The 72,089-nt window shown below is 32.5% G+C and overlaps 1 protein-coding gene and 2 long non-coding RNA genes across 8 annotated transcripts; 2 read left to right on the top strand and 1 right to left on the bottom strand.

The window, feature by feature from the left end:
- Positions 1–18,387: 18,387 nt before the first annotated feature.
- LOC127715015 (phospholipase A and acyltransferase 2-like) lies at positions 18,388–38,778 on the bottom strand. Its single transcript, XM_052221041.1, has 5 exons — positions 38,728–38,778; positions 30,503–30,626; positions 22,378–22,513; positions 19,957–20,086; positions 18,388–18,481 (listed from the first exon to the last, which is right to left on the bottom strand). Exons 2-5 carry the CDS (start codon positions 30,621–30,623, stop codon positions 18,392–18,394), a joined length of 477 nt encoding a protein of 158 aa, XP_052077001.1. The 5' UTR covers positions 30,624–30,626; positions 38,728–38,778; the 3' UTR covers positions 18,388–18,391.
- Positions 38,779–39,573: 795 nt separating this feature from the next.
- Positions 39,574–47,265, top strand: LOC127715019 (uncharacterized). 6 transcript variants are annotated; one of them, XR_007988069.1, is made up of 7 exons: positions 39,574–39,883; positions 41,786–41,883; positions 42,509–42,661; positions 43,251–43,403; positions 43,994–44,161; positions 45,445–45,537; positions 47,031–47,265. It is a non-coding gene; the product is annotated as an uncharacterized LOC127715019 (long non-coding RNA). The 6 variants fall into 6 exon arrangements; XR_007988068.1 differs by lacking the exon at positions 39,574–39,883 and having other exon boundaries at positions 41,733–41,883; XR_007988070.1 differs by lacking the exon at positions 39,574–39,883 and having other exon boundaries at positions 41,733–41,883; positions 45,371–45,537.
- Positions 47,266–63,080: 15,815 nt separating this feature from the next.
- LOC127715022 (uncharacterized) lies at positions 63,081–69,643 on the top strand. The gene is made up of 3 exons (XR_007988075.1): positions 63,081–63,171; positions 65,222–65,415; positions 69,249–69,643. It is a non-coding gene; the product is annotated as an uncharacterized LOC127715022 (long non-coding RNA).
- Positions 69,644–72,089: the final 2,446 nt, after the last annotated feature.

Raw genomic sequence — 72,089 nt, 5'->3', positions numbered from 1 at the left:
TATTGTCTCGCAACAAAATTTCAGTAATTTTAATACCTAAGGCTGACTAGTATAACAAAATTATTTAAACGCATCAACAAAAACTGACCATATTTGCACATTATTATGTATATCTATATAGCCACATAGTAAATCAGCAATATTTTGATGTCAGGATGGATTGTATAATACAAATGACAGCAACATTGTAATACAATGACAACAACAATTTGTTCCCATCAATCAAAATAGCCAGCATGTCCTCTTTTTATTCAAAATATTGTCTCGCAACAAAATTTCAGTAGTTTTGATACGTCAGGCTGACTCGTATAACAAAGTTATTTAAACGAATCAACCAAAACTGACCATATTTTCACTTTATTATGTAAATCTATATAGCCGCATAGTAAACAACAATATTTTGATGTCAGAATGGATTGCATTATACAAATTAAATGACAGCAACATTGCAACACAATGACAACAAAAATTTGAGCCCATCAATCTACATGTAGATAGCCAGCATGTCCTCTTTTTATTCAAAATATTGTCTCGCATGAAAATTTTAGTAGTTTTGATACCTCAGGCTGACTTGTATAACAAAATTATTTTAAAGCATCAGCCAAAACTGATCATATTAGCACTTTATTATGTCATGTATGTAAATCTATATAGCCGCATAGTAAATCAGCATATAGCCGCAAAGTAAATCAGCAATATTTTGATGTGAGGATGGATTGTATAATACAAATGACAGCAACATTGCAATACAATGACAACAAAAAATTGTGCCCATCAATCTAGATAGCCAGCATGTCCTCTTTTTATTAAAAATATTGTCTCGCAAGAAAATTTCAGTAGTTTTGATACCTCAGGCTGACTCGTATAACAAAACTATTTTTAAGTATCAAACAAAACTGACCATATTTGCACTTTATTATGTAAATCTATATAGCGGCAGCCGCATAGTAAATCAGCAATATTTTGATGTCAGGATGGATTGTATAATACAAATGACAGCAACATTGCAATACAATGATAACAAAATCTTGTCTGCTTTAATTTAGAGTGCCAGCATTTCATCTCTGTATTCGTTATATAAAAAGTCAGTATCAGTATCTGTATTTCCCACTTCCATGACTTCTGAATATGGACGGGTACTTCTTCTTCTTCTTCTTCTTCTTCTTCTTCTTCCGAATACGGGAGTAGACTCCTAGGTAGGAGTGTAAAACTTCCCGGAACTTGTGTGCTATGTACATATGGACTTAATTTAAAAATAATATGACAAAGAAAAATCATTAACAATAACATATATACATTATGTACAGTGGCTTTGTAGTTTAATAAGTTGTTGTGGCTCCTTCAAATGTTAGAGTGGATATGCCACTTTTGAAGGATTCCAGGGTGTCAGACATACCTATTGCTTCAGGTAGTGAGTTCCAGTCCGAAATAGTGCGAGGATAAAAAGAAAATTTATAGAAATCTTTATTTGTTGATATTTGCCTAAATTTATGTTTCCCCCTAGTACGTCTATCAGATATTGTTAAATTGTCCTTAGGAACTTCCACTAACCCCCAATTTATTTTATATAGCATAGTTAATCTAGCTTTTTTCCTTCTTATTTCTAAATTTTCCCATTCCAATGATTTAATTAAATTTGAAACTGCTCCAGGTGATCTGTCTTTATAATCATTGAAGACAAACCTGGCTGCCTTACGCTGTACCTGCTCAACCTGAGTGATGTGTTGCTTTTTGTACGGATCCCATACAGGGGAAGAGTATTCGACGACTGGACGGACAAGTGATGTGTACGTAAGGTTTTTAACCTTACGTGTGCAGTTTTTTAAGTTCCTACGAAGAAAACCTAAGGTTTTATTTGCCTTACAGGTAATATTGTTTATATGTGTTCCCCAATCAAGATCATGACTTATAGTTACGCCTAAATATTTACTATCTTTTACTGCTTCTAAAACATGATTGTGTAATATATAATCAAAAGTGGAAGGTTTACTTTTTTTAGAAATATGAATAACATAACACTTCTCAGGATTAAAATTCATTTGCCAGTCCTCACAGATTCCTTTTGGGCTATTGTGTGATGGGTTGGTCTGCGCATAAATTAGTCGTGCTTGCTGAGGTGTGATGATTTAAACTCAGTAGTTCAGGATGGTTTGTATAATAAAACTATTCCACCTCATCATCCAACAGTGTGACTGACATGACAGATTTCATTTGTACTTTATAATGAAAAGTATGAGAAGTTCTCTTCTAGGAAAAGTATACTGTTAGTATATTATGTCGGTTGGTTGATTTTGTTGGTGGCTAAATATCAAGTGGCAAATATTTCATTCCGTTTCATATAACTTCATAAGTATATTTTTTCGGACGTTCAAGATATCATTTATAATCCGTAAAGACAAATCTAACGAAATTGACGAGATTGTTCATAATTATACAACACCTTATGTGCAATAACACTGTACAATTTTCCTTTGAACATTTTTTGGTAAACAGAATCGTAAATCCAAGGCAAACATAGGTGAATGACGATAAGATATTTATAAAGAGACTGTCAAAAGTGGGGAACGAAGCAACTTTAAAAATGATGTTGATAACCCGTGATATAAAAATACTGTTCCGATGCGTGGATAACCTTTCTATCCGCCTTCTAGTTTAAATAAAATCCTTTCTTTTATGACAACTGCATGTGATCACAAGTGTGTAATTTTAAAGCCATTGTTTAATGTAAATAAGAATATGAAAAAAAAAGATTTTTTAATATGTGTATATTAAATATATATGATATAGAGTCTAACGAGTAAAGTAATTTGCTTTACTGGGAAAAAAGAACAATAGGATTATTATTATTGTTTATGTTTACAATCCGAAAAATTAAAATAAAATGAACTTCGGTTTCAACCAATGAAATGTCGTACACCATTCATTCACACCATTCCCGATCGCACGTTACACAATCACACCATTCCTCATACACCATTACACCATTCCCCTTACACCATACACCATAGCACCATACACCTTCTACCATTGCACCATATGCCATACACCATTACACCATACACGTTATTTTGGGAAGTTTACACCATCCAAGGGCTGTATATGCAACATTTATAATCAAAGTATTACTCCAGGTGTGATTGAATAAAAACATCCAGCTTTGTGTATTCATTTGTTTTCCCAAATATGGAATGTTTCAATTGCTTGAATTTGAAATACAATTGTGTTAGTGAAATACTTGCACTTCCTATTTTGCTTTTCTTTTGTCACGGTAAATGAACGATGAAATAAGGTCATGAAAAACTCAAAACCAAGAAAAAGCGCATGTCATGTGCACTTTTTATGATAATGTAGCAAGTAATCAAGATGTTTGCTAATACATTAAAAAAGTTACTACATATTTGATGTTTCTGTCAAAAAACATTTCATTACATTATTTGCAACATCTAAAACAAATATCACAACATAACATAATATAGGAAAGCACACACACTTTTCGTTTTAGATCCAATAAAAGCCTTTACCGCTTGCAGTCAAATCCTCTTTACAATATATACGCATTTCTTCTCCTGGTTGCATCGGATATAATGGCATTTCAACGTAGGATGTGGGGACAATTAACTCGTCATAAGGTGCTGCTAGTTTTGTTTTAATGACAATCACCTTTGTCAGATGTAGCATTGGTCTTTGAATTTAAGCTCGAGTGACTGACTGGTTTGTTTTTCATATTCATCAACACGACTCATTTGTGTTTAACTTTAAACTTAGCACTCAACTGTATTGCTTATATCAATCCACTCACGCTGGCTTCATTTTCTGTTCCAGTTTCCTGCGTTTCGTTCAAGCTAGTCATTGTCACCACTTGTGTTCCTATCGTTCCTTATTAACTACGAGGGTAATTGTAACGAAATTGAAACTTGGAGAAAGCATTTACAACCGTTACAACATAATCTATTAAGATAATACTCATGTAGTGCGTCTGGTTCTGTTTTTGTTTTCTTGAAAAGTGATCGTTACCGCTCTTCTTTTCGGTATTTTCATAATGAGATCCACGCTGAAACCAAGTACTAGATAGTTATCTTGCGACTTACCACTCTCTTAGTAGCGGTTGCTGTCGTAATCTTTTATCAAAACTCGATAGTCGGTGTCATTTTTAGGGTGCATTCATTGCATAAAGGCGTATTGTTGTATTCTGTAAGGAAAAGTTATTTGCAAGTTAATTACATTTGATATTATATATATATACACAGTCATCTAGCAACACATAGTAACCCGGTAAAAAAAAATACAGATGTATTCACAACACGGTGGTGCTCAATTACTCTCTTTATCTTGATTAGTTAACAAAAACATGCGCAATCTATTTAACAACAAATTCAGTTGGCTGACGATTATCGCCATACAGACCATTAAAAGGTTCATCGTTCTTTAACTATGGAGTTGTGTAGATCCTTGAAAGAAAAACTTCATGTATTTCAAGGACTAAAAATTGTCAAACTTGGTCTAAAACTGTAATAGAATTAACAAGAATGAATTCAACGAGATAAAATCTGTTTTTAAAGAATTCACTTGAAAAGCCAGTGTAAAGGTATGTTAGCCATTTAGGATATAATTAAATGTAAGATCAAGGGTAAGGAAAGTGGAATGCAGTGTAACATTCAGAATGTTTAGATATTGACATAGTTTATCATACGAAATTATGCATCAGTTGCATAATCCGGTTCATGTCCTTGACTTCTTGCCGAAAATATATATTGTTTTAATTACGAATGTCACGAGCAACACGAGTGCTGTTACTTTCAAAACAACAAAATATATAAGATAAGAGAGAAAGAGATAGATAGAGGGCTGGCGGGCTGGCGGGCTGGCTGACTGGATGGCTGGCTGGCTCGCTAGATAGATGGATAGATGTATGGATGGATGGATGGATGGATGATTTAATAGATAGATAGATAGATAGATAGATAGATAGATAGATAGGTAGGTAGGTAGGTAAGTAGGTAGGTATGCAGGCAGGCAAGTAGATAGGCAGGTAGGTAGGTAGGTAGGTAGGTATGCAGGCAGGCAAGTAGATAGGCAGGTAGACAGACATACAGAAAGACAGATAGACAGGCATGCATGCAGGCAGGCAGACAGACAGACAGACAGACAGACAAGCAGACAGAGAGACAGACAGACAGACAGGCAGGCAGGCAGGCAGGCTGACAGACAGGCAGACAGACAGAGAGGCAGGCAGGCAGGCAGGCAGAAAGGCAGGAAGGCAGACAGACAGGCAGGCAGGCAGACAGACAGACAGACAAGCAGACAGAGAGACACAGACAGACAGACAACCAGGCAGGCAGGCAGGCAGACTGACAGACATGCAGGCAGGCAGGCAGGCAGGTAGAAAGGCAGGCAGGCAGGCAGGCAAGCTAGCAGGCAGGCAGTCAGACATTGGTTGAATGATAAAAACATTGCAGTTTTCGACATCTCGATCCCACAACTTTTTTTATTTCCTGGATTTAAATCGTTCCATGGAGGAAAAAACGATGGCATGGATCATCCAAAATGATGAATTGAAGGGAGACAATATTCGTCGTGTGTCAGTTCTTTGCAGATCTTAAGAGAGGTTCTAACTGATGATAACTGTATGTTGACAATGTTTCCGTGGCATAGGTAAACTAGTTGAGTTTCGGTAATATAAATATAACAACATAGTGATCAGTTTTTAATGTAATCATAAAAAGACAGGATCTGTTTAGCTAAACGTTAGGTCCAAGGTCAGCAAAAGTTTCCTTCATTTTTTCTTCAGAATTTCGCAGAGGCTCAATTAAGTTGTATAGCCTTATATAAGATCAACAAACTTTATATTTAAATAAACATGTTCATTGAAAATGAAAAGTACAGAGTTTGATTATCACCCTTTTACCGCAATACAATAAAAATGAACTTAGCAGTACAATTACATCAAAGTGTAAGTTTGTTTTTCCTCTGTCATTCAAAATATGTAATGTAAAAGGAATTTACACCCCAATATGATTACTAAAAAAAGAATTCAATGTTTAACGAAATAATAAAACCGTAATTGATGCAACCATATCAAAGTTCATAAAACTAAAATGTAAAACACTACATAATAACGGTTGTAATTTGTATATTGTATATTGTGTATACTTTTTATATGACAAAAGCATCTTATCAATATTCGTAAATAACAAAAACATTTATCTATTTGTCTATATTAATGCACTGAATCTGCCATTTTATTACTTAATTGTATATATCCAACGAAACAAATAAGAATAAGAATATTTTTTTCTATTAAAAGACTTCTGAAAAATCGATCCTTCTCGTTATTTTAAATGTGTTTTTCAAATTATGATGTACAAACATCGACACAGTTTTGAACCAGACGGAGATTTAAAATCGTTTATATTGTATCATGTTTATCATAACTAACTACATCTTAATATATAAAACTTTATACAAGATTGTTCTTGTATTGTACTAAAACTCTAAATTTGCCATCAATAGTTACTAAAATAATCATGTATAAACAAAAGAACAGTATATGCTGTATAGTTGTGTTGATTGAAATTTTTTGTCCTTTGAATTCGACATTTTGATTTGTTTTTATTTTACCTTTTTTCTTTTACATCAAATATCAAGGCAAATTCAAAAAGAATAAAGAAAAAAGAACAGTATTATTTTCTATTTTGAAAGAGGACTAAATGCTTTACTTCATTATTATTAGTAAGATTGATTAACAACCATTTTGATATGTTTTGTCTTCTATTCTTATTTTACAAACACTGAACATGATATCACAAATCAAGGAGAAATGAGAAACATCAAAGCTTACCAAAAATCAGTTATATTTCCTAAGCAGAATAAACAGTCGAACCAAAGCAAAGCAAAGTTTTTCACTTAGACGTCTTGATTGTTAGTGAATGCTATCAAAGTTCTTTCTGTTTCTTGTCTGATGTCCATTTCTGGGTTTGGATTAAAACATGTGTGCCATAATAATAACTTAGACTGTTGGAAACAAAATATAAGGCAACCTGGTATTTTACAGTTTGAAAGATGCCAATCTACTGATATACTTCGACGATTGTTTCGTATAAGTATGCTAGAATGTGTAATAGAATGTATGGTGACGTCACATTGTACGGGAATAAATAATAGACATTTGTGGCTGATGTGTGACATACTTGGGGATACAAAAGATATGACTGCTGAAATGAACTGCGTGTGCAGTGCAATCAAAACATAGGACAAGGTAAGCTTAAATAATTTCAGATACCTATTTATTCGTTTTTTTTTTTTCTCTATTCTGCCAAATTAATGTAGTAAGTGGAACAACATCACTGTTAATACAAAGAATAAAACTACATACATGTACATTGAGAACAAGATTAAAGAAATATTAAATGTTTTAGAACGTTATATTACATAATATGAAACAGTGTCTATGATTCGAGTTGAAAATTTATTGTTTTGATTGTTATAAACATCAGGACGGGGTGTCACCGGTTAAGCAGGATCTGCTTATAGCTAATAAAAGTAAAATAACAAAAAAAACAAACCGAACTCCAAAGAAAAATAAAATCGGAAAGTCCCTTATCAAATGGTAAAATCAAAAGCTCAAACACATCAGCAGCGGTTATCTTCCCCGGAATTCTATCGCATTATTTTTGTTCAGTCTTTGGTGTCTTGTGTAGTGAGCAGTTGTCTCGTTTTTGTTTTTATATTTTGGATTTCTTTATCCGACAACATATTATCATTTTGATTTATGTCCTGAGTGTTAAGGATGTTCGTTACTCTGTTTCAAAATAACAAGCTTTTTAAAAGATAGTTGTTCATTAAAAGTATACGAATAAAGGAACTAAAAAAGCAGAAAAAATTGAAGGGTTCATGTGGTTGTTTTCGAGGTATAATCCATTGAAAATTTGGCGGAAAATGATTCTCTCTAGATGTTTGATTCATTTAACATTGGCTCCTTTTTTCTTTCAAAAGCAATACAAAAATAACAAGGATTTTATAAGATTTTCAAATAAGGTTTTTTAAAGTATATGTAATAAGATTATGAATGAAAAGTAGCGGGCAAAATGTTTAATGGCTCTACATAAATAAAACTAGAGGATTCTGAATATTTGGCAAAAATATCAAAAACAAGAGGAGCGAATATCCTTAGGTGTATTGAAGTGGAAGCATATACTTTGGTATTAAGTTATCTAGAAGAATGCAAAATAATATATTCAGTTCTGCTACAGTTTTTTTATTTTTTTTTATTCGTTAGTTTAAGTTCACACATTTTCCTTTGATAGACAGACTCAGCGTTTATACGAAATGTTCTTTTCGAAGTTCGAATATCGTATCAGTATGCAACTTTAAAAAGTTTGTTTGTATAACAATCGGTATTTCTTTTACGTATAATTTGCAAAGTCACGTTACAAGCATGACATATACCGTAACATGATTTTTTTTTTATCTTTTGTTGATAACATAATCTTGTTTTCTTACCATTATCCGAAACGGAATATTTGTAAAGTGGAATATAGTAATATCTTTTGTTGATAACATAATTTTGTTTTCTTACCATTATCCGATACGGAATATTTGTAAATTGAATATAGTAATATCTTTTGTTGATAACATAATCTTGTTTTCTTACCATTATCCGATACGTAATATTTGTAAAGTGGAATATAGTAATATCTTTTGTAGATAACATAATCTTGTTTTCTTACCACTATCCGATACGGAATAAATGTAAAGTGGAATATAGTAAATATGTTCATGCTGGACATTAATCCATTTAACATCTGTCACTTGACGTTTGGAGTATGAAATGGGCTTTGGCATGGGCTTTTACTGTTGATTTTTTATGTTTCCAAAGGCTTGAAATAAAAGTTGCACATAATGTTGTCCTTTGACGAATCATTAAACGAATTGCTAGACTTGTTTGGAAGCTGAGGGTTAAACAATAATGATTATTATGTTATTCACAAATGCCGTATTTCATGAGTTAAAGTTAATTGTTTCATATAAATAGAATTACGGATTCTAAATTTAAAGTTCGTGAAGTTAAAATGATTGATTTGATGTTTTTTTTATTTAGGTCAATAACTATGGAAAATACAAAAAAAAAAATTATTTAACATGTTTTTCATCAATCACTTTGAACCAAAGGAGAGTATTAAGTCAATACAAAATACATCATCTCTCGGTCGGTATAAACATAAACAATAGACGAACATCTCCTGTTTTTGGATGCTGGATACCAACACTTGACAACAATCAGTAATAGGAACGATATATAACCGTCTCGTCCACATAGTAATCTTCAAACCTACTGAAGTCCAGTATATGCATTAATATCAATGACAAATGTGATGATTTATTCTTATTTGTCAGCATTTACATACCCTCAGGCCAATTGCATGAAGTTTTTAATATTTTAGTTGATACATTACTCTCACTTAAATCTATGTCTTACGAACCTCATTACCAGGTTCATTGTATTGACACAAAATATGATCTCACAGATTTAACACAGGAGTAACGACTTAAATGAGCACTACATGCTACGTTTACCAATGCGATGTCTCAAAATGAAAATTATTGCAAGAGATATAGTTCCATATAGTTTTTATTTTGTATGCTATGCGCCGATAATTACATTATTGTAATTAACATGCTTAAGCTTCTGGTATTAAAAAAGGAAGGAGGTTAATTTTAGAGTCAACGTAATTACAAATAATGAATGCATAAATTCAATTATCGAAATATATTCAACACTTGACAGAAAAAACACTGATACATTACAATTCGTCGGATACTTTTTGAATATTTAAAATATTTAATTTTCTTTTATTAGTTATTCTATAGTATTGATATGTTTTTTGTTTAATACATTAAGTAACTGTTTTCTCATTGACGCAGGGCCTCGGTGACCAAGTGGTCTAAGTAGTCGAACTTCTGTATCACTAGCCTGGTAACGTAATTGACTAGGATTGTCAGTATTCCTACAGAAGGTCGGTGGTTCTCTCCGGGCACTCAAACTTCCTCCACCAACAAAAACTGACCACCTCGAAATAGCACAATAGTTCTGAAAGTGGCGTTAAACACCAATCAATCAATCAATCAATTCTCTTGACTCTCACTCTGCAGAATATCTGTGTGTATATTAATAAGAACACATCAAAAACGGTAATGCGCGTCCGTTTCTAGATAGCACAATTGATAACTTTTCAGACACTCTGTGTTTATGTTAAAGTTGTTTCATCGGGAACGCTCAAAACCAAATATTTGAAAGTCAACATATATAAGAACCGAAACAGTTGAAGAGTTTTATCAGTAGATGACATACAAATAATAGCCATATCAATCCAAGGTCGAATTTGCCATTGAAATCATTGAATAAGTCATATTGGTTCCTGTGTGTTTTAAAAGTGCATTACCAAAGGAAAGAGATGATATGATTTTCTGGTTTTAATTCAAAGACACAAAATTATATAACATGTTTTCTTCGAACGATGCTTATTTTACTATTATTAATTGCGCATGCTTTGTCTTTTGTAATCCAAGGTTGCGGATAATCTAAACATAGTTTTGATTGAATAATAATTGATTGATTGATAAGTATCTTACGCCAATTTCAACAGTATTGGGTATTTCGTGGCGGTCAGTTTGTATTGGTTGAGGAAGCTGTGGTGTCTGGAGAAAACCATCGATCGTTGGCATCGACAAGAAAACTGACAATCCTTGTCAAATAAGATTGGAGTCAGAGCACTCTTGTCACGTAAGGGTTTCGAACTCACAACCTCGTTGTTTACAGGCTAGTGATACAGTAGTTGACCAACTTATGACCAATCCACCACAAAGCCACCGATTGATTAAGGAAGGTAATTACCTGTTAACCCCAATATCATGTGCATCATTATTTAACTATGATTAAATGGCAATGAAACATTACAGGGCATGGCAGGTGAGTGGGAATATCATGCCTGTATAAATGGAGAGAAATGTTTTTTCGACGGTAAACATCGGAAATGTGAACCTGCATGTAAGTATCATATCTTCCAGTAAATATTTAAAAAAAAGGTTATGTATAACTAAACAAATACATGATAAATTTATGAAACCTTACACGATCTTTTTTATTGAAACAGGTGTGACAAATCGTCTTTACGTCAAAGTGTACAGAAGCTGATATAATTCCTATTCATTCTTGGCATTTTTGACCCTGCATTATTTTTTTTTTTATTAAAGTCAGGTACAACATTCAAAATCTACAGCATGTCACGAAAGTTTCACTTTTTTTTAAAAACCTAATATATGTGTATGATGGCGAACCTGTGAGAGATCGTGTATTAGTATTCTTTTAAATCAGAAAAGAACTTGGACATATGCATAGCACTGCCTCGATTTGATTTAGTTTGTTTGAGAAATGTCAATATTCTAATAGAAATTAAATTTAAACATGCCTAATAATATATAAATGATATTGCATTAAAACACGTATGTACTGACTACCGTTGATAAATTCTTCTGGAAAAAACAATGTAATGATACTTAGCATGCTTAGGGACGATGTTTGAAAGCATGAGATATAAAGGTTATGGTGTGGATTCATAATGAAAATGTTTTCACTTTCTAGAAAAAAAAATAAAAAAATTCCGTGCATATCTAGTTTTTTTTCGTGCTTGAGTTATCTCTAAACTCACAAGTTTAATATTTATTAAACGAGCCTTTACATATTGTTGTCATTCAAAACACGCCAATAATATGTTTCCCTTGAAATATAGTATTCAAAGCAAGTGAATTGATACCTTGCCTAAGATGTAAATGGTGAGGTAACATGTATCACCTCAAACGGATTAACATATCTGTTTTAATGAACAATCTTTTTTTTGTTAATTATTTTTATTATCATTAACGAGTTGTCTTGTTTGATTTATCTAAAAATTAACCGTTACACGATTTCAGAGATATCTTCGCGAGAAAGACTGTTTCCTATCAAAAGATGGGACGAACTAAAGACACTGATGCAGTATATTGATAACAGTGTAATGCCTATAGTACTGTTTTATCTTATACACTTGTTAAAATTGTAGTATTAGTATAGCAATGTTTATACTAATCTTTACAACTTTATATTAAGTCTGTGTGCACAGTCCATATGCCAAAAATGCAGTCAGTGCTGAGAGATTTGGTACATATAGAAACATTGGAGCCGCAGTTAGATTCAAATGTGAACATGATTATGAGATTAAGGGGCAACCATACTCAGAATGTCTGCCTTCAATGCAGTGGGAAAACTGGTTTTCATGCGTGGAGAAAGGTAAATTGTAATGTTATGGTATAGAACCACTAATTTAGGCATGGTCGGAAAGAACATACAAGAAAGTAGTAAATATTCTGAACAAAATAGTACCTACGCATAGCTGTATCTTTGTCAATAGGTGAAATATTTTGGTATTAAATGAAAGATTGGGGACTTGGGATCAATGTAGAACCCTTGTTGAAAGTTTATTTTGAATAATAAAGAAGTATATAAAATTGTAATAGGAGGGCACATTTGTCCTGTTGTTCAGGTAAGAAATACCGGTTTTTGTACTATCCAACTTCCGGGAACCAGTACGCTCTAATATGCAATTAAAAGTTTGTTGAATTTTTCGCCACAATTCAGGATAAGGTATACATGGTATAGTTTTGACATGAAATGACTGCCACTTTATTTGAATTTAAGACAAAGTAGCCATTAATGCTTGAAATTGCAGAATTTAACATAGAAAGCAATGGGCTATGAATTAATGGTTTCATACCTTATGTGTAGAGAAATGTAAAATTGTTATAGTATGTGTGGAGAAAGATATGAATGTAATGTTATGTGTGGAGAAAGGTAAAATTGTAAAGAAAATCTATTTAGGTTAAATATTTGAAATACTAACAATAACGCACTTAGGGGCCAATAAATATTGATACTAATAAGCATATACAACGAGGAGAAATATCAATGCATATGAAAATCAACAAAACATAAATACAGAACATTTTTAAAAAAAGTTAGTATCATAAACAATTGAAAGGTCCTACATTTACTGAATCAACAGAACATGCACTACTTTTGAACACGAAGTGTTTTTGATGGTTTGATTTGGATTGAATTTGTCGTAATGTTTAGGGGACATTTGTGGTTTGCGGAGGATCTGAGATATACTTGTTAAGGTATTAACAAAGAACAGTAAGGAGAGCGACATATTGTGTAGTCATTCGTCAATTGTTGAAGACGTGTGGTTGCTTTTAATTTTCCGCCATAAGTTCTCGTTAAGACAAAATGGCCGCAAGTCGATGTTAATCTTCACATGAAAATAACTTCAATCATCGAACAACTTACACAATTGATATTCAATCCATAATACTTCGCAATGTCTTCTTTACTTTTCATTTCTCATAAAATCCTCCTAGGAATGCTGTTATACAACGATTTCAAGTACATTACAGTCAAATTGTCCCATATGTCACGGATTTCACGTTCTATATCTTTGGTATTGTTTATGTTTTGAGCACGTTTCTAAAGTTCCCTTTTTTTATCGCCACCAACAGTTCTCAATAATATTGATGAGCTGGCCTATTCATGGTTTTAAAACCCGTTCTCTACGATACCCCTGAACAGATAGAGCCCAATGGACGTGGGCATTTTCATAGTGAAAAACGTAGTCTTCATTGGGAAAATGACAAACAACCACTGGCCACATCTTATTGACAATAATGACAATGGACAGAGATTTACGGCGATGTTTTTACACAACGGGAACATTTTCTCATGTCCCGGTCATGCAAAGATTGTTTTGGTCTGCTTGATCTCTGAATGTTTTCAATATCACCCCGATGTTCATACTTTAAAAAAAAACAGAAGACTATAATCTGTTTGATGCCTGTCAATTCGATAATACTACATCATTTAATGCAGTGAGGTGACTTTTCTTATCACATTTCAGTTGTTGTCTATTGTCACCAATTTTTTGTTGACAAAAACTACAGTTTGAATTCAGACGACTTTGACGTCATTACGCACTTGACACATGACAAGCACATGTTTTTCTTAAGGTCCATTGTCATCCCGGTTTGCCATGGAGTCGACGGAAAAATATGTTAACCTTTCCGTGACGTGACCGACATTGTTATTTTTAAGAATACTAATGGCGGAGTACTGTAGATCGGTATACAACAGAAACCGATACCTTACTTGTTCGAAAGCAAAAACCTGTCTCGTTCATTATTACTGGACTAAAAGATTTTCATATGGGTATACTTATAATAAATTTTAGGCAAACATTTAGTACGTTAGCCATACGTTTTGTCTAGATAAGATTCATCAATGGCGCTTAATCTGCTACACCATATAGTTGCAATGACATAATTGATGGTATAAATACTCTAACTATCCCTTCCTGGTAGATGAACGTGATGAACATTTTCAACTCTACTCCTTGACATAGACGCAGTCATGGTCATCGTCATTACACATTACCTACTGTTCATGATGTCTCTATTAATTACCTACTGCCATTTATCATGTTTATACAAAAACTGTTAGGTATTCATCACATGCGCACGAAGCTATTTTTATTCATTACCCCTTCCAAACTTCATTCTCTGTACAATTTATGTATGGAAACCACTGTTACAAACCCCTATTCAAACCAATGCAAACTTACAGATATCATGTCGGATATTTCCAGTCACAGACTCATGAGACTGTTCAAACCAGTCGGCATTCGAAAAGATGAAAAAGAGCAAAGATCCTTTCTGAAAAATTCCTTTGCCAACAGAGGTCTGGATGCCACGAACTTAGGCAATGTCCTTCAGTAAAATCCTCCCTATTTTAAAGATCAGTATACTACTATCATTTCTGATACCTATACCAATCCAATTGTAACTAAAATTTACAATTACTAACACGTGCTGCAAGATCTCAATATTGACGAGTTTAAGTCTAAACCTCCTAATTGCCCCTGTGCTAGTTCCCAATTCATATATAATCCGATTGCCACGTTATTATTGCTAACCTAAAAAGGCCCAAATGTTGCAAAACACCTGTCATACCCTCATGGCACATATGTTGTTGTCCCCGCAGATAAAGCCGCAAACAACATCGTTTTGGTGTATAAATCACATTGCATAAACTGCTTGATAGATGAATTAGGTATTGACAACTCACTTGGAAACTCAACATATACCCCCATGACACTTTTCAACCGAGGATGCAGAACTGGATCTTTCTTCACTGTATTGGATACCTGAATTTTTTGCGACTGACATACAAGTGTGAGGTTTAGCTAGCTATAAAACCCGGTTTAATCCACCATTTTCTACATAAGAAAATGCCTGTACCAAGTCAGGAATATGACAGTTGTTTTTCATTCGTTTGATGTGTTTGAGCTTTTGTTTTTGCCATTTGATAAGATACTTTTTGATTTGAATTTTCCTTAGAGCTCGGTATTTTGTTATATTACTTTCTACATTGGTATCCCTACAAACAACGTTATATTGCTTGGTCTTCAAAGTACTCCACGAAATTTCTTTCTAAATTATTAACATCAATTTTATCAGCAAGCAATGTCGGGTTTCACAGTTATTGTGAAACTAGCTATTCCATTGGGATGGTTACTTAAAAATCCCTTAGATCTAATAGAGTACATACAATCTTAGACTCTTTCATCTTGCAATAGTATTAAAACATTAACTTTTGGCTTTTCTTCAGTTTACACAAGCATTCCCCATTCCAAACTAAAAGAAAAATTGAAAGAGTTGATCCTGCTTTGTTTCATTAAAAAGAATGGCCAACGTAGATACAAGTATCTTGTCTTAGGGAGGAATAAATCGTACTTTGTTAAAAATCATAATGATTCCAATAAGAAATTCTCTGAAACTGACATTATCAAAATGCTAGATTTCTTGATAGACATATTTGTAACGTTTGGAGGACGTGTTTTTCAACAAACAATCGACATTCCCAAGGGAACCAACTGTACTCTTCTTTTTGACGACTTGTTTTTTATTCATATGAGGCTGACTTTATACAAGGGAACCTTATGAAGAAATAAAAGAAATTAGTAGTATCCTGAAACTTCAATTTCCACTACACAGATGATTTTCTCTTATTAAATAATTCGGAATTTGGAGACTATGTTCACCGCATCAATCCCACCAAACTTTAGATGAAGGCTACAGCAGATACAGTTAAGTCTACCTAATATATTGACTTACATCAAGAAATTGTTAATGAGGGTCGATTGAAAACAAAACTTTAAGACAAAAGAGATGATTTCAGCTTCCCAGTTGTGAACTTTCCATTTCTATGTAGCAACATTCCAGCAGCGCCTACATACTGTGTATATATATCTCCCTACAGTTGATACGATATTCGAGGGCTGATATTTTCTATCATCATTTCCTTGATAGAGAGTTGCTGCTCACAAGGAAGCTACTAAACCAAGAGTTCCAAATGGTGAAGTTGAAGTCACCCCTTCGTAAATTTACGGACGACATCGTGAGTTGTTTAAACGTTATGGAATATCTGTTTCATAGATGACGACGGAAAGGATCCAATTGAACTACAATCCGCTCCTTTCCCCGAATGTGACCTACGAAATTTACTAGAATTATAACCGGGTTTGTACTTACATGAGCAACATGACGGGTGCCATGTTGTTTGTCTTTTTCTTTTTTAGCCATGGCGTTGTCAGTTTATCTTCGACCCATGAGTTTGATTATCCCTTTGGTATCTTTCACCTCTCTTTTTTTTAAAACTCTAATCAGCTGGAAATAAAAAATTTGATATACATGCTGCTGGAATGTGCACAATATATAATTTTCTAGACTTACATCGTTCAGATTGTAAAATTATAGACATGAAAATAAGCCTATTTCAAACTTTATTCCTAGAAGGAGAGCTGTATCAACTATAATAAAATAAATTAAGATGTAACTTAAATATATCGATCAACAACAGTATTCTTCAAACATTGTCCAAATATATTTGTGACGAACCAGTAAACATCTGTATCACCTGCAAACAAAAGAAATAACATTCACAATATATTTAAACTGTTTACATACTGGCTATGAACGTGACTTAAGTTTATTCACTGTCCAGTTTGAAATAAAACACATACAATTCAACCAGCTCACAAAAGTTCTATAAACCTTAGAAGTAGTTTGATTGTTTTGTTTTTTTTTTTAAATTGTTTTTTTTACATTAAGAAAGTCTTTCAAGTTACTTTCATACAATACATGATAATAGGAGTCATAGGATTGACATTTCCTAACATAATCTAATCCTAACATTAACTGGTTGCAAAGGTAATCTACTGTAGGATTAAGATTACCTTTGATATACCCTCCGGACTTAAAACTTACATCATTTTAATCAAAACATTTTATTTCTATTGAGTTTCCAATACATCTGAAAATATAGCAGATCGATATTCACACAATAAACTATTTTCTGCAATTTCTTGGGGAAAAAAAACAGATATTCACACAATAGACTACTTTCTGTCAATTCTGTGGAAAAAAAAAACATGTTTTTTTTTTAAATTAGTAATAACTAATAACCTTTTGGATATCTGTGCATGTATAAATTGATAAATAAGGCAATGAATGAAATCGACAAAATGTTCACCTCAATGCACTTTGTTGTGTGTAATCACAACAGTTTGAAATAAAAAGATAATCTGGGTCCGGTTCTCCACTAGCACGTTCGCCCTTAATCTTGTTAGTCCTCACGCAGGTTCGTCCATAGTCATGTTCGTCCTCATGCAGGTTTGCCCGGTTCTTTTATCCTGAGAATTACATTTGCCACTAGTTTACATAACTGCAAACTTTTGAAAAAACCTATTGGGGTTTAGTGCGCAACATCATATTCAAAAGTTATTATTTTTCGATGAGTTTTTTGTCTGATGGTATACTGATGTTTGCTCAATCTTTAGTTATCCTTGCTGACTTGTTCATCTTTTCGTGTTTTTTTTTTTGTTGCGAAGGCGTTGTCAGTTTTTTTTATTGACATACAAGTGTTGATGGTCCTTTTGGTAACCACCTTTCTTTCTTTCTTAGAAAATGAAGAAAAAAATTGCTTTTACAATGTATTTTATATTTGTATATCTTTACAATGGTACCACGCTTTCAATCATTGGGTAATCAACATGGCATTTTTAAATAAAGAAATATGCATTGACAAAGAAGTGTGTGGTGACACTGATACCGTGTCGATTTGTGCTAAATATAAACGACCATACTGTCATGGATAGATTCCCCCGTATCCTTTGTTTGCCTTAATATTATACTGATATTTTGGTTAGATCATGATAAGCGCATGAAGTTAATTTGCCATACCTGTTCGATTTCATTCATCGTCTTTGAACATTTCGTGTAGCAATCCTGCAGCTACCGCGATCCCTCCAACTACTGAAACCACAGTTAAAGCCTTGTCAACCTGAAACCATACTATCATATGTGAACATGGTGATTACAGGCTAGATTCATTGAAAATTCAAGTAGATTTGATAACGTCCTTACTACGAAGGTAATAAGCAAACAAGAGTTTAGATATTCATATAATACATCGTCCTTATCAAGTAAATAAGAACGCAACATGCGCAACGTGTAATACCAATGACAATAAGTATAGATATACCTTTTTTCATATACCTACACATATTTTTAAAATGAAGAAAAAAAGAGGCGTTTTCAAGTTGCCATTTAAACGATTTTGACATGAAAATCTTGTTAACCATAAACAGATTTAGATTGTCAAAAGTCAATGACTTTTTGAAAAAAAGATAGAGGCGACTGATCGGAAATGATAAGTTTTAGTTTTTTCCTCACTAAATAAATCAAAATCAAAATCTCAAACACATCAAACGAATGGAAAACAACTGTCACATTCCCGACTTGGCAAAGACATTTAGGCATGTTCTTATGTAGAAAATGTCGGATTAAACCTGGTTTTATAGCTAGCTAAACCTCTCGGCCGTATGACAGTCGCATAAATTTCCATTATATCGACAACAATGTGTGACAAAACAAACAGACACAATAGACAAAAACTTAAAAAATTAGGGTACATCCGTTAACATTGTGTTATATCTTAATCACTATAAGAAGAAACAACAATGTCAACAAAGAAAATCAAAATGGCATGTAGGCATGTGCCAGTTGTTGAAAACATTATGCTGTCCACTTTATCGTATATCCTTCTGGTTGCATTGTGTATGAAGGTGAATAACTAGACATGGACGAGAACTTACCGATACTGACGCTTACACCTATACCTAGGACGAGAAGTAACCTTTTGAGAGGAATCATCCCAACATGCTCAAAATTTACATTGAACACAGGCATTCATAAAATATTTATCTAATTTTCATTTTGAACACTATAAACAATTCTTTATCAATGATTTGTTAACCTATTGGCTCTGTTTAGACACTATGAATTGGCCGATCATCATACTATAATTTGTGGAAAAAGGGGGAGCCTACTACGTCAAAATTATCTCCCAAAACGCCGACCCACGTACTCTTGAAAACCGATAAACTTAGCACATGGGCATGGCTATATTTCAGAAGACAAATGTACTTACAGACTATAAAGCATCATTTAATGTACTTTTAGGCCTTTTGTCAACTAGAAGCTATTGGCTGATTGGTTGTCAGGTGGAATGTTCGAAAATAAAAAAAAAACAATAAAAAATCTATTTAAATATTTTGTGGAAGGGCAGACTAAACATTTACCGAGGTTATTCATGCAGTATATTTCGACAATTTGATACGTTCCCTCTATTTTTGTAGTCAGTGTAGGTATCGGTATCGGTATAAGTGTCCGTGTAGATGACTTTTCGAAAATGGCTAGAACTAAGCGTTACCTTGTATCTTTTATTACCTATATACATAAATTAGCATACGTTACCTGATCGGATTTTTTTTTATCATATCGACACCAAGTGGCAAAATGTTCACAGTTGTTGCACAATAAATTGTATGCATTTGGACCTATCATACTGAGTGCTCTTTTAACGATGTCCTTGCCTCTGAATGGCCTAAAATATACCAATTTACAACTTAAATCAATCCAACAGTATGATGACAATACGTCAATAACAATTGTTGTCTATCGATTCATTATATTTTGCTTTAAACAAATAGATAAGGCATAACTAGGGAAGATTTTGAAAATTTTGATTTACGGGAAGTGGCAAAGTAGAGTAGAGTAAAAACAAGAATCATTTGGTTTTTTTTACTTTTTTAAAGCTGAAGTACCGGTATAATGATTCTTCGGCTTTAAAATGAATGATTTTGAATTAAAAAAATGAATATGGAATTCTCAGAATAATACAAAGATTTTTGGGGTAAAAACAAAAAGGGGTTTTGAATTTCAATCTAGTGAGGTAGCTATTTCGATGCTTGGGTAGCAATTTGAATAAAGAGTACATAATTATAATAATAAAAAATCTTCAATTTATACTTTTATTTAAATATGGTGGCTTGTTATGATCTGACCAAAGCTTACACAATGCTCAAACGAGCGCTTTCTTTGGAAGTATATTCAAATTTGGCTATACTAACAGGGTTAATTTTTGTTATTTTCTTCGGTATAACTTCAATTTAGTCAACTTTCTTTGTGATACATATATAAATACATGCAGTCTTCTCGCTCAACCACAGGATCACCAGTTCAGGCTTGTAAAAATGCTGTTGGCCTGTAAACATGATATCTACAGGCCAATAGAATCGCAATAACATTTTCGTAAAATTCATCATCAGGCCTGTAGATTCAAAAGTTTATCGTGAAGACCAACATGTATTCTTCTGCTCATTATTGTGCCATGATATATGCTGAACACTCAAGCAATTTACTTTGCAAAACGTACAAAGGGTGATAAATGTTAATATATACAGCCTCCTCCATCTATAACAGCTGCTTCCCTTGAAACTTAAATAAAGAATGAGATAAAACAAATGTTTGCGTTATTTGGCAAACGTTTGCGTTATTTTGCAGAGATTGCAAACATAAAAAGAAATATAAAAAAAAATATGTGTTGCGCTAATACGCTTCCGTAGAAACCTTTATGTACTTTAGGCAGAGATCATTTTTAAACGTCAAAACCTGTTTGTGAGGTTTTGATTCACATATTTGAATATATATATATATATATATATATATAATGATCTGTACACATGTAGGAATAGCTCCATAATCAAATCGATTTCTCCACATCTACCACTTAGCGTAGACACCCCGAAGTAGGTCTAATATAAAATTTATAGGGAATTTTATTTGACAATTTCAAGTTTTTTCTGGTATCAAATGATCCTGACCGAAAATAAAACTCAACGATTAAAAGAACATGTTTATATTTCTCAGTTTATATCTTTTTATGTAGTGTTTTGTTAATTGGTTTGTCGTTTCGTCATCTTCTGTTTTGTCAGTCCGATTTGTTCAGTTTCTCACAACGTATGAGTTTTGATTGATTGATTGATTGATTGTTGGTTGCTTAACGTCCAGTGGCAAATATTTCATGCATATTCAGGACGAGAACAAATTAACAATAAATACAATAGGTAGGTTCTGTAACAGGGGCTTCCGGGATTAAGGTCAGAGAAATTTAGACTGCCACAGAAAATGAGGGTATATTGGATAGGGACAGAAATTTAGCCTTGCAACAGGTCACTCACGGACCCCTCAAAGAGTTGTTGCAAGGGTTCTTAACGTGCAAAGAGCGTGGCACTCTCTTTACACGAGGCATCGGATTTAACGTCCCCATTCTGACCGGACGTGACTGCGAATTTGTACATCCCGCACAGCCAAACGGACGCCCAACTTTAGCGAGGGTTTTACCGCCGGTCGGAGGAAGACCAATGGTGATCATATTTCTATTCCCCAGTCACCCTTGGGGGCGTATGAGTTTTGAATATATCCCTTTTATTTCTCCAGCCTCATATAAATCATTTCGTTATGTCATGTTCTGTCTTACTTGGCTCGCCTTAAAACTACTTCGCCCCACTTTGTCCCACACCACTCTTTAATAATTGTGCCTTGAGACCAATTAAAATTATATTTTTGTATTACAATTATGTCATATTTCATATGAGTGAACTACCATTAAATATTCTGGGGAGAGGACCGGATGTTTCTTTGTTGTCCTCTTATAATTATTCATTGCATTCAGACACGATGTCATTCCTATTGCTGATAAATAAATGTAACTTGGATGCTTGGTTGTCTCCCTTGCAATATACGGGGATGTAAGTCACCCTTGTTGCCATAGCTAACGAATGCAGGACAGGGAACTAGTCTACGTTCTTTTGTCACTATGGACACTCTACATACGTTCTTTCCTTGTCTTTCTTGTTGTTCTTCTTAGCCTTTTTATTGCCAACAACCTTCCAAAAGTTTTCTAATTTTACGAAAGCAAATTCTGAAGAAACATCATCCTTTCCAGATAAATGAACTACCTTGTCATCTCCTGTTCAAATAAAATTATGTTCTATATATTCATTTATGTATTTCAGACATTTTGGTCAGTAAAAATAAGCAGCTACACCAAGAGCGCATGATACGTCCCTGTATACACAATTAAATAGAATAGTCAAAAACTATGGTATGAGAAGTTATATAAAAAAATAGATGTGTAGCAAAATTTTCATGAGGATTTTAAGCGATGTATGAATATTGCCTTTAAAATGAGACTGTTTGAAATACCCATAACTCTAAAACAATATACTAAAAAAGTTTTAAAATATTTTTACCAAGCCTACATTAACTAATCCCAAGAAGATTGAAAAGAGTGAGGTTATCCAAGTATGTACTGCATGTCTAATTAATCATGTTAATACATGTAAGCTAGTGTGATATTTAAGCAATTGCTTTGAATATGTCTGAGGATCAGGATCAATTAAGTGTAAAAAGGAAAGCCCTAACATTTTTCTGTGCGCTATAATTTGTGCAGATTTATTTAGAAAAAGATCTATGTTGGCCCTTTATGCTGTCTGTAAAAATATTACCTAACATTTAACTTTTGATTACTGTAAACTATTATGTCTAATTTAACCCTACAATTGTTCAGGAACTTTAAAATATTGATTTTTAAAACTTGTTTAGAAATATTGCAGTTAGACTGAGACATGATGGATATTTCAAAAGACGGCAAAGTCACAATACTTTGGAATAACAAATGAAAATTTAAAAAAAAAAATCAAAACTCATCTTACATGTACTTGTCATGACATTGATTCAAGCATTCTCAAGTTACGGTATACAATTTTACATGTTAAAAATTTTCATAATCTGACATTTAAAGTCCAATAACTTTGGACTGATAAACTACAAAAACCATATCCGAAACTTCCGAAAAAGATTTTCATTTTATAAAATCAATTCATTTGGAGTAATATGGAAACACAGTTCAATTTTAATGAATTAAGCTCCATATTAACTCAGGAATGATAATTTTAGCAACAATCATATAAAAGGAAATGATGCACCACTCAGAAACAGTTAAAATAAATCATCAAAGTTGTTAACTAAAGGTAATTAATATAAGTTAGCGTCTTTATGTTGACGCATTGACGAACTACATTTTACCATAATACTTGTACGTCCGGTCTTATATTATCAGTTCTTTACTTTTTCCTAAACCTCAGCAGATTAAGATTATTTATTATTTTTTTGTTTGTTTTTAAACTGTTATGACTATCCTATGAATTAATAATAATATTGGCTTTATTCATTTATTTGTCCATAAGTTTATATGTTCCCTTATGTTTTAAGGTGTATATAGTTGTTACAATAGACCATTTTCATATTATCGATTTTTGACTTCGGAATTTATATTTTTTCGACAGGTTACCTTCTCTGTGGTTGGACATCCTGTTACTCGGTCAAGCAAGAGTAACATAAATAAGTATATTGAAGATTTTAATCGGTACAATTTTAGGGAAGTTTACTGTTTAATGCTTTCTATACATGACTAAATCATCAGAAAGCAGTTAACTTTCCCCCAAAATTGCACCGTTTATATATTTGATTTTACTTCTTTTGGTTGCTCATAATTGACAGAGTACCAGGATGTATTACCACAGAGTAGGTAACCTGTCGAAAAAATATAGAACCCGGAGTCAAAAGTCGGTAATATGAAAAGAGACTATTATACCCAAGGGTAGTGCTCCATAACTAATGGAGGAACATACAAGAAACTGAACTGAACTGAACTTATAAGGGTATGTGAAATTAAGGATAGTCTTACAAACGTTTTACAGACAAAAAAACAAAAAAAACCAATAACAACAACTTGATATCTAACTCGATTTCAAAAAGAGGAAAGTCAATTGCAATTATATATCATCATTTTTTTTTTTTTCTTTATAAATACATTGGCGGTCATCCTTACTGTAATTGCATGAAATACAATTGTATATCTCTCATTTAGCAAAAATAAAAAAACAAAAAACAAACAACAAACAAACACAAAACATATAATAAAATCCTGAATCGTTTAAAGGATAGTGACTAGTTTTCGGACATATACACACTCCTATACAGCGGGCATGTTTGATCACGGCACATTTTGTGTGACTTTTATAGTTGGTTATGAGGTATGGGTTTTGCTCATTGTCGAATACCGCACGATGACCCATAGTTGCTTACTTCTACGTGATTTGGTCTCTAGTGGAAAGTTTTTTTGCAGAGACACCACAGATAATACCAAATTCTTATATTTCCCAAAATTGTAAAACAAATTAACTGTTTTCACAACTGAAGGTATGTGATATGCCAGTCATTCATATTACAATTTACTATGTAAGTAATATCTTGTGTAAATATTGGGACAGGGTATACATAACAATTGTTAGATAAGCAACCCAACTATACAAAAATCAAAGCACTGTAAGCGCTGCAGGCAGTTAACCAAAAACCAAGGCAAACGTAATTATGAAAACTGTGGCAGTGTTGCTTCAAATTTTTTTTTCAGATTTGAAAGAACAAACATTAAACATTCGTATATTGTACATTTATGTTTATTTAATGAATTGATTATTAAGGCAAATTAATTAATATTTTATAAAGCAACGCATATATCAATGTATATTTTAATGGTGAGTCTGCAGTGGTACACGTTCGCAATGATTGCAGGTGTTCTAGTTGGTAGTTAACGTTGGTACCAGTTGACTTTTAGTGGTACAAGTTGACGTAATTGTATGAATGGACTTGCTTCCCTGGAAGGAACACTGTTTTTGGGTTCTACAGTACAAAAGTTATGAGACACAAATCAGACAAATGTTTACTACTACAGGGATCAAAGGTGAGGTCTGACTGCCCTGACCATAGTAAATGTAAATGACCCCCACCTTCACCCCAAGTCCGTGATATCACTCCATACCAAGTTTGGAATAAAATGACAGGTGATTATAAAAGAGGGACGAAAGATACCAGAGGGACAGTCAAACTCATAGATCGAAAACAAACTGACAACGCCATGGCCAAAAATAAAAAGACAAACAGACAAATAATAGTACAGATGACACAACATAGAAAACTGAAGACTAAGCAACACGAACCCCACCAAAAACTGGGGGTGATCTCAGGTTCTCCGGTCAAATAAAACAATTGGTCAAACATTCTTGGGCTTTACACTGCTTGAAAGATTTATATGTTTTCTTCAAAATGAGCCATAAATGAAAATTTTTATAGGCCCAGAAATAATTCAAAAAATAATTAAAGTAAATTCAATTTACCTAGACTCATTTTTTGCATCAATAAAATTTTATAATAAACAAGAAATAATTGTAACAGGATGCTGTTACGAAGTCTCCCAAACAAAGCTCCCATAATTCGTCATTCCAATGGTCGCCTGACATTGGGCAAAGTCCAGTACACATTGGTTTGGTCTAGTAAAGTGATATGCATATGTCACATAATGTGACGCCTAGGAGATTGACCCTGTATATCATTCAAATTATTTTGAAATGACAAACAGGAATAAATATGGTTTAGGAGTGGGGACCGTTTACTAGTTCTCAAACAGGAGGGGGTGGGTTGACCCCAGGGACTCCCCCTATATTTCATTTGATTTGTTATATTGTCCCATACATGAATATATATGGTTTAGGAGTGGGGATTTCAACCGTTTACAAGTTCTCAAACAATAGGGGGTGGGGTGACCCCAGGAACTCCCCCTATATTTCATTTGATTTGTTATATTGTCCCATACATTAATATATATGGTTTAGGGGTGGGGATCTCGACCGTTTCCAAGTTCTCAAACAGGAGGGGGTGGGGCGACCCCAGGGACTCCCCCTATATTTCATTTGATTTGTTATATTGTCCCATATATTAATATATATGGTTTAGAGGTGGGGATCTCGACCGTTTCCAAGTTCTCAAACAGGAGGGGGCGGGGTGACCCCAGGGACTCCCCCTATATTTCATTTAATTTGTTATATTGTCCCATACATGAATATATATGGTTTAGGGGTGGGGATATCGACCGTTTACAAGTTCTGAAACAGAAGGGGGTGGGGTGACGCCAAGGATTCCCCCAAATTTTCATTTGATTTGTTTTATTGTCCCATACAAGTATATATATGGTTTAGGGGTGGGGATCGCGACCGTTTACAAGATAAAAGAACATTTTCAAATTGAAGGGGGGTGGGATGAACCCCAGGGACTCACCCTATATTTTATTTGATTTGTTTCATTGTCCTGTTCTCATTACTGAAGACCACGCGTGTCTATCACTTACTGTTTTCGAGTATAAATAGTCATTTGAAAATAAAATCCCATAGGGTTCTACAGTAAACCCCTCCCTTCTTTAGGCCCCTCAAAATACCCCTAAATAGTTCCCAATGCACAAACGAAAGAGTGATAGCTCCGCTAGACATATTAGTCTTACATTTTATGAAACCCTAAGTTAATCTGACAAGGGGTCCGAGTTGTTTTCTTAGACGGTCCGAGTGGACTCGGTCCGACTTGTCTCTGGGACGAGTTATTCCGCATTTCTTAAAACATCGACCTGATTGGTCGACATTGATTACGTCGATTTCCGGTTTTTCATTCATAAAATAACAACAAGTTCAGTGATAAACGGAATAATTTAATAAAAGAAAGGAATTTAAATGTGCATACATTTAATTGAAATCAATTAAATAATCACAATCTTCTTAAACTAAAAGAATATCATGATTAAGAGTACTTTCGCTTAATCGGACTTTATATCATCAGAATCAAACGAACTTACGTTTCGTGTAAGTTAAAATTACCGCCAACTTAGACTACATGTGACGATGATGTGTACTATATATAACTTTATTCCATCTATCATAGAGATTTGGTGTACATGAATAATATTCCTGCGCATTTTGCCATTTGGGAAATATAAACGACTTGTAATTACAGATTTTCGGCGATGAAATATTTCATACAATTGTTCTTTGCCATCTTAGCCAAAAGCACAGGGGATAATAAACTACGTACGGATTTCTATTGAGCACTATTTCCTATGTGCAACTTCAAATATTATGCGTCGTTCGACGATCATTTAAGGTTATTCTGGTCATATTTTTTGTATTCCAGAATTAAAAGAATGAAAAAAATGTCCAATTAGTTATAAATAACATATTAGCCTGCTAGATTACAACAATGGCACTTTTTTCAGCATTCATTAGGAAGAACACAAATCTAGGGTGCTAGCATAAGGCAGCTTAACTGCCTAAAAACCTTAAGATATTCAGTTGTCACCTAGAGAGAGGATTAAGACATGCAACTCATATGTATTACATTGATTTTTACTGGGTGTAAATAAATTCAACGCAAAATAATTTGTTCTGGTTCCCGGTACCAAATACAAAGAAGGAAAAAAATATTGGTACTTGAAAATTGGTTGTCTTTTATAAATTTCTTTTATTGCTTTAATCTGATAAGTCTGACAGTGTTAATGTTATGCAGATCCAAGGATGTAAGTATCAAACTTAAAAGCAGAAATTATTAATATTCCAAACTCTGTGTCATTTAGGCTCTGGTATATATATTTCAAGATTTGTATAGTTTAATCTAAGTAGACTGATATATGATTCATTCAACATCACAATCATATTTACTGATGAAGGATATCTGTTATCCGAAATATTTATAAATAATTACATTTATAGTTCCTTTTTTTGTTATTGGTGTTGTTGTGTACACTTTTTAGGCGTTTATATAATTTATTTATTGTGTACGTGTATCGTTACTCGTAACGATCCAGCGCCCTCGTGGGAAAAATCGTTGACTATTATTCAGACGTTTTATATATATATATTTATATATATATTAGGTCACAGGTGTCAGATAGCTTTAATGCTGTATTAGGAAATCATAAGTTTTGCATAATTAATAAGGGGAATATTAGATTCTATATATTTAATGCTCAAAGTGACATGTCATAGACAGTAAATATATTGTATTTCGCTGTCTCTTATCAGGTGTAAGTGTTTTATTTTTCATTTAATTTTTTTTTTTTGGGGGGGGGGGGGGGGGGGGGATGTAACAAAATCAGAGACATATACCCTGACAAAATTAAATAAAAGAGGTAAATTCCAAATTTTATTTCAAGAAATATTTTGAAAAAACATGGGACCGGTGTTGTTTAAGAAATTTCAATTCCAAATTTAAAAGTCCAAGTGTTTTAGTAAGTTCAGATAATAATTTAAATAAATCCTAAAAGTATCTGGTCACTGGTGTAAAACGTATGCAACTATAAATAAATCATCAAAATTCCAATGATAGAAAAGTGAAAGTAAACATTTTATATTCAGACTTCTAGAAAATCAAGAGACCGTTTCTATTTAATTTCCTCAAAAAAAAATCAGGTGATTTTTATGCGGAAATATGGACAAGACCTGCTTTTTACGCTACTTATTGTTGTGTTTAGAAACGTGACCTATTTATATAAATAACTCGGGGAAAGCCGATTCCAAATCGAGTCAAGGTCAACAATTCTTTATAAAGATACTTCTCCATTAAAAAGTTCCGTTTTTGACGAATTCACTTAATTTTTCCATAGATTTACTCAAATTAAATATGTATTTGATATGTATAAACGGAAAAAAATACAACAGAACAGTTACTGTAGTATTAGTAATATGCACTTATCGGTGTTTAATCAACAATCGCACGCCAGCTCCAGGAAAAGCATCAACATGTCGGTTTACGAAATATCAGAAATGACAACAAAATAAACAGCTGCGCCATGAGTGCATGATACGCCCGTCGTCTTATGTGTGAATTTTTATGCAATAATCATAAATAGTTTCTGACATACGGCGCGACATGCGAACCCCCCCCCCCCCTCTTTTTTTTAACAAAAAACTCAATATCTCTAAAAGAAAATTATGAATCAAAACCAAAAAATACACAGATCTTTAGATTAATATAACTAGAAAGTGTGTAAAATTTTAAGCAATAATCATAAATCGTTTTTGAGATACGGCGCGACATGTGAAAACCCCCCTTTTTTAAAAAAAAATAAAAATCAATATCTCTAAAATAAAATTTTGAATCAAAACCAAAAAGTATACAAATCTTTTGATTAATATAACTAAGAAGTGTGTAAAATTTAAAGCAATAATCATAAATCGTTTTTGAGATACGGTGCGACATGTGAAAAACCCCTCCCCCTTTAAAAAAAAAATCAATATCTCTAAAATAAAATTTTGAATCAAACCAAAAAGTATACAGATCTTAAGATTAATATAAATATGAAGTGTGTAAAATTTTAAGCAATAATCATATATCGTTTTTGAGATACGGCGCGACATGTGAAAAACCCCTCCCCCTTTAAAAAAAAATCAATATCTCTAAAATAAAATTTTGAATCAAACCAAAAAGTATACAGATCTTTAGATTAATATAACTAAGAAGTGTGTAAAGTTTAAAGCAATAATCATAAATTGTTTTTGAGATACGGCGCGACATGTGAAAAAAACCCACCTGTTTTAGTTACTAAGTCCCGTAACTCAAAAGGTTTTAATCTTATTTTCACCAAAAAGTATACAGATCGTTTGACCATAATTAAAAACAACTATGTAAAGTTTCATGAAATTTGGATAAGTCGTTCTCAAGTTACGGTGCGGCATGTTTACGCCGGACAGACAGACGTACACACGGACAGACGACATTTGTATACCATAATACTTTCCGTCAAAATTTTGACGGGCGTATAAAAGCACGCATTTTAATTGAAATCAATTCGGGCGGGTGACGGTCGCGTCCAATTTCTTTAACATCATAGAGACGCTCAATCCAGTTCAATCCGGTAAAGAAAGTGTTAACTTCATCAAAAACTACCTTAACAAAATCGTTAACTAAAACTTTAACCTGAAGCGGGACGGACGGACGGAAGAACGAACGGACGCACACACCAATTAAACACAATGCCACTAGGTGGGGCATAAAAACAATTGCAATATATGTAACTTACCAGCGTATACTGCCCAATGAGAATATAATATGTTTTCCTTTATCGATATCAAATCACCTTCTTCCAAATTATCCAACACAAATTTATTATGGCGATAGTTCTTCACAAGACACTGTGCCATTTTCTGCATGAAATGAATAGAACGATCGAATAATTGATATATTTATACAAATATTCAACACCATGTAAATATACAATAATATAACACAAAAATATTCAAAAAACAATGATCAAAATTTATATATATTGTCATATATCATCACAATGATTGAAAAAAAATAATCAGCAAGTTACTATTTTATTTTTTTACATGTAATATTACATGTATGTATTATTGTTGAATGCAGTTCCTGCAATTGCATAAAATAAATCATTTGTTAAATATAACGCAGTGTTATCTTACTATGCTTTCATTTTTTTTTTTTGTGTATTTGCTATCTACTTTTAAACGCCAACACTTCTAGCGGTTAGGACATTTTCGTTAATTAAGATAATCATTCGGGAAATGCGGTATGCGGTTTGTTTTTATAATTTAAAAACCAGTAATTACTCGGCTGAAATTCGTCCGCTAATTTGACAGGAAAGGTAAAAGAACATAATATATAAATTTGTAAGACGTGAGTGAAATCTACTCACACTATTATGTTGTTCTTTTATTATTAGGTCTTTCCACTTTTCTGTGGAAAGACCTATTGGTTTTCTTCTGATTATTAGGTCTTTCCACTTTTCTGTGGAAAGACCTATTGGTTTTCTTCTGATTATTATTAGGTCTTTCCACCTTTCTGTGGAAAGACCTATTGGTTTTCTTCTGATTATTATTTTTTTCTTCTTCCGCCACTCTTTTCTGACGGTGCTTTTTTGTTTCGCAAGATGTCGCTTAGATTTTTTGTGTATGATATCGAACAGTTATTGCGATTTTGAAACTGACCCTGTTTAGCCGAATACTTTTTATTGTAAGAGTTATCTCCCCAAACACTGTTGTTCTTGTGTACGCATCTCCTTCGCAACCGTAAAAGATTATGACAATCGATGTCTCCAATTTGTTCGTTATATCCTCAGGATCTTAAGAATAATTTTAACCGAAGCGGTCCAGAAACTCCATATGAGAGTTATTTCCCCTTCTGTATTTAAAATAAGTAAAATGTAATTGTAATTGGTAAACCATAAGTGATAGGGACCTAGGGTCTTCTGATTTGAGGTCCTTGGTCCAAAAAAAAAGAAAATAGGGTCAAGGTCAAAGGTCAAGGTCATTTTTAAATTTGGATTTTGGCTTATTTTCACCTCTTTTCAAACACGATATAAGATATCGACAACATATTTTTACTTAATTGTTAGTTGCGACATGTCGTAACACATACATATCGGTTTAAAGGCTACGCTTACATCAAATTAGAGTTTTCTCCCCTCTTTTATTTAAAAATATGCAGATGGTGATATATTTCATCAGCAAATATAATTAAGATCTAGGGTCTTTTGATTTGAGGTCCTTGGTTGATGACCTTGAAATTGAGCCCAAGGTCATAGATAAAATTGACGTTCTAGATTTTGACCTTTGCTTTTACCTCATTTGTATACATGATAAAGCCATGGGACTTTTTGCATTTAGTTGCAAGCCATATAACCTTGAAAAAGGAACCGGAAGTGACCCTGTGTAAACCGGAAGTAGCTATTTTTTGTACTTTTTAAATGTAAAAGTATATAGAACCATATATTTTTGGAACCAGTGTCGATTAAACAGTTAAATAATACCGGAAGTAACCTTTTTCAAACCGGAAGTAATTAATTATTTCCCTGATTTAAAAAATATTGTATAGAAACCATATATTTTTGGAATCAGCGTACTATAAGCTATCATTTGACCCTGTTAATGACATTTTAAACCGAATTTTTACTATTTTCATATCAAAATACTTGTCTAATACGATTTTGAAACTGACCCTGTTAAGCCGAACACTTTTTATTGTAAGAATTATCTCCCCAAACACTGTTTTTCTTCTGTACAAATCTCCTTCGCAACCGTAAAAGATTATGACAAAATTAGTTCACCAATTTGCTCGTTATGTCCTCAGGATCTTAAGAATAATTTTGACCGAAGCGGTCCGGAGACTCCATATGAGAGTTATTTCCCCTTCTGTATTTAAAATAAGTAAAATGTAATTGTAATTGGTAAACCATAAGTGATAGAGACCTAGGGTCTTTTGATTTGAGGTCCTTGGTCCAAAAAAAAGAAAATAGGGTCAAGGTCAAAGGTCAAGGTCATTTCTAAATATAGATTTTGGCTTATTTTCACCACTTTTCAAACAAGATATAAGATATCGACAACATATTTTTACAGAATTGTTAGTTTCTACACGTCGTAACACGTAAATTTTAGTTGAAAGGGTATGAAGACATTTAATGGGAGTTTTTGCCCCTTTTATATCTTATATTAGCTGTATGGTAATATAACTCATTTACAATATATAGTAGAGACCTAGAGTGTTTTGATTTGAGGCCCTTGATTCATGACCTTGAAATTGGGGTCAAGGTCAAAGGTCAAGGTAATGTACAAAGAGGCAAATTATGTTTTTTTGGCACTATTTAAAGAGTTTGATAGTGTTTTAATGCTTTTGTAGGTTGACATTGACCTTTAACCTTACTACTTGTCAAGTGATCTCTCAAAAGATAAATCCCATGTGTTTAGATATAATATCTAGGCTTTCAATTCCGTTTTTGCAGGATCCAAGTGGATCCGTTCTCTGTGTTAATCAACTAACCAACCAACCAACCAACCAATCAACCAACTAATTAATCAATCAATCAATCAATCAATCAATCAATCAATCAATCAATCAATCAGTCAGTCAATCAGTCAGTCAGTTAATCATTCATTGCATGAATGTTTCTGTCTCATGTGTTTAACCAGACTTAACTTATGGTTGAAACTATCAAGAGTTGGTATAACAGGCAAATTACTGTCTGTTTTAAAATCAATGTATTCTACAGTTAAAGTATGTGTGAAAGTTGATGGTTTTTATTCTGAGCAGTTTACAAGTTCAGTTGGTCTTATGCAAGGGGAAGTTCTTTCTCCTATACTATTTTCGTTATATGTAAATGACTTTGAAATGGAATTTCTACGTAATAGTAATATACCATATGAAGTGCAAGACTTGTCATTGTTTTTACTTATGTATGCTGATGATATGATTTTATTTTCTGATTCAGTTATTGGCTTGCAAGATATGTTAGACACATTATTATCATATACTTGTAAATGGGGTTTGACTGTAAATATTGCCAAAACAAAAATTATGGTATTTAGAAACGGAGGTTTTGTAAAAGACGAAGAAATTTGGTATTATGATGGCAATACTATTGACATAGTGGATGAATTTTGTTACCTTGGTGTACTGTTAAATTTTAACGGTAAATTTGTTAAAGCTCAAAAACATTTAGCTGAGCAAAGTAGAAAAGCTGTTTTTGGTTTAAAGTCGAAGGTTTCGTCATTGTATTTGAATGTTTTTACATATTTGAATTTATTTGATACTTATATTAGCAGTATTTTATGTTATGGTTGTGAAATATGGGGCTTCCATAAAGCTCCAAATATTGAAAAAATACAACTTGATTTTTGCAAAAACATATTAGGTGTCAAACAATGTACAACAAATGTTATGGTTTATTTTGAATTGGGTAGATATCCTTTGATATATTTTAGAATGTACAAAATAGTGAAGTACTGGTTAAAATTGTTATCCACAAGCAACTGTATTCTTAAAAACTGCTACAGGGAACAACTGTATAATTTCTGTAATATTAGAAGCAGTTGGATTTATCAACTACAACAATTATTATTTAACTTAGGTTTAAATGAGATCTGGTATAACCAAGACAATTTGATTATTGATACAAATTTATTATTATTTGTAAAAACAAGGATATATGATCAAGCAAAACAGACTTTGAATGATCAACTGAACGTTTCATCTAAGTGTTATTTATATAAATATATTGTCAATAATGTATGTTTACAGAATTATCTAACCAAACATATGAATTTTAGAGTGTATTTAACTCGCCTTAGATTGTCATCTCATAATTTGTTTGTTGAAGTAGGCCGTTATCATGGAGTAAATAGGTTAGATAGAAAGTGTACGCTTTGTACTTTGAATATCACTGAAGATGAATTCCATTTTGTTTTACAATGTGAATGCTATAGAGACTTAAGGAGACAGTTTATTAAACCTTATTATTATAGACGTCCATCGTCGTTCAAATTAGTGCAGCTTCTCAGCACTGAAAATGTAAAAGATTTGCGTAATTTGTGTAAATTCTTGTTTAATGTATTTAATCATAGGACCAAACTGTTATTGGTCAATACTTGATATTTATTTGCTTCTCTGATGTATTATGTCATGTTGTGTTATAGAAATGTATTTGTATTTATTGAACTGATAAGCATAATGTGCTTAAAGTAATAAAGAATTGAATTGAATTGAATATGGGGTCCAAGATCGCATTTGTTTCTATTTCGCTTGTTTCAAGGGACCATATCCCACGTGTTTAATTAATTAATTAATTGATCAATCAATCAATCAATTAATCAACCAACTAACTAACCAACCAATTAAACAATCAATCAACCAACCAACCAATCAATCAATCATTTCATGCATGCATGTTTCCGTCTCATGTGTTTAATATGGGGTCAAAGATCTCATTTGTTTTTTTTTCGCTTCTTTCAAGAGACCATATCCCACATGTTAAATTCATTAACCAAACAACCAACCAACAAATCAATCAACCAATCAATCAATAAACCAACAAACCAATTAACCAATCAATCATTCATTGTATACATGTTTCCGTCTTATGTGTTTAATACGGGGTCCAAGATCTCCTTTGTTTCTTTTTCGCTTGTTTCAAGAGACCCTATCCCACGTGTTTATTTAATTAATTCATCAATCAATCAATCAATCAATCAATCAACCAACCAACCAACCAATCAATCATTGCATGCCTGCATGTTTCCGTCTCATGTGTTTAATATGGGGTCCAAGATCTTTTCGCTTGTTTCAAGAGACCATATCCCACATGTTAAATTAATCAACCAACCAACCAACCAACAAACAAACAAACCAACCAATCAATCAACCAACCAATCAATCCATAAAGCAACCAACCAACCAATCATTCATTGTATGCATGTTTTCGTCTCATGTGTTTAATACGGTGTCCAAGATTTCCTTTGTTTCTTTTTTTCGCTTGTTTCAAGAGACCCTATCCCACGTGTTTATAATCAACCAACCAACCAATCAACAAATAAATCAACCAACCAATTAATTGATTAATTAATCAATCAATCAATCAATCAATAAACCAACCAACCAACTAATCAATCTACATGTCCAATTGACCTAAAATTTTGCAGTCAGCAGGGTATACATGTATTAAATCTTCATAAAACAACGTGGTGCAGATATCTCTCAAGAATTTTCCTAGAGAAAAGAAATTGCAATGCCGTAAAAATCGCTTGCTAGTTCCGTAAATATCAGTGAAATCCTACAATAAAATGTCCGCTCCTAGATTGAAATACAAATCTGTTTTACAAACTGCTGCTGAAAAATGTACATTGTATGAAAATAATCGATAAACGTGTTTTAAAGTTACATTGGATCAATTAAATCCAAAGCATGCACTGCTCGTGAACTGTGATCGAAACGTCAATTACCTACAATGACAAAAGAAATACATTGTGTGTATTCCGTCGCTATACATGTTGTCTGTCCAACGTCTCCACCTAAAAAGAAATAAAAATGCTAAGTTTTCGCTATTATGAAGCGTCGTCACGTGACGCCACAATCTGGCGAAAGACAAAGACGCGCGCGGGACCTAAAATATAATAAAAACTTTCCAAACTAAATATAGAAACTTAACCAACACAATAGTATGGACTCTTGTCTGAAAATGAGGACTTGGGTCCCTCCCCTCTTTTTATTTAGGGGGGGGGGCTATTAAATCGGTTTCTTTCTATTACTTGTGGTTTTTTTTTTCTTTCTCTCTCCTTGTAATGTGAACAATTGACTGGTTGACGTGAAAACATGCATTGAACAAACAAACAAACAAACAAACAAACAAACAAACAAACAAACAAATCAAACCAACCAACCACCCAACCAACCAACCAACCAACCAACCAATCATGTTTTCAGAGGGGAAAGACCGTTTACAATTGCTTTTTTAAAGCAATTGATTTATATTTTGATTTGAAATTGTTCGAGTTAGACGTAAACATTTTCAGGAAATCCCGAAATGAGTACTTGCAAATGTGTCTGAGAGAGATCTGTTTCTAATGTGCAATATCAGAATTCGAGGTTCGAGCATGTCATATGCCCAGAAGTGATAATTGAATCAGTGATAATTTGTCTCGTTGGCATTTGTCTGATATGCATCGAACACGGTTTCCTCGAATTTAGATGAATTTGAAGTTGAAAACAGTCTATTTACTTTTAGTCACAGTTGGTGATTCATATGTAAATTTCATAATTCATTTTTTTTCAGATTTTCAGTTTAAACAGTTAGAGAGAGATGTTCAAAGGTCTACTAAGTCTTCGTTTGCAGTAGGAACTAAGAAAAAATCAGTTTCAAAATGGAGAGCCTTTTTGCTTTTTTTGTATTTATTTTGACGTTGCTCCTATTCCTGCCACTTTTAAAACTATTAGCTGTTATGCGCAATTTTTAAGTCGATCATTCAAATCGACTGATTTCAATCAGAAATTATATTAATGGTGTAAAAATCATTTTTATTTAGATCTTCCATTTCCCCTTTTAGATAATTTGAATTTAAATTGTTAATGGCGGGAATTTCTAGAATCAAACAACACTGTCCTAGACAAGCTAGGCCTATTACTCCCGATTTGCCGATGTTAACTGAAGCTGCCTAAATCAAACTATATTACTGGTTTATATCTTCTTTATTTGAAAGCCCCCGTACTTCTGATCTGATATATGTCTTATTCTATCATAAACCATTTCATAATACAGTACATCTTAAATCTAGCCTCATTATGTATACATGGTATATGTCTGTCCTAAATCAGGAGCCTGTGATTCAGTGGTTGTAGCTTGTTGCTATATCTCATATTTTTTTTTCTCGTTTATTGTATTGTACGTACATAAATTAGATCAGTCCGAATCGTTTGACATTTGTCATTTCGGGGCCTTTTATATTTTACTCTACGGTATCTAGGTTTTGTTAATTATTGAAGGCCGTACGTTGATCTACATACACATGTAGTTATAACTTCTCGACACGTTGGTCTCTGAGGGAGAGTTGTCTCGATCATTGGCAATCATACCACATCATTATCATCTGACTTTTATATTCCAAGACATCACGATATTTGGATTAAAGATTTTCAGCAATTGCATCTGATCTGATTACACCAAAAATGAGCATTGTATATGACGAAATTTGAAAACGTGGACCTCCGTATTTGCCGATGTTTCTAGATAGAATGAGGCTTGCTTAACTCAACTTAACTTTGAGCTAAGTATTCGAATATAATTTCTTGTTAAACTAATCTTGAACAAAAGACAATAAATAAGACACGCGATTTAGAATCAAGAGGTTATTAAAGAGGTCATCGTCAAAAATTATCAGTAGATCATCTAGATGACATCACATGTCAATATATGAATGCAACGGGGAAAATTTGTAAAATTAAGGAAAAATATGATTTTAAACAGTTTTTACAATTTTGTTTTAATCGAGTAATTTGTTCACACGACAAAAAATTATGGTGGATATACTTGGAAGGCTTTTCATTTTTAAAGCAATCTCACAGATTCTTGTTAGTGTTAAAGTGGCAGGTATGTTGAAAACGTTGACTTCTTTTCTTCAAATTCTTGATTTTTTTTTTACACACACTGACACAGCAGACTACTCAAATCCCCACGATTAACTACGTATAGGCCCTATGACCCGGGCCAGTTAAATGTTCCTGACCTTGGCATCAAAAGTCAAACAAAAGAATTTCTATAGACTATGAAAGACTGGCTTTCGGAAAATCTTGTAGGTCAAAATGCTCTTCGTAAAGTTTAAACTAATGACTGGAAATAACTCTCTCATCTCCACAACGATCTGTATATATATCAAATTTAACGTTTACAAAATGATATTTTGATTTTTTAATGTGGACTTTGACATCGAATATATGTTATTTAGAATACTTTGAAAAAGTTACCTGCTCATGTGCTGAACACTGTTTCTAACAGTAGGACAACCGGAAGCGCCTGAAGAAGGATTTCGGTGCTCAGTGAAACGGTTCACTAGACGACGTTGTCAACACGTAATGGCGGCCAGAACTTGACGTTGATTTTGGGATTCCAGGCTGATAAGTTAAATCATGTCATAACTTGATGCTTTAACATTATATATGCTACACGATAACTTAAAAGATAAATGCTATATTTTTACCTTAAGGTTCATCATAATAAATGGACAAACATGGCTGTGTTTAGACCTCAAAAACTACTCTGAGACTGAGTACAGACTAACCTGTGCAGTTGGAAAAGTTTTAAGGCCTGGCATCCACTAGATATATAAAAGTTAAATGCTTTTTTTGTTTCAGAAAGATAAAATCTTTTTTGGATTTTGATGAGCATTTTTTTTCGTTCCTGCAGAAGGTGTAAAAATAAACTAAGTTGGGATACAACTTTGAGATGCTCCCTCTCAGGTAAAAACTGTATTGTATTGTATTGATTGTCCTTGATTGGCATGGACAATAGACAGACAATAGATATCTACACAACTATAGGTGAGTTAAAGGGTGTAACTGAGTGGACAGTATCAAAAGCAACTCAGGTGTTTGTTTATTTTTACACCTTCTGCAGGAACGAAAAAAAAAATGCCCATCAAAATCATAAAAAGATTTTATCTTTCTGAAACACAAAATACATTTAACTTTTATATATCTAGTGGATGCCAGGCCTTAAAACTTTTCCAACTGCACAGGTGAGTCTGTACTCAGAGTAGTTTTTGAGATGTAAATATACAGCTATTTTTGTCCATTTGTTATGATGAACCTTAAATACTTTACAAATAAAAGTGCGTTCATGAATATTTAGACGGCACAAATGAAGTGATCTGAACTAACGTGTAAAAGATTTGATGCAGGAAATCACATTCATTTCATTTTAATTCATTAACCACTAACATAAAAGAAGATAAAATTCGGATTGAACTCAAGCTATCCGCCTTTGACTCCGGTGATAACCCAATTCACAAGACATCCGTTTTCCAGATAGTTGACATTTTTTACAGACACATGGCACACAGATAAAAGATCATAAAAGCATGTTTTTTAAGTCTTGGAAGATAAACATCAAATACTGACCAAAGTGAGTAAAATTAAAATGCACATGCGGTCAGGTCATACCGACTATTAGTTCTGAACTTCTGGTACCACTGCACTTTCAAATTGTCTTTGTGCAATGATATGATTACGATAATGTCATTTATCAGGTTGGGAACAACACCGCTACTGAGGGGTAACCCCTCTATGTAATGACTATCCCGTTTATGAGGGGCACATTTCAAGTGTTAGCTTTTGTTTGTTTGTAAAACCACTTTTTATTACAAATGAGCACATATCTATATTATTTGAAGAAACTTTTCACAAAAGAACTATAAATCTATCTTATTTTATATGGTCAAAACATGTCCAAGAATTTTGCAATATTCCTGGGCTCATATCTTCTTTATTATTAAAAATAATTGGACCCCTCTTTTAGAAGAATTTTTCCAAATATAATGAATTTTCCCCCTTTCAAGTTCAAAAATCTAAGTCTTTCTTTTTTCTTTTCTACAACAGTAAAATGACCCCTGGTATGATTGACAGTCCCTCATTTAAGTGATGTCCCTCATTTGGGGGGTTGTTCCCAACCTGTTTATTATAATATTAATGAGCAATCAGCTATAATTTGTTCTCATGGTTTTCTGTTGTCCATGTTGTCTGTTTGTTCTGAACTGGCAAAAAATGCTAAAAAACAGCATTAAAAGGGAAAATTAGAAGGAAAGGACCAGATATTTAGGAAATTTGTTCAATTTGTGACATTTTGGTGCATGGTAAATGATTAGTCAAAATAATTATTACGTCTTGAAAGGCTATTAAACTTTTTTCCTTATACGCCTTACATCGCCACTGTAAGGCGTCAATGCAAAAAAGTATAATAGCCTTTCAAGGCGTCATAATAATTGGGAAGGTAAATGATATATGAGTGGGAAATTGTTGGAAATTATGATTTTGAAAATTGGTGGTAAGAAACTTGTTTATTGCCTTTTGGTGTTTTATATAGGATAACAACCAACATTGACAGTCAAACCTCGTCTGACCCACTAAACAAGCCCTATGATATAATATGCTCCAAAAAAAACCTATGATATTATAACATTATTTTCTACCCAGAACTTACATGTTCATTGAAACAACTCGTAACTTAAGGTAAGAAATATATTTCACATTAGCAGTTGACTAAACTTCATACATGTATATACAAAAAATGTTATAAATAGTTTCCAACACTGGCAACATGTAAGTCAAATAAAATGGAATGAGTTACATTTTGTACCTTAATTTATTACCAAGATATTGTCAAAAATGCTACTCATGCTTGATGATATAGTATATTTTCCCTTGTAAGAATTTATATTCATTTCTGATACCAATCTAACAAAGTCTCCAGTGATATTGTTTGCCTCAAATTACAGCCGAAATTCGGCTTTTTCCCCTAGAGAAAATTCCCAATTACTAAAAAAAATGGCTTAAAATTCCTCCCAAAAAGTTTTACATTTTCCCCAAACATTGATGGCATTGGACCATTGGTAGTATTGATTGTAAATATCGTATTCATGTTATTATTTTGATATTAGAAAGCACTTTTGAGATCTGGTTTTCTGATCAGAATTATCATGGTGTTTGTAACACATGTGGTTTTCAATGCATTAAGTACCATCATTGCTTCTGTTTCTTTCCCCTCTTAGAAAAGTATCTTTCAGGTTGAAAATGTCTGACAACCAAAATATACATGAAAAAACAGTGCAAAAAAGACTGCAAAGGTTGGCAAAAAATCGGAAATGTGTTTAGAATAAAATATACAAATTTCCCAATTTCAATAAAAAACATGCATTTTTCCCAATAAAAAACGGAAGTGGTAGTTTTGAAAAAAGACAACAATATCACTGGTCTCCATTCAATAAGTATTCAATGTTTTCAGCTAACATTATTATTTTAAATTTGACAGTGTTCAGCGGAAAGTATTACAATGAGATTTGTATGGCAGAGATCAAACACAATATATCTAGAAGAACATATACTGACACATGGAATATAAAGAAGAAGGTAAGATGGTGAAAAACAGGATATATTTGAAAGGGAAAACATTTCTTATTTTAAACTTATAGACTGATTATGACCTATATAAATTAGATTTCATTACTGTGATAAAAATATGTTAATTTCCATCAGGAAATTGGTATACCTTATTTCCTATTAATTGGTACAAAATATGCTTTACAACCAAAAATAGTATATAAAATTTCAGAAAAATAGTGTTTAAAGTAAACAATGTAAAAAAATATCATGTTCTGCAATTGAGTAAAAAAAGTCATTTCATATAAGGAAGAGGGATGTATAAGTACTCTCCCACACATTGGGCTTACTAAGATTTGTCAACTGTCTAGCAAATAATATTTTACAATTATAATAAAATGAGTACTTGTGGCATGGTTGCCAATGAGATAACTTTGTACCAGAGACCAAAGGACATATGGACGAGTACTGAAAATTGTCTCTTGTCTTCTACAACAGGAATACTGATGTAAGCATTTTTTATCGTAAAATTCTTACTTACAGATTGTGGTTTGAAAGTATATTTCTTTCCTAGTAAAAATTTATATCAATTTCTGGTACCTTTCTAACAAACTTTTGATATGTCTTCATTCATTTTATTTTGAATGTTTTGCAGCTAGAGTTATTATTTCAAATTAGTCCGTGTTCAGCGGCAAGTATTACAATGTGATTTGGATGAGAACAAAAGATGTATATCTTGAGGCACATACTGACCCATAGAAAAAAGAGAATAAGGAAAGACAGTGAAAAACCGGAAATATTTGAAAGGGTAAACATTTCTTTTTTAAATATAATAGACTGATTTATAATGATCTAATTAGATTTCATTACCGTGATAAAAATTTATGTTAATTTCCATCAGGAAATTGGTATATCTTATTTCATATTAATTGGTACAAAATATGCTTTACAACCAAAAATAGTGTATAAAATTTCAGAAAAATAGTGTGTAAAGTAAACAATGTAAAAAAAATATCATGTTCTGCAATTGAGTAAAAAGAGTCATTTCATATAAGGAAGAGGGATGTATAAGTACTCTCCCACACATGGGCTTACTAAGATTTGTCAACTGTCTAACAAATAATATTTTACAATAATAAAATGAGTACTTGTGGCATGGTTGCCAATGAGATAACTTTGTACCAGAGACCAAAGGACATATGGACGAGTACTGAAAATTGTCTCTTGTCTTCTACAACAGGAATACTGATGTAAGCATTTTTTATCGTAAAATTCTTACTTACAGATTGTGGTTTGAAAGTATATTTCTTTCCTAGTAAAAATTTATATCAATTTCTGGTACCTTTCTAACAAACTTTTGATATGTCTTCATTCATTTTATTTTTAATGTTTTGCAGCTAGAGTTATTATTTCAAATTAGTCCGTGTTCAGCGGCAAGTATTACAATGTGATTTGGATGAGAACAAAAGATGTATATTTTGAGGCACATACTGACCCATAGAATAAAGAGAATAAGGAAAGACAGTGAAAAACCGGAAATATTTGAAAGGGTAAACATTTCTTTTTTTAAATATAATAGACTGATTTATAATGATCTAATTAGATTTCATTACCGTGATAAAAATTTATGTTAATTTCCATCAGGAAATTGGTATATCTTATTTCATATTAATTGGTACAAAATATGCTTTACAACCAAAAATAGTGTATAAAATTTCAGAAAAATAGTGTGTAAAGTAAACAATGTAAAAATATATCATGTTCTGCAATTGAGTAAAAAGAGTCATTTCATATAAGGAAGAGGGATGTATAAGTACTCTCCCACACATTGGGCTTACTAAGATTTGTCAACTGTCTAACAAATAATATTTTACAATAATAAAATGAGTACTTGTGGCATGGTTGCCAATGAGATAACTTTGTACCAGAGACCGAAGGACATATGGACGAGTACTGAAAATTGTCTCTTGTCTTCTACAACAGGAATACTGATGTAAGCATTTTTTATCGTAAAATTCTTACTTACAGATTGTGGTTTGAAAGTATATTTCTTTCCTAGTAAAAATTTATATCAATTTCTGGTACCTTTCTAACAAACTTTTGATATGTCTTCATTCATTTTATTTTTAATGTTTTGCAGCTAGAGTTATTATTTCAAATTGGACAGTGTTCAGCGTCAAGTATTACAATGTGATTTGGATGAGAACAAAAGATATATATCTTGAGGCACATACTGACACATGAAATATTCAAGAATTATGTACAGAGAATTATGAAAGATAGTGAAAAGCTGGAAATATTTGATAAGGTTAATATTTTTTATAGAATAGGCAGATTGTGACCTAATTAAGATTTATAAACCTAGATTAAGATTTATATGAAAATAAGATGTGGTATTATTTCCAATAATACAGCTTTTTCCATACTAATTCTTACATATTTAAATAGTGTTAAAGGCTAAACAGATATTTAAAAGATAGGGAAATGCAGTCCAAAATAGTATTATCATTGTATGTTTCACAAATTATGTCTTATTTAATTATCTATGCTGGTAAAATTATAAAATTTTAACTGGTTAGAGTCTTAACAAGTGGTGATTGTGTACTTTTATCAATTTTACTCCCTATTAAAGATATTTCAGAAATAAGATGCATTATTTTTAAGATGTATATCAGGGAAATGTAAAGTAATTAAATATGAGGTTAAAACAATTCACCTATGTCCTTAAAAAATATGTCAGATTTCAGGTAAAGGGGAAATAACTCTTACAATATCAAAACATTTAAAATGAGTACTCTAAGAATATTACATTATTTTAACATGTATATCAGGGATATTTAAATTATTACAATATGACAAATTGACACCATCAAATCATTCAGGGAAGTTGCCAAAGTACAGATTCTATATTTCCTGATTTGACCTCTTAGGTCCGAGTACACAGTTATTTCGTAGTGCATTTCTTTTAGACAATAAATGAAAATTAAATAAATCCCACCTGCGCTTTCTCAATAATATTTTTACAGTGTGTTGTACTACTTTTGGGACAAATTATAGAAAACTTCATCGGCTCTAACTCAAAATATGGACAATTTTATGTTAAGGGGGTCTTGAAATCTTTTGACAGCTTCCGAAGTGCTAATTTTTAACCTTTTTCAGCTGGACCAAATCACTACTTTGCTTTAAAATTCATGACCCAAATTTTTTTACAGTGTCATTTCACCCCCTTACTTGCTATTTGAGGCATAAAACATGGAGAAATAAATTTGGAAGGGGTATAAAAAAAATTGGCAAGTAACACACTGTCCACACTAAGGACTATATTCGTGGACAACGAAAATCAAAGGACGATAACTGTGTACTCGGACCTAATACTTACAATTTCAAAATATTTAATTGAGTAATATAAGAGTATTATATTGTTTTTAACCTCAACAAAATGTTTTTGCATACAGTATGTTTATTTTTTTTATATCGAGAATAAATAATTAGATGTTTATATTTTTTATATTCTCAGCTTAAACAGAATATCTATCCAGCACTTGAAACTATTTTTTTCATCAAATTAGCATGAAGTTTTATACTTTACAGAAGTTTCATTCATTACTGTGCAGTCAAGTACTTGGATTTATTCTGAACATGAATTGAAATTGATCAAGAACCAGATTTCAGATTGTGGTAATGGTAAGTAAATGTGCCCAACTATGTTTTTAATATACACATACATTAAAATGAATATATGTTAAAACTTTCATCAAGCAGTTAACAATTGTTTTCATTCAGAAAAAGAAAAGTGCAAAAAAGAATAAGTTTGGGATTGAAACACATGAAAAGTAAGTAGCATAAATATCATGTAAATTATAATATATTGATTCTCACATTTTGCTCTGTTATTTAGAAATTTAATTCCTTCAAGCACTGACTCAACATAGGACTTGAGAAAATGGTCAACTTAAAACACATAAACTATTTGAAAAAAAAAACTGTCAACATGGGGCACACAAACTATTTGAAAAAAAAATGTCAGCATGAAGCACACAAACTATTTGAAAAAAAACTGTCAACATGAAGCACACAAACTATTTGAAAAAACCTGTCAACATGAAGCACACAAACTAATTGGAAAAAAAACCTGTCAACATGAAGCACATAAACTATATGAGAACACTGTCAACCTGAAGCACATAAGCTATTTGAGAACACTGTCAACCTGAAGCACACAAACTATTTGAGAACACTGTAAACCTGAAGCACATAAACTATTTGAGAACACTGTCAACCTGAAGCACACAAACTGTTTGAGAACACTGTCAACCTGAAGCACACAAACTATTTGAAAAAAAAAACTGTCAACTTGAAGCACATAAACTATTTGAGAACACTCAACATGAAACACATAAACTATTTGAGGAAACTGTCAACATGAAGCACACAAACTATTTGGCAACACTGTCAACCTGAAGCACACAAACTATTTGAAAAAAAAACTGTCAACTTGAAGCACATAAACTATTTGAGAACACTCAACATGAAACACATAAACTATTTGAGAAAACTGTCAACATGAAGCACACAAACTATTTGACAACACTGTCAACCTGAAGCACGCAAACTATTTGAAAAAAAAACCTGTCAACTTGAAGCATATAAACTATTTGAGAAAACTGTCAACATGAAGCACATATAGTATTTTAGAAAACTGTCAACATGAAGCACATATAGTATTTTAGAAAACTGTCAACATGAAGCATAAACTCTACTTGAGAAAACTGTCAACATGAAGCACATAAAAAGCCCACATGAAATTAAATTTGGCCTTGTCACCTTGGCCACTTTACTGAGTAAAGAGTTTCCAGTTGATACCGCGTGGAGGTGTGACTTGGTCAAAATAACCCATTCATCAACCTTTTTTTTTTTTTTTTTTTCTTCATAATGAAAGAAGTTTTTTTTTTTTTTATTAAAAAAGTGGAATTAAAGATTACAGTGTAATTGTAAATATGAGCACACAATACAACATTACTTATTAATACTGACACATACTGTATCTATATTTTTTTTATACGATTCTCACCAACTCTGCTAGTACAACAGATATTGTTATTTATCAGTTAAGTCGGAACTGTTATGTAAATGAAATCATTCTCGCCAAAAATAAAATGGGAATGTTCTGCTTTCAGAATGTGAAAACAGATGAATTAAAGTGTATAGCTACAACCTGCTGAAAGATGTTTTGCTGATACATGTGATATGGGATATTTGGAAATAAAATTGTTTTTGTAAAAATATCATTATTTGAATGGAATTATTTCAAACAAGTGTATTGAAATCTGTGATAACAGTTTGTAAATCTGATTCATCCAGTTCAACTAAATTAATGCCAAGATTCTCAAATTCAAGAAAAATGTCATTAAATGTCATGTTGTCAGAGTCATTGTCTGATTCAGAGTCGTAAAGGTGTTCAACTTGGGTTTTCTCGTTGGGTTGTTGGATATTTGCATCACCTGAAGGTAACATTGTAGGGCCATTTGAATTTAAACAAGACTGTCCACATTTACATCCAGGACCACATGACTTTCTTTGCTTTCTACATCCACACTGATTGCCACTACAATTAGATTTTAAACACCCACACCCAGCTGTCCATAATTTTATATTGTTTGATATTTTTTCTAAATTTTCATCAGAGTCCCAAACAATGCTTAGTACATTTTTTTCAATCTTCCATCCATGGTCATTCAAAATTGGATAATGCACAAAATTTTGATTAGCTTGCTGCGATACAAGTAAAACCCAACAAGATCTTTTCCAGTGTAAGAATAAGGCATCATTTGATGGCAGGAAAAATTCTTCAGATGGAACTCGACAGTACAGTGCATCTCTAATTTTTGAAAGCCAAATAAAGTGATTTTCTAACAGGCTTAATGTTTCTACAAAAACAGATTGAAATGAATAATGAGGAGATTCGATCCTATCCTTTAAGAAGGCAGAGGAACATTTCCTCCAATATTCACACCCAACTAAACGTAAAAAAGCAAGAAATCCTGCATTTTCTGTGTTATCACTATCACTTAATATTCCTAACCACCCCTTTACAATATTATTAGAAGTAATAAAATCTGGATATTTGAAAAACATCTGATAGAAAGAAGTTTTACAATGGTCCCTAAAAAAAGATACATAATCACATCCAGTAACAATATATACAACATCTGAAAAATTGATGGTATATTGTCATGAATGTCGTTTGAAATTCATTGTAAATCTGGATCATTTTTCATGGAATGAATAAGCTTATTCATGTTTAAATATATGACATCCTTCTTAAAAGTAAGTTTAACAAAAACCTGTTTGTCTAAAGTTTGTATAAATGGTAAACCAATGTTGTATGTGTCATTGTCTGCCGAATAAATAAGCACAGTATCACACAGAGTTTTTTCAGCGTGTAACCATACTCGACTGTCCCCCTCTGATATATTTGTTTGAAAATTCTTGATTATTCTTATCTCATTTTGGACAACACATTTTGATATAGACGAATTGTCAAAACCACCACCAACTACAAATGTTTGACTTAATTTGATTGCATTTTGTGAAAGTAATAAAAACTGTTCACTTATTAATAAAACCAGTTGTTTTTTGTTGTTTCTATTTGTCAAAAACTTCACCCAGTCCTAGGGTAGTTTGGAAGATTCGGTAAAAGAAACACCAGATGTATTTTCATTTTTTAAATCACGTCTGTTTCGCTCAATGTCCTTTGGGGAAAGCTGAGGGGACTGATCATCAAAAACTAGATGCACTTCAACTGTATTATTATTATCAAAATAGGGTAATATGTATTTTTTGTAAAGGTAAATAATATAATCAGTAAAAGTTTTATGTGAAGATAACAAGGGTTTGGTATGTAAAATAAACATCCCATCTATAACTACACATTGAGGAGTTTCATTTAGATTATTTGTGAAAGAATCTGGGTATCGTGAACGGAAAATTTTTAAAGTTTTTGATTTGTCACCTTTATATGGTAAGCCATCAGCGTCAACAATGGCTTTCGGTAAAGCAATAAATTGTTGAAGATCTGAAACTGGTATGTTTTGATTTTTTGACCAGGAAATTTGTTTCCTTAGTAACGAATTTTCTAAACGTTGATCTTTTAATTCTTTTTTAACATAAGAAACAGTTTGTGGTTTAAATGAAAATCCAGTAATTTTTTTGGTTTTATTATATCTAAATTTAAAGTCAGTCATACAAGATTTTATGTATGTCATCAAAGGAGTAGTGGCTACATTTTCATATGATAACAGGTCATCTTTTTGTAATTTTGTTAGAATTATTTTATCATTGAAAATATGTGATAAAGTTTTGTGCTCAAATTGCACTAAATGGCTTTGCCTGAGATTCTGTATATACAAAAGTATGTTTTCTTCTTCAAAAGTTGTCCTAGTAACTGCAGTTTTGTGAATGTCTGGCTTATTGAATGAAATTTCTTTTTTTAAGTTTGTTAACACTTTAGCTCTATGTGGAAGATAATGAACCAGTTTTGACAATGCAGCAGAGGAAAAAGTTCTCATTGCACCCTTAACTTCACGATTTATACAACTCTCGTGTGCTTCATCCAACCCCTGACTATGAATGTTTCTGCCAGATATGTTCACAACAAAAGCACCTTCTTCAAACTTTTTTATTATGCCATCTGGAAAATTTTTCAAGTCGGCTATATGATATGGTAAAAGTCGGGCATAATATTTGCTTTCAGTAATTTGGGTAATTTTGGTCACTTCTTTAATACAAAAGTTACGAAGTTCCCAGTTACCAGAACGTATAGCAAGGAAATACGAAATGTAAGTAAAGCAGTGCTTACTTAAAAATGTATTCCAAAATCTCCAGTTTTCATTTTCCTCACAAAGCTGACCCAATAATTCTTTATATTCAAATGAAAAATTTTGGAAAAATTGCATTTCTTTCTGTATTTTCTCTAGAGGGAAAAGTGTATCATCTGATAAAATGTCAGATACTCTTTTAATATGAATAAAATTGTCACTTTGTTCATGATTAAAATGAAAATATTTAATAACAGTTTCTAATTGAAAACGAAAAAGTGATTCCCAGAACTGCAACAAAAATTTATGCGTTTTATCAAAGTTCACAGCCTGTATAACAGAATTTGCAGTTGCACCTTGATGGAAAATTTCAATGAAATCTTTGAGACCAGCATCAAGATACAACTTCATAAGCATCCTCTGATAATTTTTTAGTATGTGCCAGTCCCCTGGAAAAGGGAGGACCCAATCAAGTTCCGATCCATATTCCCCTTTGAGCTTTACTAAGAGGTCATAGGTCTTTCCATCACCAACAACAACTAAATGGTTGATATCCTGACCGACATTTAAATTTTGATGAAGTATCTCTAATGAATGTTTGACAGTATCTTTATTGTCACATTGTTCATCTAACAAGGACAGATACTTTACCTCAGATTTTTCAATTGGAGTATTGTTAGTTTTTTTACTTATAAAATCTTGAATACCAGGGGATTGTGAATGGCTATTTGGACAGGGCAGTTTACAAAAACAATATTCGAAAACAGTAGAAGCAAAGCTTTGGGCAACTGCAATTTCATTTTCTGATTTTTCAAAATCATTTTCATTGAAAGTTTTTTTTAAATTAGATTCCTGTCTGTTATTATTGGAATGTTCTAGAGTAACTTTATTAACAACATTTTCTAAATTAATTATAGACTGATTAAAGAAATGAAGATCTTCTGGTTTTCTTTTTCTGTTTCGAGCAAATTGCTGAATTTCAGAATCTTTCATTACTTCAGCGCAAATGGCTGAAATACTGGACAATTTTTTATGAAAACAATTATACTTTCTGAAATCTGAAACATCAGTTATATTCTTTGACATGAGAAAAATAACACTGTCAAAGTATAACCTATGATTTATTAAAGGACAATATTTTCCATCAACTTCCACAATGTGGAAAGAATGATTGGTTAAAAACATGGGATTTATTTTCTTCTTGAGGTGTAAGTGATTTTGGTTTAAGGGATTGTTTGTGTTCATTTCATAGATATAAATACAGCAACCTGTAGCAAATGATACAGCAGCTAAATCTACTAAATCTGCCTCTCTTCTGATATTAAAAAGATACAATTCATGGTTTATGTGCTCATCTTGAGAATATTTTTAAACTTTAGAAAAGTTTTCATCACTTAAGTAAAAAGGATCTGATAATATTTCTCTCAGAGATTGATCCATTACTGTATTTGTTAGGCAGTTTTCCATAATTTTTTCAATATCAGAAGTGCAAATACCATCATTATCTCTTTCAGATGTAAGTATACCATAATTCATCAAAATGGCAATTGATTTGTAAAGGGAAATAACTTTGGAATCATTATCTTGAAATAAATTGATGGAACAATACTCATCTTTACCATACAAATAAATATTTCCTTTTAAATACTGTTGCTTTTCCTCAGGCAATAATTCTATTGAAGGCTTCGGTATAACCAATTGTATTGAGGTTCCATCAAAACCATGATGTGCATCTGTAGACTTAACAGCAGAATAAGATGATCTTTTATTAATATTATCTACAGATGCTATTTGGAACTGACATTTTGAGGAATTTACTGAATTGGATTTCCTTTCTTCAACAATTTGAGTTTGATATCTCTCATAAGTCTGTTTAGAAACACATATACCAAATTTATTTAAAAGGTTGAAGCAATCAGTAGAAGAATTGGTAAACTTGTCAATGATGTCAGCTATTAACATTTGAAATTTGTTACATTTAGAATCTCTGTTGTAGATTAAACAACAACAAATATTAAAAATTTGAGAAAACTGAACAGAATCATCACTTATTGAATTCTCCCCAAAAGGAAGCTGTAATTCTGTTTCTTGTCCTATTAAGGCACACAAGAAATTCCACAATATTGGGTCAATAGTATTTTCTATGAAGTTGTGGAATTTAAAATTTGACAAGTTTCTATTTGAACTATTTGTAATATTTTTACAAGATGTTTGTATTTTTAATTTGATAATTTCTGCAGCATTTTTCAAAACATTTGCATCATGAATTTGTACTTTTTCTTCAAGTGTATTTTCATCATGTGAAGTACATGTTTTAAATTTCTTCAATTCAGCTAATGAATCAATAAGACAGGAAACAATATTAAGTCCTTTCATTAGTATTATAGTACCTTGTCGGTCATATTTACAGTTGATGGAATCACCGAATAATGTGTTTAATTTGTTACATAATAAACGGTTTTGATTTCTCAACTGATCTGAGACAAAATTCCCCCCAAAATCTTTATAACACTGCACAATGTCTGAAATAAGAAGTGCTTTTCTCTCCAGAAGATCATTGCAAATTTTAATAAGTTTTTCAAAACATTTAGTACTATTATTATCAAAATAGATTGGAAGGGAGCTGTTACTGGCTTTTGTCAAAATGTCTATGATCTTTTCACGGCTTAATATCTCAACAAAAGCATCACTATCAAAAAAGTTTGTTATAGAAGAAAAACATTGTTTGCATATATCTGAATTTTTAGATAAATCAACAGGGGTCAAATTTTTGTCTTGAAAGTAGTAAAGTAATTTGTCCATCTTGTCAAACCTCAATTTGTATTTTCTCTTTAAAATAGAGTTACAGATTGTGCATTTGTCATGTGAGGATTCAAACCTTGTAGCCTTCATAAAATGGGAATCACAAAGAAAAATCTCAAATCCTTCATAATCAGTCATATTTGTGTCAAAAACAGAATTTATTTTATCCAGAGAAATGGGCGAGGGACGTAAATGAGATATGTCAGGGGAGCACATCTTTAGAGAATGTAATGTACATTGAACCTTTTTCTTTTTGATAATTGGTACATCTTGCTCATTTCTCTTGCTACTAGCTACTCTCTCTGACTTAAGAAAACAAGCCTTGCAAATACAGTCATTTTCAACAAGTCCATATTTTTGTTGTATATAATTTATAGCTATGTCAGATTGTTCATTTTTTAACAAATGGCGATAAGAATAAATGCTGTGTTTTGGCATATTCTGCATGGACCACATTCTCTTTCAGGGTGAAAATTTGAACCTTTAACACCCCCCAATCCAGGTTGATATAAATCAATTTTCAGACCATCTTCACAAATGACTGGCTTCATGGTGGATAATGTGAGACCATTTTTTAACCTAAAATGTTTTTTTGTTTTTTTTATTCCAGTGTGTTTTTCAACAAATGATTTGAGGCTTGTTATTGATATAGTTTTATGGAATGTATTAAATGTTAGAGATTTACCAAAGGCTTGGATATGAAGACGTTTTCTTTTATCATTTATATTATGAAGTCTGTGATTAGCTGGAATTATGTTTTTCTTTTCATGAGGAATTTCTCCTGGTTCATGCATTTTATCATAATAACAGTTTTCTTTCATGTCAGAGATTGATAATAAATCAAAGAAATTTTTTGTAGAAACTGTGTAAAAGTCAGACACAGTACTACAAGTATTCATGTTGATTTTGGGAACATATTTTAAGCTGCTACCAATATTAGAAACTGGACACAGCTTTGCAGTAGTACAATTTTTAACCTTTGGTCTCAAAATTTGTTTGGAATTTCTGTTAGTTTCTGTTTTAGCAATTGGATTATTTACTGTTACAGCGAGTTTAGTATCAACAAAATTTTTTGGTAACTTATTGGAGAATTTAAAATTATAAAGAGATTTTTGGATGCCCATTTTGTCAACTGGGTTAATGAGGGGTGGGAAATCTTCCACGCTGAACTGAAAGCTCATTTTAATTATATGTATTTTTTATAGCAAAAAAAATAGTATTTCAAAAGTATCCAATTTATCTTTTTAATATAGAATAGAATAGAATATTTTATTTACCAAATTACATGAATTACAGGACCCATATAAATCAAGTAGAATGATTGAAGTAATTAAGTCAACAATGAGACATTACAATATAAAATATATATCATTATATCATAATAAGCCTCAGTCAGAATACACCTTATCGCTATTTATCCGCCATTACTGGACATCACACAAGTTCCCGTAAAATGTTGACGTCATAATAGAAAATATCTGACGCCACAATGGAAAAGTGATTGTTCTATGACGTCAAAAGTTCGAGCGGGACAGATTCTCGGGTCAAGCGGGAATAGCGATAAGGTGTATCAGAGCCAAAACAAAATTAAAATATTACCACACACACATTGTATCAAAACCTGTTCTTCTTAAGTCAAAGGAACTACCAATCAAATCACCAATATATATAAGATCAGATTTTCAATAAGTGTTAACCTGATTTCTAAGTGTAAACGTGTTCTATTATTAAAAAAACAGTTGAAAGGTAAAGAGAAAATGAGCGCCGATTAAATATTACAACTACAAGTTTGAAGAACAACCACTTGTTGGACCAGCAGATAAAATTACTGACAAGAACGCTAAATTGACAAATTACGTGTAGCGTTATTTTTACTGAGGAAGTTCAGGTTAGTGCGATCGATTGGGTTGTTACTGAGGAAGTTCAGGATAGTGCGATCGATTGGCGTTTTGATTCTAAAAAGATTATCGGAAAAATTTTACAGCCACCAACAATTTTTTTCTACCGGAAACGAAGGAAATATAATATGTACAATTCAGTTCTCTTGCGGTACGAATACCAAATAATTCCGGTTTAATTAAAGCGGTACGATTTATTATGGTTTTGAAAGGGAAAGATAATAATTTTTTGAACATTTGGAAAAGAAACAAAATAGTTACAGCTGGAATGTAATAGCAGTCTTAGTGTTTTATGTCCGACCGCCGCCCCTTTCTGACGTTATGTTGTGACTGGTCGGAACCCAAAATTCATTTTGTCATTACATTTTTTCTGCTCCGTAGAATTAGACAAATTTTATACCAGATATGCTTTATATATTCAGGATCATAAGAATTAAATTTGAAAAAAATTGAGGCGAAGAATTTCATAAAAAAAAATATTTTTAAATGAAAAGGTGAAAAACCAAGTCACCCCTCCGTGATTTATACTCTTAAAATCAATATTGTTTTTCTCCATATCTAATCGATAGAATTGTCTAAAATTCTAAAAAAGCATACAATATTTACCCAGGATTATTGCAGAAATGTATGAAAAAATTTGAGGCGACCAATTTTTGGAATTAGCTACTTATTGAGGCTGAGCCGTAACGTTAGCGAGAAAAGGACAAAAAAATATTCCACAACTATTTCTAGAATTTTTGTTTTTAAATTAATTTTTTCATTACATATGGTTTTATTTCAAGGAATATAGGTACCAAGGATTCATCATTTCACTTCAGTGCAGTTAATACTTCATATTTACACTAAAACGCTAACAATTTCTAAATCTACCGCACTTGCTATGAAAAACTTAGAAAAAATGAGACTCCTGCATTAAAATGGGAACAAATTTTTGCCTTGGCTTGAACACTCCTGTTCTTTACGAATTTCGATGCCAAAAACTAGCGAGAATAGGATGTAAAAATTTTTAGAAAATCGAAGGATAGGTATTTTTTTGTTCCCATTTTTAATATAGCCATTTTATCCTACAGTGCAGAAAATCAATATCCGAAATTCTATGTTCAGATATAAAAAAATGAGATGTCCATTTATTTTAATGTTCAAAAATGAAAATAATATGTAAATTCATATATTTTTCTCATATAAATGTGCTTACAATCAACAGTATTTATCGTCGGTACTTTGCCGCAAACAAACGAAAAAAATTTACAAAAGCGCGCCATTTTTCTTTTGACGTCCAAAATAGTCCAATTTTCGGCGTAGGACTACTGAGCGCCGCCGAATCACATTTTGGCCAAAAAGGCACATCCGGTTGTCCTACTGTAAGTACTATTTACGAAGATGTCAGAGAGATCCATACACTTACACACAAGTTATGTCTGGAAGTTACAAAAATGCTTATTTTTGGCCCCTTTTTGGCCCCTAATTCCTTAACTGTTGGTACCATAACCCCCAAAATCAATCCCCACCTTCCTTTTGTGGTATTGAACCTTATGGTAAAATTTCATTGAGATCCATTCACTTAAACTAAAGTGTCTTCGGACGACGACGCGGGACGATGACGACGACGCCAACGTCATACCAATATACGACCACAAAAATTTTTTTGCGGTCGTATAAAAACTGGACATTTTTACCTCGGAATAGTGATGTCATGGACTAGGAAAATTAGTCTGGGGACATAAATTACTGACATCGGACTAAATATACTAGTAAATTCTGTATCCATGGACTTTTAATACTAGTTATATTTGTCTGCATGACCAGACAATTTTCATTATTTTTACCAGGACTAAATTATCTCTTACACTAGTTCTCTGAGAGACATGTCACCTTACCTTGACACATTATTCTGACTCTGAACAAACCAGTATTTGCTCTTACACCTTAATAATACAGCGTGCTTAAGGGAGAAGCAGCAAATACCAACTTTAAAGTCTTTGGTTTTACCCGGTTGGGTTCAAAATAAACAACCTTCTGCACTTGAGGTGAACACGCTACCACCAGACCAGGCAGTATAATATAAGGAGTTTACCCAAGATCTAAAATGGACAGTAGATTTTTTTTTCAACATTCTGGACATTTCTACCCTTGTCATCTATTTTGGCCTTTTGTAGCTTATTACGCAGTTTGCCTTTTTAGCCCATTGTTGAAATCTGTACGGTGACCTATATAGTTGTTAACTTCTACGTCTTTAGTTTCTGTTGAAGAGCCGTCACATTGTCATGATACCATATTTGTATATATTTTTGCCATGTAGGTGTAAGGAGACAACCTTTTGATATTCTGGTGGGATAAAAAGGGGAGACAGATTTTTTATCACCTGGCCTGGTTAGTTTATCAGGATTCGTAAGGATAGAAAACCCGGTAAATTGTAACAAACCCCTGTGGTACGACCATATTTGCCAAAAGGTTAGTCCAAATAATTATGACGTCTTGCAAGGCTATTTTAACTTTTTTCTGGGCACGTAATAGTCAAAGTTGTGACTGAGTGCGGAAATATGAAGATAGATAGATAGATAGAAAAAAAATTAAAATAGCCTTGCAAGACGTCATAATTATTTGGACTACCAAAAGATTAACCTAATTCTTACTTGTTTGGGGAAGAGGGGATTAACCGAACCACTATTCAATCTAAATCAGTGAACTGAATTATTGTCTTTTGCAGTAGTCCGAGTCGACATCTGTAACTTATCGTGAAAATTGATAGTCAACAGTATACCTTTTTTCAGAATGTCAGCTTACAACAAAGAATCACTGGTGATAGGGGAGTGTAACCGATAAATTGATCCTGATTCAGATAAGATTTTCCCAGTAACGGAGAACCCCTTTCTTTGAGTGAATATAAATAGTGACGGGGGTCTCACAAATAAATATAAATCTGAATTACAGGAACATCGATTAGCAAAGTAAACTTCCTATATACAAGATGATACAAGATGATAGGACGTGCCGCTGGAATAGGTCACTTTTTCCTGCTTGAAAATATGGAAATAGGTGCAGGGGAAAACTATCAGAAATATATGATAAGGTCGATAAAGTTCCAATTACTTGTATATGAAAAGCCCTGTCATTTTTTCACAGCCGAAAGTCTCGCCGTAAGTAAACATTACACACATAATCTTAGCCTTAAATATTCCACTTTTCCAACACACCCCACGAAGCCCAATCAATATGGGAAAAGGTTACAATTTTACCCACGCAATATATGAAAAGGTATACATTTTTAAGATCTAAATTATATGAAAAGGGTGGGGTAACAGAACCCCAGCGACACCCCCTATCAATTAAATATTAAAATGTGACCTTGTGACCCTATTCGGAATTCTCCATTCGTCGGTGTGGCTAAAAAGGGGGCATCTTTATTAAAAAAATACCAAGACCAATCATAAACTTTTTTTTCAAAACTCAGTGTCGTATTTTATTGTCTTCCCAACAATTTTTAATAAAAACTTAAAATGTTTGTTTCACTTCCCTCTGACTTCCCTCCTGATTTTTTTTTTCTCAAGAAATTATAGAATCAGTAAATGTATATATATATAACTTACCCAGACTTTTAACAGTCACTCCACTGGTACAGAATACACCATATTTTGCAATGTTAATTGCAAGACTACAAATGTTGTGTATCTCCTACAGTGTAAATGTGGTAAACAGTATGTTGGCGAGTCAGAACAGCCGTTTCACAAACGAATGAACGGTCATCGTAGCGACTACCAATGCAAGCCAGACCTCCCTCTCAGTCGACATTTGAGATCCCCTGGCCACACTAAGGCAGATCTCAATCGACTGACCATTACAATCATTGACCACAACTCTGCTTGGTCTAGGGAGGATAGACTCACTCGGGAAAGATTTTGGATAAGAAAATTAACAACTTTGGCACCAAATGGGATAAATGAAAAGATGTAGTTCGACTCCATGCAGTGCTTCACATTTGGGTTGTATTATTTTTTATTACAGTCTCTGTTTCTATTTCTTTACCTTACTCATCTCTAAAATAAATCTGTTGAATATACAATTTAAATTGCTTAATTTTTTGAGGGATGTAAAAGTACCAAGCCACGTTCAACTAGTTAACCTTAGTCAAAATTTATTATTATATTTTAACGGCCGTTTGTTTGCGATGTTTAAATACACAGACTCTGTTGCAACTACTCTACCGTTGTCAAATTTGAAATATTTACAAATTTAGATCGTTCAGTGCTGTTTATTTGGAATTCTTATTGACGCAATCGTTCTTGTAACATCATAACTGTCGTCACCGTTAAAGCTTTAGAATTGTGCTAGTTCATATCGCACATTATTATTTTTATTTAAAGCATATATTTGAACTCTCTGTTGTAATTAGTCATATAACCTATGTCGTGTTTAACACATATTTAGAATTGTGCAAGCGTCTTACCTGATGTTCGGTTTGACATTTTTATTGTATAAATTTCAAGATTTGTATAGTTTAATCTAAGTAGACTGATAAATGATTCATTCAACATCACAATCATATTTACTGATGAAGGATATCTGTTATCCGAAATATTTATAAATAATTACATTTATAGTTCCTTTTTTTGTTATTGGTGTTGTTGTGTACACTTTTTAGGCGTTTATATATATATATATATATATATATATATATATATATATATGTCTGTGGTCACCGTCATGCATTTAGATAAGAAATTCCAGCATGCATCATCAAATAATTCATGTGTATTTGTGACATCAACATAACTGAAACATTATATTATTTCCCAGTAATTAGGTAAATCATTTTGATTTACAATTATATATGTCTGGGACTTATGCATGTATATGTCTCACAGGCACTTGTCTCAGAAAAAAAATCCTATATACTTTAATAAAAGGTATATAGGAAATAAAATTCTGAGACAAGTGCATGTGATATATCTGTCAGTCCCAGAATAATAAATATAATTGTATCTTAATCTTTGGAAAAATCCGATTAGTCAATTGTTAAATTCTTTTACTTCATAATTATGTCAAAGTATACTTTTAAAGTTTTAAATTTTAAAGTTTAAATGAGTATTCCGTTTTGATCTGAGGAAAAACTTTTTAAACTGTAATGACATGGTCAGTCAACTGATTTGTTACATGGCTGATTACAGGTAATTAAAGCATGCAGTAATTTTCCATTACGACAGTGCGTGTACCCTGGGGTGTGTATAACGTATTAGAAATACCATAGTTATCTAGAGAACATCCTGTCTATGTGTAATACAGATTGATGACATTACACAAAATTTCTTTCGTTAAATGTAGTTAAGTATCTGTGTCCATTCCCTATTGCAACACTACAAATTTTTCGTAGAAAAAAATGTTAAAATTCAAAAAAAAAAATCATTTATATAAGATAAAGAAGAAAAAAAAAGCAAATAAACTTATGTAACTACGCATTTAGTAAACATAATTTCACTTTACATGTACAAACCCTTGAGAAAACGTGTATATAGTTGTGTTTAAAAAGGCCAATTCCCAGTGGATTTATTTCACACTAGGACCACAGGCACTTGTCTCAGAAGTATATAGGAAATTTTTTTTCTGAGAAAAGTGCCTGTGACTAGGACCTAAGATAACTAGAACTAAGTTCTTTGGAAAGTTTTTTGTCTGATACATGTATACCTATAGATAATGTACATAATTAAGAACAGCTTCAAATATATGCCTATAAATTAACGGTACGTCTGAAACCCGCTCAGGATCTCCTGAGTGCAGACAGGACATAAAAAGTCACTCAGGACATGTATATATGTTTTACATCTAGTAATGGACTTCTGGTTTTAGTGAGCGTTGTTTTATTTTAGAGATATTGAGTTTTTTGTAAAAAAAAAAAGGGGGTTTTCGCATGTCACGCCGTATGTCAGAAACTATTTATGCTTATTGCATAAAAATTCACACACAAGACGACGGGCGTATCATGCGCTCATGGCGCATGCTGTTTATTGATCTTATAATTTTGGTTTTGATAAAATCAAACTAACATTAAAGAAGTTATTTGGGATACGTCATGCATAACCGATGATCATATTCAATACCAATCATCATTTTGATTAGGTCGTTTGATCTTTAATAATTAGGACTGATTGGTGATGGTTATAAACACATACAAGTAAACTTTGCAAAAAAAAAGAAAAGAAAGCGTTTCCTTGGAAAAATTATAATAATACATGAATATTGTTTTTACAAAAAAAAGTTTTTTTTTTCGTTTTGTATGTAATAATTGAAGCCATTTAGAAATATAAGAAATCTTCACATAGTCGGGAATTTTTAATTCAAGTTATTTCATTTGAAAACGTTAAAAAATATAGATCTTATTCGATGTAAAATGTGGGGTCCTTGGAGATCAAAACCCCGTTTAAATAGGGTTAGTCTACTTTCGTCTATTGCCGAACATTCTATAATCAAGGATTTGTACAAAAACTTGCTATAATATAATGAATCGCGTCTCCAATATCACCACCATTACATAAAGTACAAATACAATCTTCTCCTAAATATTTGGAATCTAACAATTTCATTAGGAAATTTTGAGTCACGATTTAGTTTTGGGATATTTTTTTCTTTGAATAAACTTAATTTTAAAAACGTTTCAGTATTTTTCTGAAGCATTTTTAAAAGGAAACGGACTTGTAAACAAAATTTATTTTTGAATATTAATATTGAACAATGATTGTTAAGAAAACAATCTGCCAAAGTGGTTTGGTAATTAACTGGCTTCATGCTGTCAAACATGTCTCCTTTTTATAAGTTAATGATAAAAAAAAATATTTGAAAGCGAATTAATCATTTCCTCAACTAAATACCATCTATAAATAAAGTCAATTCGTCAAGAACATTCTCTTATATATTTAAACAATTGTAAAATAATTAATTTAAACTTTTGTACTGCGACTTTCTGTCCGTTTACCGATACTTATTCCTTGTTAAGTTTTTTCATATCCATTTACGAATACTTATAATGTGATAATTTTTCCGGATGCTTTTTATCCTATTTTCATATCAAACAACCATGTTACCCGTAGAACGGAGTTAAGTACAAATTTAGGAATTTAGTACTTAAAATTTTCAACAACAAAATTTTACACTTTCATTTACCTGGATTTTTTTCTACGCTTCGAAGCCGCCACCCTGTATCAAACATAGCCAACACCTCGCATGGCGTATTCACGATGTTGCGGGATTGACAATATACAGCAAGTAAGTAATTGGATGTTGAATGCCAGTAGATCTGAATTTGTAAATTTGTAAATTGAATTTAACCTGTTTAGAACGTGTATTGTTGAATTGTTTAATAAAATTACACACACAATCTGGGCTGATATGCATAAAACCACTAAGTTCAAGGTATCAATGAAACTGGGTCTGCATGAAAAAATGACTTATCACATAGTACCAGAACCTATGTTTACTGTTAGATGATAAGAAAATATAGCTGTAGGCCTAGTTGAAAATCTTTACAAATTATTTATTCTTTAAATTTCTATTTGACTGTCTGGGTGCTTCTTATGTGTTTTAAATGTTTGCGTTTTGTATGCTATAGTTAAGTTTTTTAGACTGTTGTGCGTCATTTGGTCGTTTTTAAGTTTTTGCCATGGCGTTGTCAGTATGGCTTCGACTTATAAGTTTTATATAATCTGCATCTCTTGTGCTGTATGTTAAAATGTATCTACACAATTGCTGCATCTTTACACATTCATCAATACACCTAAAAATATGAATAAAGCTTTCGTATATATAAAAAATAAGGAGATGTGGTATGATTGGTAATGAAACAACTATCCGCCAGTTCAATTCAAAAACCTGATATAAGCAAATGTGACTTACTTACTTACTTTAATCAGAGAGATCTTGAATCTGAATTCAATGATACGAAGTGGGAAGGGGTAGAGGTGGATTAAGGTGAGGACATAGGGGCCCGTCCCTTTTTTGGAAAAAATTGGTTGATTATTTAGAGAATCACTGAAGCGGGCCCCCTCTTTATGCATGACAGTTAGTGCCTCTTTATGACATTTTTTTGGATCCGCAACTGGTGAGGACTTCATAAAAAAATATTTAGTAAGTTTTTGTTTTGTGATAAATAAAGTATTTACATTCACATAGACAGAAATAGGATAAAATAAACTACCGAAAGCTTAAGTCCACATAAGAGGGTATGGATGGGGTTAACAGAATAGAGAATAACGGGCAAACAATAAAGATTAAAGAATAATGAAATGCTAAAATATGAGGAAAGAGAGTAATGATCAAAAAGTGTAAGTTTGTAGAAATATAGCTAAAAAAAAAAAAATAACACAGAAAAAGAAGACCCCCCCCCCCCCCTCCCAAGATCCTGACTTCAACTTTAACGCTGCCGGGATATTTTGAGACAAAGTGCACGTATTAGTAGTCAGCCGAAACCACTACTGAAGCGTTTTGCATCCATACGTTTTTTTTTCGGGATACTGACTGCATAGTAAATTATCAATGTACTAGTTAATGTTCTCGAGAGATGACCCTATTACAGAGACATATATACACATATGTGTATATATGTCTCTGCCCTATTACGTGCCAGTAACCTCCTCGACACGGTTCATTTTACGGCGGCTCATTTTTGTCTTAAGAATAAACATAATTGATAAGTTTCTTCACCTGCATTCCTCGATCGCACTTGTAAATAACACATTGGTCTCAAGACATTGGTACACTATACGTTACAACACTTGCCGTCAGTACTCAAAATTGGAAAAATATTAAATAAGAAGGTATAGAAAATTAATGCACACACACTACTATCAACCACAGACATGATGTTTTTCTCAATTTGCCTAAATCGTTATTCCGCAATACAACGAGGGTGATGAAAACACGGGCACCGGCATGCTGTGAATTTGAAAGTTTCCCAAATGAGTAACTTTCCCTTACTTTTCTAGTGTAAAGTTTTATTAATACACATTTGATTTGAAATGGGATATCAGAGAGATATATAAACACATATATCATAGGCTGATCCAGGGGGGAGGTTGGGGGCCCGGGCCCCCCTTTCTTTGGAAAAAAATTGGTTGATTATTTAGGGAATCACTAAAGCATGACTGGAGCCGGCCCTCCCTTATGAAAAGTTCTGGATCCACTAAATGAGAAACTCAAGAAATTGTTTTCAATTAAGATAAATACATGCAGTTTATAATGGTTTCAGTTGTTTTTTAAAGGAGAGGCGGATTTAGTGGGCAGGGGGGGGGACAGGAGTTTGGGGCCCCCTTTTCTTGAAAAAATTTGGTTGATTATATAGGGAATCACTGAAGCATGACAGGAGCCGGCCCCCTGTTAGGCAATCACTGATGAAATTTTCTGGATCCGCCACTGTAAAATCGTCTTCAGTTGTATTATATTAAAAATGTTATACCTGTATTCTATAGTACAAATCAAAGGAAAATAATGTAAATTATCTGGTAGTAGCAATACAATATAAATATTGAGCAAAATTTCTACAAACTTTACCATACTCTATTCAAAAATAAACATTATACATCAAGATAACAAAATAAAATTTAAAATCAGGGCGGATGGACCCAGGGCAAACAGATATTAACTTATTCAGACTAACAAGTAATTAAGGTTGAATGTGAATCAGGGCGAATGGACCTAGATCCAAACTCCAGTAGGGTAACTCCTATAGTTCAAAAGTTCATGTTTATAAATTTCGTCAGGTCACCAGTACCTCACTAATAAAAATGAAACAACATGTTACAGACAATTTACATCTTTAATTTCAGCATAATTTTGGTTTTGGTTATGAATATCTTCTACATTTTTGGATAAATACTCATTATCCGGCAAATTCCAAGTTGAACCTTCTTCAGTAGGCCTATCCCCACCAGAGACCAAAGGATGCACAAGTTAGGTATAGGTAACAATATAAATGCAACAATGAGCAAAAGCTATACCATCTAGCTAGCTATAAAAGGCTTTGAATAATATAAAATAAATCAAACAAGGAATTTAATGGTTTTGGGCAACTGTTTTGAATTTAAAAAAAAAGCTTTAACAATGTTAATTTTTGTGTGCATTAATTTTTGCTAATTTTGAATAATGGACAAAAATGTGAGATTGATTATTGTGATTTAAGAAAAATCTGCATACATAAAATTGAAAATGGAAATAGGGAATATGTCAAAGAGACAACAACCCAACCAAAGAGCAGACAACAGCGGAAGGCCACTTACGGGTCTTCAACGCGGCGAGAAAGTCACGCACCCGGAGGTAGTCTTCAGCTCATAAATATGTATTAGATATAAGAATGCAATACAGCTGTCAGTCGCATTAATAAAAACCTCACAATAAGTTCTGAAAATCAGAATAAAAAGTATTGTAAGATTCTCAAAGTGTACACATGGAGTTATGAAACTTAAATTAATCATGCTAATTAAACATGTTAAAGATTGGCATACAACTTGGAGTAGCCTTATGGCATTGTATAGTGTAATGAATTCAGGGGATAATGGCACTACGTCTTTGATTTTAAAGTCCTCAGAATCAATCTTTAATATTAATATGCATACTCTTGTACAAAGGAATATAAGTATGCAATAGACATATGGTCTTCAAAAATAAGAGGTATCCATGCTATACATTTATGACAAGATCTTAATCAAGTATTACTTTTGGTTTGTTTGAATATTTCGGAGGTTAGTATGACGTCCTTTCTAATGATGATGTTTTCGTTTAAAGTTGGAAAAAATTGTTTGTACCATTCAACAAAAATAAATACACGAAGTTTATCCAGAATTATGTGTTTATTATTTTTTTTATGTTTAGGTTGCCAGCAAGATGAAAAGAACAATGCAGTTCAAAAGTCAAAATGTGGATAAGCTGAGATACAAGGTCCTACTTTTGCAGATTTTCATATTTTGCATGAATGAATTTGAAGTTTATATCATGGAGGGCAGAGAAAGAAAAGAAACACTTCAATTTTCCTGCTTCTGAAGAATAAATGTAAAACATCTTGTTCGGTAAGTTTTATGCTCTGTTTTGATAGTGTTTGTGCATTCATCTGTCTTTCTCTAAATTGTATTCACTTAAAGTTTTTGGTTACAGTTCACCATGAACTTCAGTAAGTAACTTGTGGTTTTACATGTATATACTCAAAATTTAGTACTTTAAAATGTTCATGTATTTTTGTCGAGCCTGCGACTTTTGTCGCAGAAAGCTCGACATAGGGATAGTGATCCGGCGGTGGCATAAGCTAACTTCCTAAAAGCTTTATATTTTAGAAGGTGGAAGACCTGGATGCTTCATACTTTGTATATAGATGCCTCATGATACGAATTCTGTCTGTCACATGTCTATTGTCCTTGAACTCATTTTCATGGTTCAGTGACTACTTGAAAAAAAGTTCAGTTTTTTTGTAATGTTAATTTCTCTCTTATTATGAGTAATAGGATAACTATATTTGGTATGTGCGTACCTTGCAAGGTCCTCATGCTCGTCAGAGAGTTTTCACTTGACCTAGACCTCATTTCATGGATCAGTAAACAAGAACAGTCTTAGATGCATGATTTTTTTTATTAGTTGTTAGTGGTTTTGAACTAGCTGTCAGTAACTGCGAGTACTCTCAGATCTGTACTTAGTGTCTTTTTGTTGTTTGGATGTACAAGTACCCGGCCACGTCCACTTGTATTTGTAGTATTTGTATCTATCTGATGAGTTAAGCCTCTTTCATCTGATTTTAATACGACTGCAAAAATTTTTTTTTGGGTTCGTATAATGCTATGATGTTGTCGTCGTCGTCTGCGTTGTCGTCGTCGTCTGCGTTGTCGTCGTCCGAAGACACATTTGGTTTCCGGACAATAACTTTAGTTTAAGTGAATGGATCTCTATGAAATTTTACAAGAAGATTCAATACCACAAAAGGAATGTTGTGATTAGTTTTGGGGGTTATGGTATTAACAGTTTAGGAATTAGGGGCCAAAAAGAAGCATTTTTGTAGTTTCCGGACAATAACTTGTGTGTAAGTGTATGGATCTCACTGAAATTGTACCATAAGGTTCCATATCACAAAGGGAAGGCTGGGATTGAGTTTGGGGTTAATTGCCCCAAACATGCAGGAATTAGGGGCAAAAAGGGGCCAAAAACAAGCATTTTTCTAGTTTCTAGACAATAACTTGTGTTTAAGTGTATGGATCTCTCTAAAATTGTACTACAAGGTTCCATACCTCAAAGGAAAGGCTTGGATTGAGTTTGGGGGTAATTACTCCAAAGGGGGGGGGATTTTTTTTTCTTCAATATTTTTGAAAAGTTTCAATAAGAAATCTTCAATTGAAAGTATTGCGCAATAGATTTTTAAGATCTTTGACCACATTTATTTTGTGTCAGAAACCTATATTATGTCAAAAATTTGATCACAATCCAAATTCAGACAGTATCAAGCTTGAATATTGTGTCCAAATTGCCCCAACTGTTCAGGGATCGACCTCTGCGGTAGTATCAGGCTGCGCTCAGCAAAGCATTTTATTATAGTTCGTTCTTATGTTGTACTGTTACACCACTGTCCCAGGTTAGGAGGAGGGTTGGGATCACGCTAACATGTTTAACCCCGCCACATTCTGTATGTATGTGCCTGTCCCAAGTCAGGAGCCTGTAATTCAGTGGTTGTCATTTGTTTATGTGTTACATATTTGTTTTTGGTTCTTTTTTTGTACATAAATTAGGCCGTTAGTTTTCTCGTTTGAATTGTTTTACATTGTCATTTCTGGGCCTTTTATAGCTGACTGTGCGGTATGGGCTTTGCTCATTGTTGAAGGCCGTACAGTGACCTATAGTTGTTAATTTCTGTGTCATTTGGTCTCTTGTGGAGAGTTGTCTCATTGGCAATCATACCACATCTTCTTTTTTATATTTTTAAAGGTTAAGTTTTGGTGGTCAAGTCCATATCTCAGATACTATAAGCAATAGGTCTAGTATATTCGGTGTATGGAAGGACTGTAAGATGTACATGACCACCTGGCAGGTGTCATCTGACCTTGACCTCATTTTCATGGTTCAGTGGTTATAGTTAAGTTTTTGTGTTTTGGTCTGTTTTTCTTATACTGTATGCAATAGGTCTACTATATTTGGTGTATGGAATGATTGTAAGGTGTACATGTCTAGCTGGCAGGTGTCATCTGACCTTGACCTCATTTTAATGGTTCAGTAGTCAAAGTTAATTTTTTGAGTTTTGGTCTTTTTTTCTATTACTAAATGCAATAGGTCAACTATATTTGGTGTATGGAAACATTTTATGATGTACATGTCAGTCTCGCAGGTTTTATTTGACATTTTCACAGTTCATTGCTCAGTGTTAAGGTTTTGTGTTTTGGTCTGTTTTTCTTAATCTATAAGCAATAGGTCAACTAAATGTGTTGTATGGAAGGATTGTAAGCTGTACATGTCTGCCTAGAATGGTTCATCAGATTTTCACCTCATTTCCATGGTTCATTGGTCAATGTTTAGTTTTCTTGATTAAATCTGCTTCTTAGAAACTATAAGCAATAGGTCAACTGTATTTAGTATATTGAATGATTGTAAGGTGTACATGTATTTCTTGTCGGGTTTATATGACCTTGAATTCATTTTCTTGGATCATGTTGAGTTTATGTGATAGTTGTAGTAAAGCTTTATATTTAGGACTATCAACATGATATCAATGATTAGTAAAGAAGGCGCAACATTTCAGCGTGTGCACTCTTGTTTATACATTATTCACCACAATTACTGTTTTTACCCTGATTTTATGGATCACTGAACATAGAAATGTCATAATGTGAAATTATAGTACATTCTTAGGTTAAAGTTTTAGGTTAAGGTACATAGCTTACCATGAAGTTGAATTTCATACACATGTTCATTATGTGGTGAACTTTCAAATTCAGTGCCAAACTAAGATTTTGAGCCTGATTACATGATTGACTAGACATTGACACATGCTAGTGTTTGCCAGGCATGGTGTCCTGTACTAGGAATTTGTCCTGTACTAAGAACTTTAATAGTACTCGCTGAGTATGGAGTTTTTGTGAAAGTTTAATATTAGTGAGATTTTTGCATGACATCCTGTCAACTGCTTGTTGATCATGTTTATACACGTCTTAAAATTAATATCTGACATATTGGTGTTTTGTGAACTTGGAAATAAGTTATTTGATAGAATAATAATGTTTTGAGATTATCAAAATAAAAAATATCCCATTTTTAACTATTAATAATTAAGTGTTAACAAAAAGAAGATTTAGTATATATGTATAACCATATATGAAAATGAGACAGCAACCGAACAACACAAAAAAAAACAAAAAAAAAACAATATAATTTTTTGTATCAATGTTATAATTTCCAACATGTCAAAAGAGTTCAAGGTATTTTCTCATTGAAATAAAACACAAGTGGAACTCTTTCAGAACTTCAGAAGCTTAAAGAAGTGCTGTTTCTATTGTTGGCGTTTTGTATAATATATTGCAAATTCTTGTGAAAAATGGAATGTTATTGTAATTGCCTAAAGTTTTAACATTGATCTATATATATATATATATATATAACTGGGGAAAATACCTAAATGTTATAAAGAAGAATACATAAATTGATTGTTATATAATATTAGAATAGGAAGATGTGGTATATTGCTAATTTGACAACTCTCCATCAGAAACCAAAGGATGTAGGAGGTTAGCAACTGATGACACTGGACAACCTTCAACAATCAGTAAAATCCATACCGCATAGCTATTTTTATTGAAAATCATATGTTATTGCTACATGTATGCAAACAATTTTTTATAATGCATAACTTCGGATTTTATTGGTTCTTTTTCAGAAGGATTAAAATTCATCACTTAAAATAAAAGGAGAAAACACAGAAACAAGACCAGAATAAATTCAAAGACAAATGTCAGATCAGTTATTATTTTCATCACTCAGTCAATGAATCGAAGTTCTATTAAATATCTAAAGATATTAAAACCACAATAATGACAATGTTCTGTGCTGAATGGCCAAAAAGTGGACTATACACTAAGATCACACAATGCTGGATGATAAGAAACTATTAATTTTTTGGATGGAGGGATATCCTGAAAAAAAATTAGATTTATGTAAAAAGCTACTAGTATGTTAAGCCTAATAATAGAGTTTTCATTGATTCCAAATGGGAAAAAATTGTGTTTCAAAAAAGTATTCTAGAATTCATAAATAAACATATATTGATACTTACATTATCTGCTTTGTTGTTTAAAAGTTTAGTTTTGAACAATTATAGAACAATATGATTGCATTAACATTTACAAGGAAAAAAAGATATTCAACTAAAAAGATTCATCTTAAAACAATTTACTACCAAACAGAATTCATTGTAACATACACATTACTGTATATTTATAATTTGAATCCCATAGGATTAATTGGATTTTATTTTGTCCCATGGGATATTAAAAATCCCATGGGATAATTATAGTCCCATGGGATTTCCATGGGACTACAATTATAATTATCCCATGGGACCCAAAAAAATCCTATGGAATTTAACCAAAATCCCATGGGATAATGGTCAATCCCATGGGATTTGCATTATCCCATGGGATATTGAAAATCCCATGTTTTTCTAAATCAAATAAAAAAATATATATAATAATGACAGCAGAAAAGCAATGAATTTATTGAATCCCATGTAATTCCACACATTTTGGTTATATACACGACACTGTAGCTCTAAGGAGAGGCGGCGGCGGATTTGCAAATGAGTGTTTTGCAAATTAAAAGTGTCCAGTGTTTAATAACGGGTGTAGAGTTTTAAACCGGTGTGGAAAAATCATTCACCCTTAGGCGCATTGTATGCATTTTCAATACCGGTGTAAAACTCCGTAGATCCCTGATTACGTCAAGATAACGAATTTATTTCTTACAAACAATTCCTTAAAAGTTTACTCATTTATAAACCGGGATGTAAAATTGAAAAAATACTAAAATTTCAGTGTAACATTTTTTCAACGTTGATGTTGCTGCACATTGTCATATACTTTTTTTTCTTTATTTTTTAGAAATTTAGAAATATTTTGTTCTTTTTAAATTTTGGAAAACATTTTTTTTGTTAAATTTATTTAAATCTTTTTGTAAATGGTTTGTCCTCAAAAATTTATTTTTCTATTTTTAATTTTTTTAATTTTTTTTTTACATTTAATTTTTTTTTCTTTATTATGGCGAAGTTTTATTCTTAAGAATCTTTGCCAAAATTTATTTATCCCAGGGTGAACAAGAATGGGGTGCTATTTACACCGGGGACAATTAACCAATCAGATTGCAAGATGTTAGCTGCATAAGAAATAAAACTTTTTATCATTCAATAACTACAAAACCTATATACTGTATAGTATGCTACAAAAGGCCCAAACATGAAATAATTTAAACAAGAAAATACGCAGCCTGATTTGTGTTAAAAAAAAACAATTTCAATAACAACCAAAGTTAGTATACCCAAATTGCACCTTTCTTGACAGTTTTTCTTCTTCATTCATTTAAGAAACAGACAAAAGTTGTTATTCTGTATTTATTTCTGTAGATCGATCTTTATTTACTATATAGTTCCAAATTTTTACTTTCGAATCAATACTGATCATAGAAAAATTGGTTGGAGACGACCTCTGAACGATCAAAGATTCTGTAATGAGGAGTACCTATAGCTAAATGCACCCACGCTTAAAAAAACATCTGTTCAATTTGAATAACCAATTTCTTTCTCCGCATCTTTTATTTAAGAATTGAATGCTTCTTTTTGTAAATTCATTGGGGGGGGGGGGGGGGGGGGAACGTTGACCGAAGTACATTTTGTATGAAGCGCTTCATTCTTAAAATGTGCGTACGGTCAACGCTTTTACAACCCTATGAAATTACTAAAAGAAGCCTTCAATACTTATAATTACATTTTTTCGCTATGATAATGAAAACACGATTACTATCAAGTTTTTCTTTTATTTAACTGCGCACTATATTGCGGAAACGTGTATCGTCATGAATGTTACTATTCATTTTGAAATGAATGTTAATTTCAGAATGACGCGAGATTGTTGTTAGCCAATCAAAATAACGTATTATATTGAAACATGCATCTAATGTAATTATAACAGTTTGATAAAATTTCATGCATGTTATGTATTATGTCTGTGACATCTTTTAATAGTTCTTATCTTTAAAGGTTGACTTAATGTAGACGTCGCATGCAACTTTTCCGTAAATACCTTTGTCAATTGATACTTCATCTGTTGATACATGTATATATATAATATTATATGTATGTATTATGTTAATGTATCTTTAAAATTGTTTTGTTGTGATGAAAGACATGCATAACTATAAAGTTATAAAACTACGAATTTGTTTAGTCTCTAAGAAAACCTATAGGATATGCGTCGCTTTTTATACAAAATGGATGCAAATTTGTTCTTGGAGCAATTTGGGTACTTTAACGTTATATCAACATCAATTCGTGGTTGGACGTAGATGAGGCTTCACGTACCACACCCTTTTCAGATATTTTGAAAAAAAAATTACATGGCTTTGTGCTATCATATATTTTTTTTTCAAAATATCGGTAAAAAGACAATTTACTCATATAGCTATAGCTATCATTACAACGTCATTTCATCGACAGATAACTTAATTTAAC

Source organism: Mytilus californianus, unplaced genomic scaffold, assembly GCF_021869535.1.
Source record: "Mytilus californianus isolate M0D057914Y unplaced genomic scaffold, xbMytCali1.0.p SCAF_9, whole genome shotgun sequence".
Lineage (NCBI taxonomy): Eukaryota > Metazoa > Mollusca > Bivalvia > Mytilida > Mytilidae > Mytilus > Mytilus californianus.
Note: the sequence above shows the minus strand (reverse complement) of the source record. Positions and strands in the feature narration are given on the sequence as shown.

What these genes read in the sequence shown, in the direction of transcription:
- LOC127715015 (XM_052221041.1), bottom strand. Translation starts at nt 30,623, where the DNA reads ATGGCACAGTGTCTTGTGAAGAACTATCGCCATAATAAATTTGTGTTG. An exon ending in TCATTGGGCAGTATACGCTG is followed by an intron (nt 22,514 to 30,502) that starts GTAAGTTACATA and finishes TTATTTGAACAG; the next exon opens with GAGATGACAAGGTAGTTCAT. An exon ending in ATAAAAAAAAATCCGATCAG is followed by an intron (nt 18,482 to 19,956) that starts GTAACGTATGCT and finishes GTATGGTTTCAG; the next exon opens with GTTGACAAGGCTTTAACTGT.